This window comes from Haliotis cracherodii, unplaced genomic scaffold (assembly GCF_022045235.1).
Source record: "Haliotis cracherodii isolate W230 unplaced genomic scaffold, xgHalCrac1.p SCAF_10, whole genome shotgun sequence".
In the NCBI taxonomy this organism is placed as follows: Eukaryota; Metazoa; Mollusca; class Gastropoda; order Lepetellida; family Haliotidae; genus Haliotis; species Haliotis cracherodii.
In genome coordinates this window covers 49012510-49084598 of record NW_027266265.1, presented here as the reverse complement: position 1 = coordinate 49084598, position 72089 = coordinate 49012510, and the positions used below count along the sequence as shown (strand labels likewise).

Sequence of the window (72089 nt, the reverse complement as noted above, 5' to 3'; positions counted from 1 at the left end):
TAAGTGCCGCAGCCAATCATGGGCCATCTTGTAATAGAATGTTATAGAGGTAAATGAAAGACATGTCAATATTCTGTTAAGTATTAAGAATATACATAAAATTAATTATTCTCATTCAATTCTGATATAAATAAAATGTGTCTACGAATTCACTACAGGTTTGTCTATGAGTTCAATGTTCAGTTGGCAGTGTCTACAAATTCATGGCATACCCTTTTAATCAAGTTAGCTATTGCATAGGCCTGTTATTTATGACATGATTATATAAATAATAAAAGTCTTAATTATATAGACAAATGAAAGAGCTAGATATTTTGATACATTTTCTGGTATAATTTGATCTACTCTTTTCTTTTCTAATCTAGAATGAATGTAAAAGAACTGCTGCCAGTATGACCCAATTGAGCAAGCTTCAGCCTTGGGTCATTTTTAAATTACGAACAATGATCAGATGGATTAATCATGGGATTGTGTCCACAGTCTTTGTCTGAATGAACATTCAATTCAAAAATTAAGTACAATGTAGCCATGACATGTATATGTTGCCAGTAATTACAACATTCTAAAGCCCTGATGAGAGTGGTGTTTCTTAAATCCTATTGTATATTTTGTATTTTATATGTACTGGCAACCACCCTGTACTGTTTTTTTATATGATATGACTTAACCTGTGTCAGCTGCCATTGGCTATATAGCTTTGTTATGATGACAAAAGAGAAGGCCACACCTTTAACTTAGCTAGGGTAGGGTGAGGTGCCCCAGGCACAAACACCACCAATGTGCTGACCTGGCACATAGTGTTTCTTGGATTGATCAATTTTTTAAAAATATTAAAAAAACTTGTATGTAGTGCAAGTTATCAACATGATCAAGTTGATATTGTCACTTCCGACCGATCCCTTGTATAAAGGAATATATAAATAACTAAATGGCCACATTTTATCTTGCTTGTTTTACATATCTGCAGACCATAATTTACAAGATCTTGAAAAAAATATATAATTAAAATCAACAGTTTTGTGTTTCAAACATGTTCGGCTGGGGGCTCAGCCACAGAAATCTACCTCCTCCTCATGGCGGATATTGAATCATATGAATATTGATATTGAATGCTCCGATCACCTCCTAACTACGGTATCTGATGCTAATGCAATAGGATACGCTATAATAATGTTATAATAACTTCCAGAGTAATAGGAGCTAATGAACACTGCCGACGAGCTTCCTTGAGCAATTGACATAAATACTTTAATCTGGTTCCTTATTGAACATGTAGAGCTGCATATGTTTACATTTTCTGTAGGAAGATTGTAGCATTGAGAATCAGTTCAGAATAATTTCCCTCAAATGTTACTCCTCAATTGAAGCTTCATGTGTCCTGTGGGGCGATCGGGTAGCCTAGTGGTTGAAGCGTTCGCTCGTCACGCCGAAGACCCGGGTTCGATTCCCGACATGGGTACAATGTGTGAAGCCCATTTCTGGTGTCCCCCACCGTGATATTGCTGGAATATTGCTAAAAGCAGCCTAAAACCATACTCACTCACTCACTTTTCATGTGTCCTGTCTCTGAGACCTAGCACATTTAACATCTGAAAAGTATAGCTTTAGTTAGTTTGAAATGAAAATTATACTAATAGTTTTGATTGATACTTTTCATCTCTATCTGAATTTTAGACTTCCTAAGATGGCTCTTAGCTTACTAGCGCTGGTTGCCATGGCAACATTGTGCTGCGCTATGGTTCCAGAAGATGAAATAAAAATGATGCCCGGTTTGAGAAAGCAGCCATCGTTCCAACAGTTCTCAGGATACCTTAAAGCATCCGGCACAAAGAAACTTCACTACTGGTGAGAATGATTCAATTTTGTTTAAATTTGAAACTTTAATTCAACATTTTACCATTGTATTAATGTGGGTGTCGAAACGATCCAAATTTTAATGTGTGTAAAAAAGTATGTCCTATCTTCATGATCTTGTAATTTGAACAATATCTTGTGTGTGTGTGTTGTGTGCCTGTGTACTTCCATATATATAGTCAGTCTTGTACCAGCCATGTGTTTTCACCAGGGCACCTGCCATGAGGTGCCAGTCATGTGTTATCACCAGGGCACCAGCCATGAGGTGCCAGTCATGTGTTATCACAAGGGCACCAGCCATGAGGTGCCAGCCATGTGTTATCACCAGGGCAGCAGCCATGAGGTGCCAGTCATGTGTTATCACCAGGGCACCTGCCATGAGGTGCCAGTCATGTGTTATCACCAGGGCACCTGCCATGAGGTGCCAGCCATGTGTTATCACCAGGGCACCAGCCATGAGGTGCCAGTCATGTGTTATCACCAGGGCACCTGCCATGAGGTGCCAGCCACGTGTTATCACCAGGGCACCTGCCATGAGGTGCCAGCCATGTGTTATCACCAGGGCACCTGCCATGAGGTGCCAGCCATGTGTTATCACCAGGGCACCTGCCATGAGGTGCCAGCCATGTGTTATCACCAGGGCACCAGCCATGAGGTGCCAGCCATGTGTTATCACCAGGGCACCAGCCATGAGGTGCCAGCCATGTGTTATCACCAGGGCACCAGCCATGAGGTGCCAGCCATGTGTTATCACCAGGGCACCAGCCATGAGGTGCCAGCCATGTGTTATCACCAGGGCACCTGCCATGAGGTGCCAGCCATCTGTTACCACCAGGGCACCAGCCATGAGGTGCCAGCCATGTGTTATCACCAGGGCACCAGCCATGAGGTGCCAGCCATGGGTTATCACCAGGGCACCTGCCATGAGGTGCCAGCCATGTGTTATCACCAGGGCACCTGCCATGAGGTGCCAGCCATGTGTTATCACCTGATCCGTACGGTCCATGTGTGGAAGTATACCAGGGCTCATGACTTGACCTGTACGGTCCATGAGTACCCTGCAGTGTCCCAGCCATATGGGTATGTAATGGTGTCGTGTTGTTGCAGGTTTGTGGAGTCCATGAACAACCCTGCTACTGATCCAGTTGTGCTGTGGCTCAATGGCGGGCCGGGCTGCAGTTCAGACCTGGGACTTCTCACAGAAAATGGACCTTTCAGGGTAAGTGCTGATGCAGGGATGATGAAGAATTGTGATTACTTACAATCATGCATAAGATAAACTGCCTCGTCAATTTTCTGTGCTCACTATTGTATTATTATATTAGTATGAGTACGGAGATGTAGCTAGGATTTATCTGCACCAAGATGAATGTTGAGGTGGAGCTTAGAGGGATGTGATCCAAATTGTATCCAATTTTTTTCGAACAATGTAAAAGGTTATTATTTTCATAATTTCCACAGTATTTTAACATAATGCATTCAATGGAGGCCCTTTTTCCTTCTTGGATCTGTTAATCTGAACAGTACGTTTTTATTAACACCTCATTATGACCATGATGACAACATTATCTGGACAGTTTTTTGTTCAAATTTGGAAAATGTACCTGCATTCATTTAGTTACAAAATATATTCACTCAGAAGGACATACAAGTATTTTCGGAAACATTTGACTTTTGTAGGTGATGCCTGATGGAAAGACGGTGACCTACAGCAAGACCAGCTGGTCCTTGGTAAGACGTTGATAAATACCAGACCCAAGTACAAAGTGTAGCACTGTGTAATGTAATGCAGTGTCATAAGAACATCCTGTACTTTAATACTGTATCACTGTGTAGTGTGATAAGGTCATCAGTACTTCCTGTTTTGTAATCCTGACCATGTGGGTTGGTCTCAATTAACCTATGATTGTCGCAAAAGACGATACCCGTGAAGATCCTGGGTAGAATAGGCCTTAAGCAACCCATGCTTGCAGTAAAAGGCGACTATGCTTTACGTAAGAGGCGACTAACAGGATGAGGTGGTCAGACTCGATGACTTGGTTGATGCATGTCGTATCCTAATTGCGTTGATTGATACTCATGATGATTGGATTGTCTGGTCCAGATTCGTTTATTTACAGATTGTCATCATATAGCTGTAATATTGCTGAGTGAAGTGTTAAGTAAGGATAAGATATGTGGATGAACAACTTCTTTATTACAATTAGGAGCGACATTTCAGTGTAGGTTCTAACACCGTTATCAAGCAAGTGATAGAACCTACACCGAAATGTTGCTCCTAACTGTAATAAAGAAGTTGTTCATCCATATATCTTATCCTTACTTAGTACTCCAACTTCTAAATGCCTCTTAGAGAAGAGTGAAGTGTTAAACAAAAAAAACAAAAAAAAAACATGATTAATTGGATCAGTTTTTCAGATTGATTCATTAGTTATTGTCATAATACCCTGATGGCTTGGCATTATTGATCATGGTATCAATCACTGATTATTCTGGACTAGATGGGGTTATTCACAGCAGGCTGTCATCTGGCTGGAATATTGCTGAGTGAGGCACAAGCTGTAATACTGAGTCAGAGGTGTGTCCGACTGAATTGTTCAGTCAATGTGATCATTTAAAACGGTTTCGACAAGTCCAGGTCTTGTCACATTTGCATGGACGAGAATCTTCCATGGATCTGCGATTAAAATCTGATGGCTATAAACACCCCCTAATTATGGACCACACTCCATTGCAAAGAAGTTTCTGCTGAAAACGAAAATATCCTTTCTCATCCCTGCATTTGTATTAAGACACCAATATGTATTACCATGAACATGTGCTATTGGCGTTTGAAAGCAAATGTTCTGTCTGTCCTGGAATGAACCTGTCAGTGTCAATCCCTGATTTGCTAACATTGGCCCCTTGTCTAGATCCCGTCTTATTATACTGTATTACATTACTTGTAGCATTGCTAGTGCTTGTCATTTGGGCTACACAACCCAGTCTCATCACCTACATCAGTATGGAGGAGGTGTTTAAGTGTTTATCTGATATTGTTTTTGATGCCGAGTTTGGTGTTGCAGGCGGCCAACATGTTGTACCTTGAGGCACCTGCAGGTGTGGGGTTCTCCTACTCAGATGATAAGAATTACACCACAGATGATAACGAGGTGAGTATGTTCTTCAACCAATCCAAAATAGGGCGATGTACAACTGCTCTTCAACCCCACAAGGACAGGGCCACACCAACACACACCAGAATATCGTAGAAAAATCTCAAGGAATATCACCCTCAGCAATTGCAGAACATATTTGTAACAGGGTTTTACCTTGACTTACAAAGGTGAGGGTCCAGGGGACCCCCAAAATGAATTGTAAGGGTCCTTGCAGGCAATATTAGGGTCCTGTAAAGTAATGAAATGGTGTAGTGTCCTGTACGTTTTGATAATTACTTAGAGCCTGGAATGAATCAATGATCATGTGGACAGTGGTCATGATTGATGGATGAAATGACAGACACCCATAACTGCTCTTTATACGCTGTAGGTACAATGAATATTTGATATTGTCCATCCCATGCATATTTTTGTGTGTCCATTTTGTCTACAGTTGTGCATCATGTAAAAACCTTGATAAGTAGGATCCAGTATTTGTGTGGTACAAGGCTGTACATGCTTGACTGATTTCAGGTTGCCCAGGACAACTACCTGGCCCTCAAGGACTTCTTCTCCAAGTACCAGAACTACTCCAAGCATGACTTCTTCATCACGGGAGAGAGCTATGGGGGGATCTACGTGCCAACCCTCAGCTCGCTTGTTGTAGATGACAAGGACATCAATTTCAAGGTAAAATGCTTAGCAATTCTTTCAATTCGTTCTTGAAATTAGTATGCACTCATAAAATGAGACAAGTGTGAGCTTCCCCCTCTTTCAAGAATACATGATGGTACATATTTGTCTGGATATAAGGGAGTTCAGTACAATGAGTGGCAACAAGTACAAAAATCATTTAAAAATGGTTTGAATAAACAATGTAATATAGAACGAGACTAAGTGTTTCTCTTTGGGTGCCATGTCAGGTTTGGTCCCTCTTTTCACAAGTCTATCATTTAGTTGTGACGGTCACTAACAGCACAGACCCGTGAAGATCAGGCTTCTTCATGATCTTCAGCAACTGATGCTTGTCGTAAGAGGCGACTAACAGGATTTGGTGGTTAGGCTTGCTGACTTGGTTGCTGCAAGTCATCGAATCCCAATTGCGTAGATTGATGCTCATGTTGTCAATCATGGGATTGTCTGGTCTAGACTCGAATATGTACAGACCGCCATCATAAAGCTGGAACATTGCTGGGTACGGCGGTAAACAAGAAACTACAAACAACAAACTAACTGCACATGATGGCGTCATTGTTGAGATCAGTGAAAATGACCAGAACCCAAGACAGAAGAGATGGAAGTTTAGGCTAGGGTTGACACTCACATTGAGACTCAGCATACTTGGTGTTATGTTTCAGGGCATGGGCATTGGTAACGGACTCTCCAATGACAAATTTAATGACAACTCCCTCCTGTACTTTGCATACTACCATGGGTTGATTGGAGACAGGTATGGTATGCTATAGCATTATCTCTCATTGATTGGGCATATCATTGTCACATCATTCAAAACCTCTATTGTCATCACATGAACTTATGTTTTCAATCCCCGGTTGCATCATATCAATAGACGTTAAAATACAGTACCCTGTCTGGCACTTGGCATTAAGGGGCTAAAACAAGGACTGCTTGGCTCGGAGTCGGTATACTGTGTCTGAGTCGGGTATTCATCTTACGCGGCATGTTGTCTCAGTGGGCTAGCACTATAAATCAGCATTAGTCCCCACACAAACACACACGAACACACAGAGCATGTCGCTATATAAGTGCAATAATCTTGGACGTGACGTTAAACCCCATTTCTCCACACCTCATCTCAAGCTATTTCCTGATAAACATATTTGCAGTTGAAACTTGTTATTAATTTTGTCAAATTATCCCGTCACCCACTTACGATCTGTCCTATAGTAGAGGACACTGTACCCCTTGGATGAGATTATGTAACCTGTAACTGAGGATGAGGTTACTGTGATCTGATGCTATTACCATACCCCCTGGTTAAAATCCCATATGTCCTTGCTGAAATAGGCATATCCTTTGAATGAGACCCTGTATCCCAATGCTGAGATCACTGTTACCTCACGTCTCATTGTTGAGATCACATATCGTTTTGATTGAGGTCCCATGTCTCAATGTTGAGATCATGTATCCTTTGATGAAATCCCGTATCTCCTTATTGAAGTCACATATTGTTTGATTGAGGTCTTGTATCATGAGATTATGTATCCTTTGGTTGAGGTCCCATGTCTCATTGTTGAGATTATGTATCCTTTGATGAAATCCCATATCTCATTGTTGAGATCATGTATCCTTTGATGAAATCCCATATCTCATTGTTGAGATCATGTATCCTTTGATGAAATCACATATCTCATTGTTAAAATCATGTATCCTTTGATGAAATCCCATATCTCATTGTTGAGATCACATATCGTTTGATGAAATCCCACATCTCATTGTTGAGATCACATATCGTTTGATGAAATCCCATATCTCATTGTTGAGATCATGTATCCTTTGATGAAATCCCATATCTCATTGTTGAGATCACATATCGTTTGATGAAATCCCATATCTCATTGTTGAGATCACATATCGTTTGATGAAATCCCATATCTCATTGTTGAGATCATGTATCCTTTGATGAAATCCCATATCTCATTGTTGAGATCACATATCGTTTGATGAAATCCCATATCTCATTGTTGAGATCACATATCGTTTGATGAAATCCCATATCTCATTGTTGAGATCATGTATCCTTTGGTTGGGGCCCTGTGTCTTACTGATGACATGAACATGTGCTGAGGTGATGATGTAAATGTTGTTTTGTTTCAGTATGTTCAAGGACCTACAGAAGTTTTGTTGCAAGACCAACAGTACTGAGAGGTGTTTCTTCACGGATATGATGCAGGACCCTCAGTGTCAGAAAGTGGTAGGTCCGACTACATCACTACTAGTCTGACACTTTATCACTAGGCTACCCCACTGCCCCTGTGACGTCACAGCAGCCAGACCACCATTTCCTCATTAATCTGCTGTTCTTGTCAAGCATGCTAGGGGTAGCCTAGTGATAAAGTGTCATGCTCACTCACTCACTCGCTCTCTCTAAAAATCACTCTCTCTCTCGAAAAATCACTCACTCACTCACTCTCTCTCTCTCTAAAAATCACTCACTCACCCACCCACCCACTCCTCACTCACTCACTCATACTCTCACTCACTCACTCACTTAATCTCTCGCTCTCTCTCTAAAAATCACTCTCACACTCTCTCTCTCTAAAAATCACTCTCACTCACTCACTAACTCACTCACTCATACTCACTCACTCTCTCTCTCTAAACATCACTCACTCACTCACTCTCTCTCTCTAAAAATCACTCACTCACTCACCTAAATACATTCTGATACCCAGACTACATGGCCACGTCTTCCTCCACTAACTCTACTGTACTGTGCTGCAGGTGACTGCAGCGTCCAGTGTGGTGTATGCCGGGGGCCTCAACATCTACAACCTCTATGGAGAATGTGCCGGAGGCGTCATGTCAAGGAAGAGACCTAACTCAGACATCATAGAGTCATCTAACTTTGGTTATCCGTTTGGATTTTTGGACATCGTCAGGAAAGATAGAAAGGTAACCTTATTGAGATAAACTGATTGAAAGAACCAATATTACCTGACTCCAACTAAAACTAAAACTTATCGTTGTATGGATATATTTTTTAAACTTATCCTATCTGACACTATGCATTTCTTGTTATTCTTCGATCTTGGTGTGGAATTGTCCTAGAACAAAGTTTCCATCCATCAATGGCAATGACTATTGACCCAGTAATATTTTCACTGTGATCCCATTCACATGTAATTACCATTTTTTTTACCATTAGAATTAGGCTTGGAACGGTAGTTCATGGGACAGGCAAATACAGGATACCTTTTGAATCTTTTTTTGTTGAAAGAATTAAAACCAGGTAATTTTCATACGATTTTTTATTTGTTGAGTCTGTTGGACTGACAAAAATTAGGGGGGATTGGTAATTTTTGGAGTTTCAAAAGCCAGCGGGAATTTTGTTTTTAGCATAGTCACTTATTTTTGCAAGGTCATCTCATTATGAAATCAAATAACTATCATTATAATCATGATTATGCAGTGTTTTATAATGACACATGACCTGATAATGCAATACCAGAGATGTCAACCATTACAGTTTGGGCATAATTGTTACTATTTGAGTCTAAAGTTTCACTGTTATGCTTGCATGGCACGACAGGTTAACAGTAGTTATGTGAAAGAATCGAGTGGTCCTTAACATCTTTTGAGTAGTATACAGTGTTGTAAAATGAATCATGATGCATCAAATGTTGCTACAACGGTGTTGCTGATGCAGTAGACATTGCTGTTACAGCTGATGAAGAGTGCCGCTAATCTGAAATTGGACCCACCATGCATTGATGCCAGGAACGTGGCCATGTATCTCAACTCGGAGGAGGTGAGGACAGCCCTCCATATCCCCAGCGTGGTGCAGAAGTGGGAGACATGTAGCGGGGACGTCGGCAGCAAATACGTCAGAATCTACAGCGACGTTTCTGCTCAGTACAAGAAAGTTCTTGCTGCAGGGGTAAGTTGTAACTCATGACTGCCTTACAATGTTGGCTCACACAGTTTCTGTGCAAGTTACGATGGAACAATGCTGATGTCAAGTTCCTATTTTCACTGCCTCACCAATGGAGATCTAGGTGAGGCCTCCAGTGTTGGCACGTGGGCCTGTGCGCAGTGCACAGGTCACAAATCAGGTGAAGTTATGCAACATCGGTCACGGAGAGTTTTGGTATGGGATACCACATTTCGTCAGTTTCCTGTGAGTTTCTAGGGCTTCGGTCCTGCCCTACCCTGAAGCACATGTAACACATGTGGTGTCTCCTTAGGCTAGTGACTTCGTTCGAAATGTGCCTCTCCTCACCCAGTAGTGAGTGGGTACCCGGTAGGATGGGATGGCAATGTGGTTGTTTACCATCTAGCACCTAACAGGCAGCTTGGGTTGTATACTCCCCAGGGAGCTGGGAATTATTGTGTGCGTGGATCCAGTGGCCAGGGTAATAATAACGCTTGAGCATCCCCCTGTGTAACATTCCCTCACTCACTATTCAACTTTTACAAGGCGAAACTTGACAACTGGGTTTCTAGTGCCAGTCCCCATTTCAAGAAATATTCTTTCCATTTTTCACTGGGAGAACATGAAAATTCTGACTTTCTAAAATTGTTTCACTGGGTGCCATGGATCATTATATCACGACTGGATCTGTTTTTCAGAAGCGAGTGCTGGTGTACAATGGTGATATCGACATGGCTTGCAATTTCCTCGGTGACGAATGGTTCGTGGACGCTCTTGGCATTCCGGTGAGAATACTTGACTATGTTGTGGTTCTGATGGCCTGTCTGATCCTAAGACCTGTGAAGATCCGTGGTAGAGTAGGTCTTCAGCAACCCATGCTTGCCTAAGAGGCGACTAATGGGGTCAGGTGGTCAAGCTCCCTGACTTGGTTGATGCTTGCATCGTATCCCAATTGCATGGATCAATGCTCATGATGTCAATCACTGGATTGTCTGGTCCAGACTCGATTATGTACTGACTGTCACCAAATAGCTGGAATATTGCTGAGTGCGACATTAAACAACAAACTAACTAAAACAAAACAAACAAATACTCACTCGCCCAGTTCAAGGTATTGACTGTATACGTCTGGGTTTTCAGTATGAAAATATTGTTGTTGAACCTTATATGGCTACTCTTGTCCGCTGTGGAAATGAACATATTGATCTAGAAGCAGGTGAGTGAGTGTCACTATTTGCCAGACATGTACCATTGGTCTTCATTGTGTGATGCCTTCTATCCTGTTTCAGGCCACGTCCCCCAGGAAGGAGTGGTTCTACAAGGCGGAGGACGGCACGAAGCAGGTTGCAGGATTTGTGAAGGAGTACAGCAATCTCTCCCTGGTCACTGTCAGGGTAAGATGTCCGCATGATTGTTGCTATGGTTACTGGGGCATTGTGGAGAAATGTACTCAACACTGGGGATGAATCCTCTGAATATATCTTTTCTGTTTATACATTGTATTAACTAAAACTGGCTAGTGATTCACCTGACCAGCCTGTATAATCTGATTCACCTGTATAAACTGATTCACCTGACTTACCTGTATAATCTGATTTACCAGACTTACCTGTACAATCTGATTAATCTGACTTACCTGTATAATCTGAGTTACCTTTATAATCTGATTCATCCGACTTACCTGTATAATCGGATTCATCTGACTAACCTTTATAATCTGATTCATCTGACTTAACTTTATAATCTGAATCACATGACTTACCCGTATAATCTGATTCACCTGACTTACCTGTATAATCTGATTCACCTAACTTACCTATATAATCTGACTCATCTGACATACCTGTATCATCTGATTCATCTGACTTACCTATATAATCTGATTCACCTGAGTTACCTGTATAATCTGATTCACCTGTATAATCTGATTCACCTGACTTACCTGTATAATCCGACTCATCTGACTTACCTGTATAATCTAATTCACCTGAGTTACCTGTATAATCTGATTCACCTGTATAATCTGATTCACCTGACTTACCTGTATAATCCGACTCATCTGACTTACCTGTATAATCTGATTCACCTGAGTTACCTGTATAATCTGATTCACCTGTATAATCTGATTCACTTGACTTACCTGCATAATCTGATTCACCTGAGTTACCTGTATAATCTGATTCACCTATATAATCTGATTCACCTGAATTACCTGTATAATCTGATTCACCTGTATAACCTGATTCATCTGACTTACCTGTATAATCTGATTCGCCTGTATAATCTGATTCACCTGACTTACCTGTATAATCTGACTCATCTGACTTACCTGTATAATCTGATTCACCTGATTCACCTGTATAATCTGATTCACCTGACTTACCTGTATAATCTGATTCACCTGACTTACCTGTATAATCTGATTCACCTATATAATCTGATTCCCCTTATTACCTGTATAATCTGATTCACCTGTATTATTTGATTCACCTGACTGACCTGACTGGTCTGTATGACCTGACTGACATCCTGAAATGTTCAACTTGCCCAGTTCTGTTTATCACATCACACACTTGATAACACCACTCGGCCCCTCAGTCCCCTTATATAGCAGCCTCACAGCTCCTCCCTAGAAACATCCCCCTTTCACCATGAATATGCAAGGAGGAGAGAGTGGTTTGATCTCTGGCCTCGTCATACCAAAAGACATTAAGAGATGATATTTGTTTCTTTCAGTGGCATTTAGAAGTTGGAGTGATGAAGTAAGACGAGTTCTATGGATGAACAACTTCTTTATTGCAATTTGTGCACTAATTGCAATAAAGAAGTTGTTCATCCATAGAACTCGTCTTACTTCATGATATTTGTTGTTACCCTATATCACGCTCGGCATTTAGGGGATAAAACAATGGCTGCTTCAGAATATACTGTGAGTGGGTTATCCATGTTAAACTGTGGCGTGGTATCTCAGTGAGCTAGTACTATGAAACCAGCTTTAGTCCAGGGCCCACTTGCACAAAGCGATCTTAGCGCTAAGATGATCGTAAGCCAATGTTAAAGTATGGGAGCTACGATCATCTTAACGCTAAGATCGCTTTGTGCAAGTGGGCCCAGACCAATACAAGCATGCAGGTGCATGCATGTCACTATTTAAGTGAAGAAATCTTGAAAATACAGTTAAACCCCATTTCACCCCACCTGCAAAGAGGCATTGTTATAACACTCAATAATCACACTATGGCTAACATATTGCAGATGTGAGTGTAAGCCTAACCCACTTACGGTGTTGTTAGGAAAATATGCAAATTTAATATGAGTGGTTATCTTCCAAAAATTACATTCTTACAGAAATATTCTTTGCCAGACCAACATGTCGAGGTCTGAAGTATTGCTGTTGTGTTGCAGGGAGCTGGCCACATGGTGCCCACAGACAGACCAGTCCCTGGTCTGGAGATGTTCAAGAGCTTCATCATGGGGCAGCCTCTAGCATAACTCTCGACCTTCACCTTCACTAAATCGCTGCACCTCACTTACAGACAATTCTCCGATTATCCAGGGTATCTCCATTTAATATCAGATCTTTGATTCAAATTACCTCTCACTTCAGAAAAACTCTGATCAAAAAAACTTATGGGAGAATTTCTATGTCTGATAATAGACATGGCTGTTTGATTTCATTTCCGTAATGTAGAATGTGTTCAGAGTATTGATAATAGAATGGAAACAAAATACACTGGATAATCGGAGATGATAACTGGAGGATTACGGTTCCCGGTTAAATTTTCATTCTGCAATGTAACATCGTCAACTTTGGTCATGCCATAGTATGTGATGAAGACTTCACACGTGATTTACAGAAACGTTTTAACAGGAATGTCTCAATTATTTTAGAGAGAATTTGTACTTTTAGGATCTTTGTGGCAGGCAATAGCCTGTTAATCCAGCGTGTCAGTTTTAGCCAGCAGAATGTGATAATGTACATATGTGCACAGTGTGATGGATGAATGTCTGGTCGTGTGCTGAAGATGAATTGTATAATGTTAATTCAGTCCGTCAGACTGTTTTGAGAACTATTTCATTCCTAGATGTAGAAATTCCATGCTGTAGATTCAAGGAAACGAATCGTGTACATGTGATCTCCACAGGTTTAAGGGTGTTAGAGGATATGTTTCTCTTACTGTATGGTTTAATTCACAGTGCAGAAGTTCTCATGGTGCAATATGTACACTGATACAACTTAGTTTTAATGCCCATGTTCTCACATATACTTGTACAGTATATGCATTTACACAAGATCAGCATACGATTTTTGGATAGCAGTTTTCTTAAAAGGTGTCTTCTTTTGACATTCAAAAGTGTTTGGAGTGGAGATTTTACAAAATATTTCTTAACTTCATATATTATTAACTGTCTTGAATTTATGATTGTGATACTTTACAATTGCTTTTATTGATGATAAGGTTTTAATAGTTCCACACTGTTGAACAGTACAGTGTTTTTATTTCAACATAAACACTGCTTACAGAGGCAGTGGTGACTTATCTCGGAAACTATGTCGCACCCTCACATCAAACTCGACATAGCCTCACGTTCCCGAACATATCGATTTCGATATTGTCTCAGGTGGCAGGAATAAATAGCTGAAATGTTTTAAACCTTATAAGTTTGTAGCTACATATTCTATTTTGTATACATTTCATGTTTGTATATTTTAAGTTAAGATTATTTTATGAATAAACTTTTACTTCACAATTGCATTTTTCAGTTTCTATTCTCATTGAGAGAATTACACATTTCAAACTATTGTGTCTCTTTCAGGCTCTCAGTGAGAGAATTACACATCTCAAACTATTGTGTCTCTTGACTGAACCATGAGTGAGTTTGTAACATGATTCCAGTGTTGGTATATAGCAAGTAATGAGTGACTTTGTATTAGTGTTGGTATAAAGCATAGTGCAGGTATACATGGTGTCCAGCATAGTGCCGGTTTACACTGTGTCCAGCATAGTGCAGGTATACATGGTGTCCATCATAGTGCCGGTATATATGGTGTCCAGCATATTGCAGGTATACATGGTGTCTCACATAGTGCAGGTATACATGCTGTCCATCATAGTGCAGGTATACATGGTGTCCAGCATAGTGCAGGTATACATGGTGTCCATCATAGTGCAGGTATACATGGTGTCCAGCATAGTGCAGGTATGCATGGTGTCCATCATGGTGCCTGTATACATGGTGTCCATCATAGTGCAGATATACATGATGTCCAGCATAGTGTAGGTATACATGGTGTCCATCATAGTGTAGGTATACATGATGTCCAGCATAGTGCAGGTATACATGGTGTCCAACGTAGTGCAGGTATACATGGTGTCCAGCATAGTGCAGATATACATGGTGTCCAGCATAGTGCAGATATACATGGTGTCCATCATAGTGCAGGCATACATGGTGTCCAGCATAGTGCGGGTATACATGGTGTCCAGCATAGTGCAGGTATACATGGTGTCCAGCATAGTGCAGGTATACATGGTGTCCAGCATAGTGTAGGTATACATGGTGTCCAGCATAGTGCAGGTATACATGGTGTCCAGCATAGTGCAGGTATACATGGTGTCCAGCAAAGTGCAGGTATACATGGTGTCCAGCATAGTGCCGGTATACATGGTGTCCAGCATAGTGCAGGTATACATGGTGTCCAGCATAGTGCAGGTATACATGGTGTCCAGCATAGTGCAGGTATACATGATGTCCAGCATAGTGCAGGTATACATGGTGTCCAGCATAGTGCAGGTATACATGATGTCCAGCATAGTGCAGGTATACATGGTGTCCAGCATAGTGCAGGTATACATGGTGTCCAGCAAAGTGCAGGTATGCATGGTGTCCAGCACAGTGCCGGTATACATGGTGTCTAGCATAGTGCAGGTATACATGATGTCCAGCATAGTGCAGGTATACACGGTGTCCATCATAGTGCAGGTATACACGGTGTCCATCATAGTGTAGGTATACACGGTGTCCAGCATAGTGCAGGTATACATGGTATCCAGCATACTGCAGGTATACATGGTGTCCATCATAGTGCAAGTATACACGGTGTCCATCATAGTGCAGATATACATGGTGTCCAGCATAGTGCAGGTATACATGGTGTCCAGCATAGTGCAGGTATACATGGTGTCCAGCATAGTGCAGGTATACATGGTGTCCAGCATAGTGCAAGTATACACGGTGTCCATCATAGTGCAGATATACATGGTGTCCAGCATAGTGCAGGTATACATGGTGTCCAGCATAGTGCAGGTATACATGGTGTCCAGCATAGTGCAGGTATACATGGTGTCCAGCATAGTGCAGGTATACATGGTGTCCAGCATAGTGCAGGTATACATGGTGTCCAGCATAGTGCAGGTATACATGGTGTCTAGTAAGTGGGTCTGTGTTATCAGTTACGTATGCGTGTTCTGTTTGTGGACGTAAGGATGAATCGTGATAATCCAGGTTATCAGAAAATGTCGAGATAAAGACCAGCAGATGGCCATGTGATAGTCACATGATATGTTTAAGAAGTATCACTTGACCTAAAGTCAGACAGCAGGTAGGTATTAAGTTTAATCCAGTCTTGTCAGTAATCGAAACCCATTATCCACACCTAGAATCGCCTGACTTTTGTATGTTAATATATGCTGCATTTTTGCCATGTGAACGCTGGCCCATCCCTCCATCTGATGTTTAATTTATTATATTTATACCAATACTGACGTTTATGCGTGTGCAGATATTTATTTGACCTTGACTCAGGCCATGAAACGTTGATAGATATCTTCCAGTGACATTTACACAAAGTGAAACTTGTTACCTTGCCATCCTGGGCCCTATAGAAACTATAGCGAGATCATAAGACGAGTAGGTTTCCTTTTTGTACAATATCATACAAACATCCGGGCAAGAAAAAGAATACACCCATGTTTGATGGTGGCAAAAATGAAACAGAAGAAATAGTTTATTTGTGTTTTAAAATTTGTTGTAGTCCCACTGTAGAGTAGATACCACTTATATTATTTTGGAATCGAGCGTTTTAGAATCGATGTTGACGTATTTCATACGGGTAGCATAGTTACCGTAAATCTGCACTGTTTCGGCGACCGTTTTCAGCCTAGTAACGCTTTCATAACCGGCAGTTTATAAGGAAATGTATGGCCGTATGAAGGTTTAAGGTGTCTTTCCACTCTAAGATGTAACTTTAGAAACGGTGTAGGAATACAATACTAGAGTTAGTAACACTCCCCCTCCCCACTACGCCCCCCTCCCTGCCTCATGTGTTATATTGTGACCCGTGAAGATCTGGGGTAGAATACCCATGCTTGCCGTAAAAGGCGACTATATATGCTTGTCGTAAGAGGCGACCGGGTGCACAGGCTCGCTGACTTGGTTGATGCATGTCATCGTATCCCAATTGTAAGGATCGATGCTCATAATGTCAATCACTGGATTGTCTGGTCCAGACTCGATTATTTACAGACCGCCGTCTTATAGCTGGAATGTTGCTGCATTAAACCATAAACAATATTGTATTGTACTAAATGATTTGTAGACATTTCTTCCGATGCAAATCGACAAACAATGGAAAACCATATCCAAACATATTTGGAATGTTAGGGAATCGTTTCTTGGGCAATTGGTAAATGGAGTGTAATGACTGCATGACATTCACAGGCCTATGTCGTTCTGAGCATCACAATGCTGCGTAAAACCATATGCACTCACACAATAAACATCACGAAGGAAATGGCGTACATTTGGGGAGGGCATCTTGTGGAACAGAAATCCCATTCCTTTTTTTACTAGATATAACATGTCCACCGTCTCCAACAATAGCAAGACGTACACTTCATGTTATCTTGTTATAACTAATACGAAAACATTTCTGTTATATATGAGTGAGATATTAATCGACCACAGAAAGAGCAGTATCGTCACAATATTGATTGAAACACCCCTTAAATTCCAATTACTGAATAGTTCACCCTGAATGTTTGACTCTGTTGATGGTACTAAACTTCGCCTGTTCTTTTGATAGTATGATTGAAATCTAAAACTATGTGTGCTTATCCAATTTGTCTTTCCATCACGTTGAAGAAGGAAGACTTAAAGGTACACCGTCAACAATCAGTCGAGCGTCCGGACATGGTCATGGCATCCTGGCTACTGGTCCTCGCTGTCCTCGCTGTGGGTGCACGTGCAGCTGTACCAGAGGACGAGATCACACAGTTGCCCGGATTGAGTCAACCTCCCAGCTGGAAGCAGTACTCTGGATATCTGAAGGCCTCGGGCACCAGGAAGCTGCATTACTGGTGAGAACACCTGGTGGTAACAGATACTGCTGGCTAGAACACCTGGTGGTAACAGATACTGCTGGCTAGAACACCTGGTGGTAACAGATCCTGCTGGCTAGAACACTTGGTGGTAACAGATACTCCTGGCTAGAATGCCCTAAGGAAACAAATACCGCTGGCTAGAACACCTGGTGGTAACAAATACTGCTAGTTAGAACACCTGGTGATAACAAATACTGCTGGCGTGGCAACAAATAGTGTTGGCTAGAATAACTAGGCATACTGCTGGCTAGAACACCTGGTGGTAACAAATACTGCTGGCTAGAACACCTGGTGGTTTCAAATACTGCTGGCTAGAATACCCTATGGTAACAAATACCGCTGGCTAGAACACCTGGTGGAAACAAATACTGCTGGGTAGAACACCCGATGGTAACAGATACTGCTGCTAGAACACGTGGTGGTAACAAATACTGCTGGCTAGAACACCTGGTGGTAACAAATACTACTGGCTAGAATAGCTAGAAATACTGCTGGGTAGAAACAAAATACTGCTGTTGGGAATACACATAGTTACAAAACACTGTTGCTGAGATAAAATGTCACGATAACAAAATACTATAGGCAGGTATTATCATTGTAGTAACATCATAATACTAAACCACTTCTGACAATAGCCTCCCTCGCTTGCAACCATTACCTGTAAAAACCCTCATCAATGAAATTTTCCTTTAGGTTTGTTGAGTCCCAGAGTTCCACACCGAAGACAGACCCAGTGGTTCTGTGGCTGAATGGAGGCCCCGGATGTAGCTCCCTGCTAGGGCTCCTCACAGAGAACGGGCCGTTTAGGGTGAGTGACCTGCTTCAACTGATGGATCCACGGATACCCTCGTTATAGGCGACGTCATGGATAAGGTGGTCAGGCTCGGTGCCTTTCTTTATTGCGAGTCTTCGTACCCAGACGGCTTGGGGCGTTTGTCATAATATGAATAATTGGATTGTCTGATCGAGACTCGATTATTTACAGGACGCCTCATATAGCTGAAGTATTACCGTGTAAGGCGATAAACAACAAGCAAAACCAAACAAAAGCTTTTAGATAACCCTGCCCGACGTTGATAGTATGTAGAGGACCTCTTATAACGTGAGGAAAACTAACTAAACGGTGTCCTTTGGCAGTTAAATGCATTTAACAGACATCCACAAAGCTCAAAGACGCACTTTTACCATATTTAAACATACACACACGTGTTTCGGGTATGCAATGCACTAAAACAGAATATACGCCATTTTTCACTGTTGCACACAAATAGCAGGAGTCACTGAGTGCCGTCCTGCTAACATGTCAAACTACACTGTGCTCTTTGTTATAGCTGTTCAATGCATCCGCATAGGTATGTGGTAATTACCCCGCTGAATAGCAAATCCTTCTGCATGACCCGCTTCTCTGATGACTTTTTTATTTGTTTTTTTATTTGCTACCCGACAGGTAGCAACAGATGGGAAGACGGTGCAGTATAATCCGCACAGCTGGAACGCGGTGAGTGAACAGTGTGGAAAGCAAGGGTGTGGGGAAATCGGTTACAGGAGAAGGGATAACATGGGAGGATCCTGGACAGACTAAGGGACACAACTCTGCTAACTATTTCCGACATCCGTACCCCACCGATAGAGAAGGTTGGCGGGGCCACCATCGCTTTTATAACGGCTATTCAAAAACAATACCGGTTTGTGTTGGTATCGATCCACACCTTCAAGTTGTCTAAAATATAATCATAATCACAGTCATTCCCAGCAGACATTTTGACCTCCTCATCACCATTTTATCAATGGCCGGTTTCTATACAGTCATATCAACATATTTTTATTACCCATAAGGCTAATAGTAACCGAGTGCAAATATCACTTCACGCCCACCAGTGTATTATTTGTTTCTTTCTGACAGCATTCTTGCCGTCGTTTGAATCTTACTGTTAAACCTCATTCTTACCATTCCATTGGCTAATCTGTACCACGGGACGAAACAATACATTTCAATGTAGACCCCCAAATCATGTGACTGACACTGACCTTGAATATTGACTCGTCTCATGATCAGTATTTACCTGTCACGTGATGAATATTGACTCGTCAGCTAGAAATAAGATGGCGTATGGTACACAAACATTTTACGGTTCGCAGCTAAGATACTGTAATAAACAGAGGACGGTTTAAAGACTGCATAACTTTTTTAATGAATTTTGGTATGACAAAACAAATGACAACTCTTGACGATTACTCTGCGGCCTCTTTCCGGTCAGACCACCTCTTGGGACGGGTCTAATTATTTGTATATTGTGTCATAAGGGCGGAATGACGTCACACTAGTAATGGCGTCATAGCTGAAGATTGTTGACGTCATTCGACAATTCTATTTTTTTGTCTAAGACGGCAAGAGGAGCTCAAAGGGATTAAGCTCTCGCTCGGGAAATACAAGAATTCATACACTCGTTTTGTAAAATCAGTATGACACTCATGCTCGTTCAATAATCCCTTTGAACAAACGTGTAATTTTGTACATCGAAGTGTTCCTCTGTTACCAGATCGCCAACATGCTGTTTCTCGAGGCTCCCGCCGGTGTTGGGTTCTCCTACAGTGACGACAGAAACTACACCACAGATGACAATGAGGTGACCCTCTCGGGAATACCACAAGGACCTTTATCATGTTGCCTGCATCACTTGTTGGCCATTTAACATAATGCCAACATCACTTCTTGATGATTAACATCTCTCTGCATCACCTGTTGTCCCCTAAACTGTGTACTGTACTACCTGTGTTCCATAAACATATGTGCTGCATCACGTCTTTACTATGAACATGTAGGGGCGGTCGGTTAGCCTAGTGGTTAAAGCGTTCGCTCGTCACGCCGAAGACCCGGGTTCGATTCCCGACATGGGTACAATGTGTGAAGCCCATTTCTGTGATATTGCTGGAATATTGCTAAAAGCGGCGTAAAACCATACTGACTCACTCACTCACTCACTACTGAACATGTGGCCTGTGTCGCTTTTTAACCATTAACACGTGCACAGCATCACATGTTTATCATTAACGTATGGTCAGTATCGCGTTTTTAGCATTAACATGTAGACTGCATCACGTGTTTACCATTAACATATGGATTGCAGCACGTGTTTACCGTTAACATAATGATTGCATCACGTGTTTAGCATTAACATGTAGACTGCATCACTTGTTTACCATGAACATATAGACTTCATCACGTTTTAACCATTAACATATGGATTGCAGCACGTTTTTACCATTAACATACAGACTTCATCAGTTGTTGACCATTAATATACAGACTTCATCACGTTTTAACCATTAACATATGGATGGAAACACGTGTTTATCATTAACATATAGACTTCATCAGTTGTTGACCATTAACATACAGACTTCATCACGTTTTAACCATTAACATATGGATTGCAACACCCTTTTACCAGTAACAATGACAACTTATCAACTGTTTGACATTGGCCGTATGTCAAGCTGTTTTGACACAATAGTAACTTATGTCAACTGTTGACATGGGCGGTACCAAATACTGACTCCAAAATCTAGATGGTAATTGCTACACGTTTCATTTCATTGAACTGAGCACCAGGTGTTCACCAGTTGACACAGTTCCGCGTAGACAATGCGCTGTTTTTACCATTAGAAATGGTCAGGTTTTTGCCTTTTTCGTATTTTTTTGTAGACGTGTGCTGTTTCTATCCTTTTATGTTTAGACGCGTGCTGTCTTAACTTCTAAATATATACATGCGCGACATTTAAACTTCCAGATATAGATCGAAAAACGTTATGTCGGTATATCGACTGTAGAATATTTCACACTGCTTGGACTGTGCCGGTTTTAGTGTCTGTCTTTTATGTGTTTATAGGTAGCCTACAACAACTATCTTGCCTTAAAAGATTTCTTCATGAAGTACCCTGAGTACAAGACCAACGACTTCTACATCACTGGGGAGAGCTACGGGGGCATCTACGTGCCGACACTCAGCGCAATCGTCGTCGACGACCAAGACATCAACTTTAAGGTGAATTTGTAGAGCGAGGAAACGCTAAAACAGTCACATTTTAAGATACACGAAATACAACATTCACATTACTAAAATATATGGCCTACATCTGTCACAGTACTCCGTGGTCTAGTCGATAGAGCATCTGCCCGGAGAGCGGAAGATCTGTGGTTCGATTCCCTCATACCAAAAGACGTTAAAGATGGTACTTGTTGTTACCCTGCCTGGCGCTCGGCATTAAGGAGATAAAGTTCGTACTAGTACAAGCAGCTACACATACACGTGCATGTACGTCGCTATGTAAGGGAAGTAATCGTGCACTCGACGTTATATCCCATTTCTTCTCTCCTCACAGTACTGCGATACATACCGTTCAACCACAGTACTAAGAAAATGCAACGCTAAGACATACGAGTTAACGCCCGCGGGGATTCCGGGTTAGAATTTGTCACCAGCAACCTATACCGGTCGTAAGAGGCGACTGAATGGACCGGTGTCCAGGCTCAGTGACTTGGTTGATTGCGTGGCATCGCACCCCAACGGAATGGATCATTCTCACAATATGAATCACTTTTTAAGTACTGCAGTCATATACCTGGAATATTTTTGAGTGCGGCGATAAACAACAAGCAATTAAACAAACAGTTTAAAATACACCTGAAAACCTCGTTAATCCGGACATACTTTATCCGGAAATTCCATACTACTCATTACTGCTGGGTACCCTTATATTTTAAGTCATTACTCCATAACCATAATTTGGTAGTTCAGAGGACTTCAGTGGAAACGCCAACATTGTTTCACAGTGAGTCTCTTGTCACGCTGAAGGCAGTTTAAACTTCACTCACTCACTCACTCATTCACTCACTCACTCACTCACTCACTCACTCACTCGTTAATGATGCTTCGGATCATCCTTCCAGGGTTTTGCAGTTGGCAATGGTGTCACTGACGCCATCATGCTCGACAACTCTATCATCTACTTCGCCTACTACCACGGCCTCACCGGGGACAAGTACGTACACTATAAAATATGTCCACAGCTGCCAGATACACCAGACTTAAGAACCCTCTTCCTTATGGCGCCCTGTTTGTGATGTGATATAGCAGCCAAGCATGACACTCCATAGCTGATATTGATGTACCAACTTGATTGACGACGAATGCTCATTTTGTAACAATGATTTAATGTGAACTTTACACGACATAATGAGTGAGTGAGTGAGTGAGTGAGTTAGGTTTTACGCCGCTTTTAGCAATATTCCAGCAATATCACGGCGGGGGACATCAGAAATGGGCTTCACACATTGTACCCATGTCGGGAATCGAACCCGGGTCTTCAGCGTGACGAGCCAACGCTTTAACCACTAGGCTACCCGACCGCCCCCGACATAATGATGATACCAGGTGTTCACGAAAAGTTGGGCGTATCCCGACCCACCGGTGGCACTTTGGTGGCACCGGTGGCACTCAGGGAATTGCATCGGACATCATTTTAGTCACTGATGCGTCAAATTTGGAAATGTCCTCCGACTGTCCACCATAAAACTGTTTGAAAGTTATACAGAGGCCTTAAATGTGGCAACCTTGATCAAACAAGATAAGAACTAGAGGCGTATGACGCTCTTTGACATTTTTGTATAAAGAGCAAGTTCGATTGTACCTTAAACGTTGTGAAATGTAGACACCAAAGGCTGGAGCTGCTGGTCATACAGTCTTGTGGAAAGTTTTTTTGTCACCCTGAATCGTTATGCATAGATCTAAATATGAGAAAGACGTGTCGGTCTCACTTGTCTCCTTTATTTTAAGTTCAGGTAGGGGTACGGGTGGCCCAGTCGTCTAAGGCGCCGCGATTCGCTGTGCAGAGTTGCGTCCCTTGGGCACGCCAGAAACCTATGAATGTGGGTTCGAATCCCGGTTCGCCCCGATTATGTTTCGAGGTTTGTCAGCACCATACCCATGCTCGTGGGTTTCACCGAAGTGGTAAACGTCTAAGATCTGCATCACTCCGGACTTTCCTCCCACATCAAGCTGACACGCCGCGATATAACTGGAATACTGTTAAAAGCGACGTTAAACCCAACTCACTCAAGTTCAGGTGGGTAAAATCAATGGAAGGGAATTTGCAGTGTGTCTGATGTTGAATGATATCAGATCGTCTATACACCTGAAGCTTTACAATTGGTTGAAACTTCTTGCCCAAATTCCTTTGTTCTGACTTTGGCAACCCGAGCAGAAAATACGATTCGTATGCATGAAGAAACAGATCAGACAGAAGAGGAGCACAGTTGATGCCCATGAGGAAGCATGCTTCTTGCCTAAATGTCTTACCCCCAATGTTTACATAGATGTTATCAATGACGAAGTCCAGCATTTCACATATTGTTTTCTCAGTAAGCTTCAGATGGGATTTGCTCTCATTTTGACAAATTGTCCTGAACCTCTGAAGACAGATATGTAACTGTATCTATGTTCACCATGTTTTTTTTACACACGCCTCATAGTTCAAGAAAAGAAGTTTTTCTTTTAGTTGGTCAAGTGGGATAGTGGTGTACAAAGTTGAATAATCATATGTTTTGACTTACTTCATTTTTTAGATTGCAAATTTCAGACTAATCCTTTACTCCCTCACTAACTCGGGTCGTGTCTTCTTCAGCACGTGGAACAACCTGATGACCTACTGCTGTAAGGGCCAAGAGGGCCGGTGCAACTTCTACAGCAAAAGCTCCAACAACACCAACTGCAAGAAAGCGGTACGCGTCAGACATTCCTTTAAGTAATGCTATATCGCAAAACTACTAATGCTTTCAGATGCCACATAATATAGTTTCTGTCATATGTGTGTGTGTGTGTGTGTGTGTGTGTGTGTGTGTGTGTGTGTGTGTGTGTGTGTGTGTGTGTGTGTGTGTGTGTGTGTGTGTGTGTGTGTGTGTGTGTGTGTGTGTGTGTGTTGGGAGGGGTGGGGGTGGGGGTTCTCGGTTGCCAAATGTTGTATGTCAGCAACTATTCATAATAGAACAACGTCGTCGGACGGCGCTGAACCGCCTTCGCGATGCATGTCTCCGAGCCAGACACAGGTAACGTATTGACTACGACGACAGTGGTGTCACGCACGCAGAGTATGGTCCAGCCAGCGACGGAGAACTGTGTGGTTCAGCGATTACCCACAATTTGATGTTTAGTGTCAAGGGGAGGTAAGACTGTATGTTGAAGACACAGTACACGTAATGCTTCGCTCCTCAGCTGTTCGAGACTTTCACAGCACTGTACAGCAGCGGCCTCAACGTCTACAACCTGTACGGAGAGTGCGTGAACACGGCGACTGGACTGACATACGACGTCATCACAGGCACCTACACCTCCTCTAACTTCGGCTGGTTCCTGCCACACTCACCACAAGTTCAGGAAGAAATCAGAGTAGGCCTGAGAAAGAGAATATTGATTTTTTCTCCACCTCAGTAAACTTGTCGTAGGTGACAGAACAGAAGAACTCCGAATGAGTTTTGAGTATTTAAGGATGTCATGTCCAGAGTAAAGGGACGGAGCATGTTCCTCTTATATATTGCTCTTATATATTACTTATTGTCATCGTGAGAAAGAAAAACAGACAATATGCCAAGCCTACCTGGGCATTTTACCGAATGCGAACTATTATGCAGATGACGCGAGACTATGGAATGTGGCGTCGTGAACACGGGGTGTCGCTAATCGCACTGTCAACACTGAAACAATGTGACGTCACATCAGCTTATCAATCAGCATTGAGAATCGCTAAAATGTCGCGCAAATATCAGCAAGTTCCGATGTACATTTTCACTGTTAGGGTAATATCTGCCATCACAATGTTTTTATTGTCTCAAGGTGATGAAGAGTCTCCCATCCGAGAAGCTTCGGATGGCACCACCCTGTCTTAATGAAACAAACGTCCTTGTATACCTGAGTCAGTCGGAGGTGCGCCGAGCTCTACATATACCGGACTCTGTTCAACGTTGGGACTCTTGCAGGTACGTTTCAGAATGGCTGGCTCTAAAAAGAGACATTTATTCATAATTATGAGACCGCCTTCGTGGTCTAGTGGTAGAGCGTCCGACCGGTTCGATCCCCGGCCCCGTCATACCAAAAGACGTTAAAAGATGGTACTTGTTGTTACCCTGTCTGGAGCTCGGCATTAAGGGGCTAAAACAAGGACTGGTCGGCTCGGAGTCAGTATACTGTGTCTGAGTTGGGTATTCCTGTGAAACTGCGGAATGCTATCTCAGTGAGCTAGCACTATAAATGGTCATCAGTCCGGACTAGTACAAGCAGCCACACAAACACGCACACGTACATGCAGGTCGCTATATAAGTGCAATAATCTTGGACGCGACGGTAAACCCCATTTCACCTCACCTCATAATTATGATGATTTTAGGAGCGCTTCCGATCGAACCTATTTCACACTCTGATTGTGGCAATTTCACCTTCGTCTGGTAGTTCGCTAGGTTCTACAAAACTATTCCGTTCATTACATTGAATGAAATAATCAACAACTGTGCACTAATCAAATATTGAAATCTAAAGATCACACGTGTGTTTATATTTTATAATCACAATCTGACCCACTAACTTTGGAATGCAATCGAACTTAACCCTTGTTTACATACGACGATCCTGCTAATTCAATCCATCCATATCCTGCAATAGAAGTATTGCATTTCACTCACGTAATGTTGACTGATTTCCCAGAACATCTCCTTGAGTTAGTGATGAGCAATATGCGTGTTTCAGCGGACCGGTGTCTCAGGGCTACAAGACCACGTACAGGACAGTGAAGGAGCAGTACCTTAAGGTCCTCGACGCAAAGGTTTGCATACGTCATTGTCCTCAGGTTCCAAGAAGTATAAATTTAGGAACCGATTCTCCAGCTTATGGTGTCCTTGGGACCAGATTCTCCAGTTAATAGCTTTGTTGTATTGCGACCGATTCCCAGTCGATGGTGCCATTGTCAAGGGGCATTTCTCCAGTTAATACTGAGTATCTTTATTGTGACACATGATCCAGTTCCTTCGACTATATTATTACAGATTCTTTGAAAAGGACGTTTTGAGGGACTAGGTTCTCTTGTAAATATAAAGTATCTTGATGACCAACATTCCAGTTCGTTTTAACAGAATGATAGAATGATTCAGAAGGATGCTAACATATTGATTGAGAGAAGAGTTACATATATTTACTTCCTGGTATGTTATGATATAACGTTGATGCTGCAGAAACGAGTGTTGGTGTACAACGGTGATGTGGACATGGCCTGTAACTTCCTGGGAGACGAATGGTTTGTCGACTCCCTCGAACTGAAGGTAGGGCTCTTTCTTTTTTGTAATAAGATATTAGGGACACTGAGGTATGAAGTAGTATCCGTTTGCTGTGAGATTTGGCTGTATACAGCTCGGTGTGTGTGTTGTCTGTGTGTGTGTGTGTTGTCTGTGTGTGTGTGTGTGTGTGTGTGTGTGTGTGTGTGTGTGTTAGAGAGAGAGAGAGTGTGTGTTGTGTATGTGAGTGTGTGTATGTCGTGTGTGAGCGTGAGTGTGTGTGTGTGTTAGTTAGCATGTGTGTGTGTTAATGAGTGTGTGTGTGTGTTAGTGAGTGTGTGTGTTGTGTGCGTGAGAATGTGTGTTGTGTGCGTGAGAGTGTGTGTTGTGTATGTGTGTGTGTATGTAAGTGACTGTGTGTGTGTTGACTGTGTGTGTGTGTATGTGAGTGAATGTGTGTGTGTGTGCGCATGCGTGCGTGCGTGCGTGTGTGCGCGTACGTGCGTGAATGCACGTGTTTGTGTTGTTTGACACCACACTGTAAACCTGGAATCCACACGTCCCTGGCAGTTCATATCAGGCAACACATATCATCCTTGTCATCAATGCGTACATGTGCTGTTGCTAGAGCGTCCAGTTCCGCAAGCCTTGGTACTACACCGCCGCCGACATGACAAAACAAGTAGGGGGATTCGCCAGAGGGTTCGAGAATCTCGTGTACGTCACGGTCAGGGTACGTGCCGTCGTCTTATCATCTTCCTAAGATCTTCCCCAACCAACAACGTCATAGGTATTTGTCTCTTTAACCTTCCAACAGGTGTAATAGATGAGCGTCTCCAGGTGTCATAGATACACGTCTCTAGGAACCATACATCCACGTCTATAGGCATCACAGGTTCGCATCTCTAGCTGCCATAGATCGACGTCTAAGTATCATAATCCGCGTCTCTAGGTATAGCAGGTCCGCATCTCTTGGTGTCACACATCCGTGTCTGTAGGGGTCATAGCTCCACGTCTCCATGTGTCACATATCCACGTCTCCAGGTGTCACATATCTGTGTGTCATAGATCCTTCTCTATGGGTATCACAGATCCTCCACCCTGGGTGTCATAGATCAGCGTCTCCGGGTGTCATAGATCAGCGTCTTTGGGTGCCATAGATCAGCGTCTCTGGGTATCATAGATCAGCGTTTCTGGGTGTCATAGATCCTTCTCTGTTGGTATCAAAGATCCTCCTCTCTGGGTGTCATAGATCAGCGTCTCAAGGTGTCATAGATCAGCGTCTCTGGGTGTCATAGATCAGCGTCTCTGGGTATCACAGATCCTCCTCTCTGGGTATCACTGATCCTCCGCTCTGGGTGTCATAGATCAGCGTCTCAAGGTGTCATAGATCAGCGTCTCAAGGTGTCATAGATCAGCGTCTCAAGGTGTCATAGATCAGCGTTTCTGGGTATCATAGATCCGTGTCTCTAGGTATCATAGATCAGCGTCTCTGGGTATCATAGATCCGCGTCTCTAGGTATCATAGATCAGCGTCTCTGGGTATCATAGATCCTCCTCTCTGGGTGTCATAGATCAGCGTCTCAGGGTATCATAGATCAGCGTGTCTGGATATCACAGATCAGCGTCTCTGGGTATCATAGATCCTCCTCTCTGGGTGTCATAGATCAGCGTCTCAAGGTATCATAGATCAGCGTGTCTGGATATCACAGATCAGCGTCTCAAGGTATCATAGATCTTCCTCTATGGGTATCACAGATCCTCCTCTCTGGGTGTCATAGATCAGCGTCTCAGGGTGTCATAGATCAGCGTCTCTGGGTATCATTCTCTTCCTCTCTGGGTATCATAGATCCATAGAAGAACATAAATGAATTAAAAGATAAGCACTGACCAACAAACTGCAAGGGGAGGCGACAATCCTGCATTTAATATTTGACGTTTTGTTTGCAGGGATCCGGTCACATGGTTCCCTCAGATAAACCTGAGCCAGCACTTGTGATGTTCACCAACTTCATCAAAAATAACCCTTTCTAGATCAATACACGTTCAGGACTGAATGATCATCTAGAAACGTATTACCAAGTGACTGTCTGTACTATGGGTTCTCTGGTGTCCTCAGTGTATAGCTTCTAGGGAAAAGGCACAGTCTAAATAAGTCTTAATGTTTCTCAAAGAATCTTGGAAATGTTCAAAGAAAGTACAGAAAGGTCATGTTCCCCATGACCATGTACGGTAACGTCAAACGGAGCCATTGTTCCTCAAGTGACAGAGTAGTGATGTTTGGCAAGCCTTTTTAGTACTAAATAGCGATTTGTAGATTTCATTACTTTATGTTATATTTTGTATTTCATGTTTACATAGTTTTTAAGTAAAGATTATTTTAAGAATAAACGATATACTTCATATTTGTGTCAGTTCTGTGTTTTCTATTCTCAGTGAGAGAATTACTCCTCTCAGACTATCGTGTATCTATCAGGCTCACAGTGAGAGAACTACTCCTCTTAGACTATCGTGTATCTATCAGGCTCACAGTGAGAGAATTACTCCTCTCAGACTATCGTGTATCTATCAGGCTCACAGTGAGAGAACTACTCCTCTTAGACTAGTGCGTCTCTATCAGGCTCACAGTGAGAGAATTTCTCCTCTTAGACTAATGTGTCTCTATCCGGCCTACAGTGAGAGAATTACTCCTCTTAGACTACCGTGTATCTATCAGGCTCACAGTGAGAGAATTACTCCTATCAGACTAATGTGTCTCTATCAGGCTCACAGTGAGAGAACTGCTCCTCTCAGACTATCGTGTCTCTATCAGGCTCACAGTGAGAGAACTACTCCTCCTAGTGCGTCTCTATCAGGCTCACAGTGAGAGAATTACACCTCTCAGACTAGTGTGCTCTGTCAGGCTCACAGTGAGAAAATCTATCCTCTCAGACTAGTGTGTCTCTATCAGGCTCACAGTGAGAGAATAACACATCCCTCAGACTAGTGTGTCTCTATCAGGCTCACAGTGAGAGAATAACACATCTCAGACTATTGTGTTTCTATCAGTTCATCAGTGAGAGAGACTTGTAGAGTCTATTAACAATGTTAACCCATGAACCAAGCATTTGAAGTTTTAAATACCAGTGTCTAAATGCTTCATTCAACCTTGACTGGACCTCGACATACTGGTCGTACGATGTTCCCACAAGGTGACATAACAATGCTGCTTAGCTGTATGCACAGGGATAAGGGCCATTAGTACGTGTCTTGTGTGGACATACATTAACGTGTAAATAGACTGTGTACTAGGATTTCGATTAGAGTCATCAAATGTCAATACAAACATTTGAGTGAGTGAGTGAGTGAGTGAGTGAGTAAGTGGGTTTCTGTTTAATGCCGCTTTTTGAACAGTTATATCACGACCCGTCAGTTTCACATTGGATGAAAGCCTGAATTGATGCAGGTCTCAGATGCAACCCACCAACACATGTGTGGTGCTAACAAACCGGGATTTGAACCACAATAATAAGTCCCTGGTTAAATTAAGGGACGCGAAACACGGCACCCTAGACGACAGGGCCACCCTGTTCAAACGTTATCAAGGCCGACATTTACATCGCAACCAAATACTCAGGATACCCTCCAACCACGCAACTTCGAGAAACAGTGCAAATGCAGCACCATGGGTAGCCCGTATCTCTCATTGCTTCAACCCTGGTATTGGATGAATATGTATAACGCACAGCTGGACTTACTTGAGGGGCAGGACTTGCGCAATTGCAACACGTCGCAGACAAGACTACACAAGTCATGCTTATGTGATGCTGAGGCAAAGACTGCCATAAAACTCGGACACACGTTTTTACAGAGATCACTTAAGTCTGACAGGTAAGACCTGATCATGTCGACTAGGTATACCTTACTGATTGTTTACGCGGCCAACATATAGGTGGAGTGAGTGAGTGAGTATGGTTTTACTCTAGCAATATCAGGGCAGGTGGACCCTTTGTACTCGTTCAGGGAATCGAAACCAGGCCTTCGGAGTGATGAGCTAACGCTTTTAAGCACTCGACTAGCCCGCCGCTCCAACATAACGAAACAAGGTCATTTTACCAGCCCGTTCCGGAGTTGACATAATCTGACACCGGTTATACAACTAAACTTCACCTGTTTTTTTTTTGATAATATGATTGAAATCTAAAACTATGTGTGTTTATCCAATTTGTCTTTCCATCACTTTGAAGAAGGAAGACTTAAAGGTTCTACCGTCAAACATCAGTCGAGCGTCCGGACGTGAACATGGTATCCTGGCTACTGGTCCTCGCTGTCCTCGCCGTGGTTGCACGAGCAGCTGTACCAGAGGACGAGATCACAGAGTTGCCCGGATTGAGTCAACCTCCCAGCTGGAAGCAGTACTCTGGATATCTGAAGGCCTCGGGCACCAGGAAGCTGCATTACTGGTGAGAACACCTGGTGGTAACAGATACTGCTGGCTAGAACACCTGGTGGTAACAAGTTAATGCTGGGTAGAACACCTGGTGACAAAAAGTACAACTGGTTAGAACACCCGGTGGTAACAGATACTGCTGGCTAGAACACCTGGTGGTAACAGATACTGCTGGCTGGAACACCTGTCGGTAACAAATACTGCTGGCTAGAACACCTGGTGGTAACAAGTTAATGCTGGGTAGAACACCTGGTGACAAAAAGTACAACTGGTTAGAACACCCGGTAGTAACAGATACTGCTGGCTAGAACACCTGGTGGTAACAGATACTGCTGGCTAGAACACCTGTCGGTAACAGATACTGCTGGCTAGAACACCTGATGGTAACATATACTGCTGGCTAGAACACCTAGTGGTAACTGATACTGCTGGCTAGAACACCTCATGGTAACAAATAGTGCTGGCTAGAACACCTCATGGTAACAAATACTGCTGGCTAGAACACATCATGGTAACAAATACTGCTGGATAGAACACCTTGTGGTAACACATACTGCTAGCTAGGACAACTCATGGTAACAAATACTGCTGACTAGAACACCTGGTGGTAACATATACTGCTGGCTTGAACACCTCATGGTAACAAATACTGCTGGCTAGAACACATCATGGTAACAAATACTGCTGGCTAGAATAACTGGAAATCATGCTGGTGTAAATACGTCGTAGTAAAGCGATACTGATGTTAAGGCTATCCCGTAATAATGATGGTGAGAATACTCTGTAATAATGAATACTGGTTTGAGAAGACCTTGTGTAACGAATACTGGTTTGAGAAGACCTTGTGTAACGAATACTGCTTTGAGAAGACCTTGTGTAACAAATACTGCTTTGAGAATACTTTACAACGAATAGTGCTGTGAGAATACCTTGTATAACGAATACTGCTGTGATATTATCTTGTAACGAATACTGCTTTGAGAATACCTTGCAACGAATATTGCTGTGAGATTACCATGTATAACGAATAATGCCGTGAGAATACCTTTATAACGAATACTGCTTAGAGAATATCTTGTATAACGAATACTGCTGTGAGAATATTTTGTGTAACGAATACTGCTTTGAATAAGACCCTATGGTAACGAATATTGTTGTGTGATTACCCTGCATGTGATAACGAATACTGCTGTGAGAATATCCTATGGTAACGAATATTTTTCTATGTGAATATCGTGTGGTAAAGAATATTGCTATGCGAATATCCTATAGTAACGAATATTGCTGTGACAATACCCTATGGTAACGAATATTGCTATGTGAATATCGTGTGGTAACGAATATTGATGTGAGTATATCCTGTGGTAACCAATACTGCTAGGTGAATACCCCGTTGTAACACATACTGATGTGCGAATACCCCATTGTAACGAATACTACTGGTGAAAATACCTCGTAGTATCAATATGTAGTATTTAAATACTGCTGGGAGATTACCCGCTAGTATTGCTACTATAAATACTGCTGCTGGAAATACGCGGAGGTAACAAATTACTACTGATGCGTAATAATGCTGAACCACGTATAACCTCTGATAACTGCAATGACTGACCTGTCAGACATACGTTCATACTACTAGTTTATATACCCTCCCTCGCTTGCTGCCATTTACTGTAAAAGCCTTCATCAGTGAAATGTTCCTTAAGGTTTGTTGAGTCTCAGAGTTCCACACCGAAGACAGACCCAGTGGTTCTGTGGCTGAATGGAGGCCCCGGATGTAGCTCCCTGCTAGGGCTCCTCACAGAGAACGGGCCGTTCAGGGTGAGTGACCTGCTTCAACTGATGGATCCACGGATACCCCCTTAATAGGCGACGTCACGGATAAGGTGGTCAGGCTCGGGGACTTTCTTTATTGTGAGTCTTCGTACCCAGACGGCTTGGGGCGTTGCTCATAATATGAGTTTTTGGATTGTCTGGTCGAGACTCGATTATTTACAGACACCGTTATATAGCTAGAATATGCCGAGTGCGGCGTTTAGCAAACATTAAAACCGATAGATAGCCATGACCGACGTTAATAGCATTTAAACGACCTCTTGTGATGTCAGAAAAGTGATCAAGTGATGTATTCTAGCATTCAAATCCATTAAACAGACTCAAAGGCTATTATATTTATCTCGTGAATAAACACTCCTACTGCATGATCCCCATTTTTGCTGATTTTGTTATTTGTTTCCTCTTTGCTACCTCACAGATTGCTACTGACGGGGAGAGGGTGGAGTACAATCCACTGGAACGCGGTAAGCTGTGTGTGTGTGTGTGTGTGCGCGCGCGTAAGTGTGCGTGCATCCTGGAACGACTAAGAACTCTGTTCAATATTTTCGGCATCCGTGCCCCATTGATGGAGAAGGATTGCCGGGCATCAACAGCTATTCAAAATCAATAATCGCTTCTACCACAGTCATGCCCAGCAGTCATTTTGACCTCCTAAGCACCATTGTACATCAAGGTGTTCCTCTGTTCCTCGAGGCCCCAGCCGGTGTTGGGTTCTCCTTCAGTGACGACAGAAACTACATCACAGATGACGATGAGGTGACCGTATTGACATGTGGACAACATCACGTGTTTACTATTAACATATGGACAACATCCCTTGTTTACTATTAACATATGGACAACATCACGTGTTTACTATTAACATATGGACAACATCACATGTTTACTTTTGGCATATGACATGCGTCAGGTGTTTACTATTAACATATGGACATCATCACATGTTTACTATTAGCATATGGCATGCGTCATGTGTTTACTATTAACATGTAGACAACATCACATGTTTACTATTAGCATATGGCATGCATCATGTGTTTACTATTAACATGTGGACAACATCACATGTTTACTATTAGCATATAGGATGTTTACTGTCACTGTCAGGACATGATGCCACGTACTGTCGTTTGACATTGGCCGCATGTCATGTTGCTTAGTAACAATTTACAACTTCTGTCAACTGTTTGGCATTGGTCGTATGTCATGCTGCTCAGTAATAATGAAAACTTCTGTCAGCTGTTTGACACTGGCCGTGTGTCATGTTGCTTAGTAAAAATGTCAACTTCTGTCATCTTGATATGCTCAAGGTTTTGCCCTTTTAAATATAGATTTTTAGTGTTTCTGTTGGTTTTAGTCTTCGTGGTTTTATGTGTTTAAGGTAGCTCACAACAACTACCTCGCGTTGAAAGATTTCTTCTTGAAGTACCCTGAGTACAAGACCAACGACTTCTATATCACTGGGGAGAGCTACGGAGGCATCTACGTGCCGACACTCAGCGCAATCGTCGTCGACGACCAATACATCAACTTTAAGGTCAGTTAGTTGTGCGAGGATACGTTAAGCTACACGAGTTAAATAGTCACATGGCTAAGATTCATGAGTTAAACAATCACAGTGCTAGAATAATTGCCCACGTCAGTCGCATTGCCACCACCGCCTCCGTGGTCTAGTGTGTATAGCGTGGTGGGCGGAAGGTCTGTGGTTCGATCCCTTTATACCAAAACACGTTAAAGATGGTATTTGTTGTTACCCCGCCTGACGCTCGGCATTAGGTGGGCATACTGGTCGACTCAGAATCGGTATAATTATTCTGAGTGGTGTTTTCGTGTAAAGGAGCATTCACACGGTACAACTAGTTGTATACAATTAGCACACGTGTCACGTAGGGAACTTGTGGTAAAATACAGTAAAACCTCGTTACTCCGGACCGCCTCACTCACTCACTCACTCCTATGATAACGATAACTGCTGTCTACCACTACCACATCTCTGTCAGAATGCTCCTGTTCTAATGTCGTTAATGCTGCTTCCAGGGGTTTGCAGTTGGCAATGGAGTTACTGACGCCGCTATGAGCGACAGCTCTCTCATCTACTTCGCCTACTACCACGGCCTCATCGGGGACATGTACGTAGACGCTCCTGTATAAAACCTATAGACTATGAAGTGTGTCAACAGCTGCCAGATACACCAGGCTTAGTGACACACAAGCAAGGCATGACTCTCCAGAGCTAACATGGACGTACCAGCTTGTTTGATATGTCTAAATGTTCATTGTGTAACCATTATTTAATGTGGAATTCAAACGAAAAACAGCTTCATGCAGGCTCGGACGCGCATACAGTTTGTCCCTCACTCTCTGAAGGTTCAGATTCCAATGAGCGCACGCAGTTCTTTACACATGGCCCATACATTTCCTTGTACCACGTGACCACCTCCGTGGTCTTGTGGTAGAGCGTCCGCACGGAGAGCGGAAGGTCCAGGGTTCGATCCCGGGCCGCGTCACACAAAAAGACGTTAAAAGATTGTACTTGTTGTTACCCTGTCTGGCGCTCGGCATTAAGAGGCTAAAACAAGGACTGGTCGGCTCGGAGTCAGTATACTGTGTCTGAGTGGGGTATTCATGTTAAACTGCAGCATGGTATCTCAGTGAGCTAGCACTATAAATCGGCATCAGTCCGGTCTAGTACAAGCAGCCACACACACACATACACGTGCATGCACGTCGCTATATAAGTGCAATAATCTTGGACGCGACGTTAAACCCAATTTCACCTCACCTCCTTTTACCACGTGACCGCCTACGTGGTCTAGTGGTAGAGCGTCCGCCCGGAGAGCGGAAGGTCCGGGGTTCGATCCCCAGCCGCGTCATACCAAAAGACATTAAATGATGGTACTTGTTGTTACCCTGTCTGACGCTCGGCATTAAGGGGCTAAAACAAGGACTGGTCGGCTCGGAGTCAGTATACTGTGTCTGAGTGGGATATTCATGTTAAACTTTGGCATGGTATCTCAGTGAGCTAGACATGAACGTCGCTATATAAGTGCAATAATCTTGGACACGACGTTAAACCCAATTTCACCTCACCTCACCTCCTTTTACCATGTAATCGCCTCTCACCTCTTCTGCTCGCACAGGTTTAGTGCTGTTGATTTTGGAAACTTGAATCCCTCACTAACAAGGTCATTTCTTCTTCTCCAGCAACTGGGACATCCTGATGACCCACTGCTGTCAGGGCCTGGAGGGCCGGTGCAACTTCTACGACAAAATCTCCAATGACACCAACTGCAAGAGAGCTGTACGTTTCACACATTTATTTGATTTATCATCCAAAACTGACATCTACGGGAGTTTTCTCTCCTGTGAGATCAAGCAACATCGCTACAATGAGAATCCAAATGTTTTGCAGACCATTGTGACGTCATCATAACCATGGCGTCATAATCAAGTGGCATCACTAATCTCTCTGCCGCTGAAGCTGGTTGGCTTCAGCCTCGGAATTTAAACTTTTATCGACTTGTGTTGATACATTTGATATCAAAAGACACTCGGGTGACATTCACTGTTAGCCTATATACACTGCAGCTATATATCAACACTATTTTATCCCGCCAGATGCCACATAATATGGTGCTTATTATACATTAGTTTGTCTGTCAGATAACTCACAATATATCAAATTATCTGTTTGATACAGGATTGTCAAACATTATGTATTACAGCATTAATCATTTTGATTGTCATACTATATACATGTATCAGACAAATATGTTTCAAGGGTGTGGATTGGTTCGATATTTAATATACTCCTTAGAAACAAGAAACGCACATATGGTATAGGAAATCCATTATTACATACATTGTTGATAATGTAGGGGTTCTAGAATGCCAACTGTTGTCCATTTGCAAACGTTGAACGGGAAAAAACGTCGTCGGACGATTTGAAGCAAGAATATTGCAGTCCCCCGAAGCCAGGGTAGCCATTCTGTCAGAGATGACCAGTTCTAGACTAGGATTTCGCTACTAACAGCCTGTTACGTCACTAGTCCGCGTGGCTAACGACAGGTCAACCTCATGTTACAAAGGCTGCGCAGGATCGTTTCACATGGCGACGTCATATTGTTGCGTTAGATAGCTGCGTGCGACAGGGCCACTCTGAACCACACGAGCAGTGCACAGGCCGAGTGAGCCAACATTCCCAAACGTGTGATCCATACTCTCACTTCGTAACGAGCAGGACATTCTTTGAACAGTACGGTGGCCCATAAGGGACATGGAGTATGTTTTTCAATATTTTGATATTTCACTTACTGTTATCGTAACCTTTTGCAAATGAACACGATTTGTCATACAAATATGTGATAAATCATGTATAAAGAAGATATTAAATCGCTGAAAAGTGAAGCAAAAATGTCAAAAACTCAAATGAAAATGTCAAAAACAAAAGCGAAAATGTCAAAAACTCAAATGAAAATACAGAAAACTATTTCCACCGCGATGGAAATATTATCACCGCGGTGGAAATAGTTTTCTGTATATTCATTTAGTTTTTGACGTTTTCACACTTTTTTTTGACATTTTCGTTTTTGTTTTTGACATTTCAATTTTAGTTTTTGACATTTTCGCTTCACATTTCAGTGATTCAATAGCTACATGAAAATACATTTTCCATGTATTCGGTTGTTTTTATACATGATTTATCACATATTTGAATGACACATTTGTGTCAATTTGCAAAAGGTTACGATAACAGTAAGTGAAATATCAATATATTGAAAAACATACTCCATGTCCCTGATGGGCCACCGTAGAGCAGAAATGGAGTTTTGTGGTTTTTTAGGGGTATATCAAAATATTACCTAGATGATACAAGGACATAGTATACTGATACATGTACGTAGGTACAGATACCACAATGACATTGCAACACGATGGATGATTAGTGTCAAGGGCTGTTTGTTAAAGACACAGTACACATAATTCTTATTTCCTCAGTTGTTCGAGACGTATCAAGCAGTTCTCGGCAGTGGCCTCAACGTCTACAACCTGTACGGAGAGTGTGTGAACACGGCGACCCGACTGACGTACGACGTCAACACAGGCACCTACATCTCCTCCAACTTTGGATGGTTCCTGCCACACTCACCACAAGTGCAGGAAGAAATCAGAATAGGCCTGAGAAAATATGCCAAAAACGAAATATTGATTTTCAAAATTACATGTACATTGACGTCGTCGATGTAAAACTAAGTACATTCAAACAAAAGCTAATAATTAGAGCAAAATAGAATATTGATTTTCAAAACTACATTGAAGCGTGACCATATAAAACGAAGTTGGTTCAAATGCTGGTAACAATTCAATATCTTTCAATCAACGAAACAATTAAAACACAAAAAGAAAATATAAGACAAAACGGTAAAAAAATCGCTTTAAAGATAACTTCCCTTTGTTAACTACCAGGATATGCTGTACGTGGGTTCGAATCAAAGATTCGACCAGATAAGAAAATGATTTCCGATTTGTCAGCATGCTTAAACAAAATTAGACACTGGGTAAGTGAAAACCAAATTCTAATATGAGTCAAAAAGGCAGTCACGGCTGCCTATGTATCGAAAAGTAAAGGCATGAATTTGACATTTCGTTCTTAGTACGAACTTTTGTCTCACGTCTGAAAACTTTGGGAGGAAGTGAGTTCTTAGACGTAGAGAGGTGACTGTGTAAGAGAATACCCAATGAGCTTCGAGGATTATATGTCCCCATTGAAGGGACGGTGTAAGCAGATTGTTATATAATTATATATTACTCACTATCATTAGAAGAAATAAGAACGGATTATATGCCTACCTAGAAGCTACACTAAATGCGAACTATTGTACAGACGAGGCAATGCTATTACAATTATTAACGTTTCTCAAATGATGAAGAGTCTCCCAGCCGGGATGCTCCGCATGACACCACCCTGTCTTAATGACACAAACGTCCTTGTATACCTGAATCAGCCGGAAGTGCGCCGTGCTCTCCATATACCGGACTGGGACTCTTGCAGGTAGGTTTTAGGCTCTGACATATTTGAAGATGATGAGGGTGATAATGAAGATGATTTTATGAGCGCTTCCGGTTGAACCTATTTCGCTTACTTAGGGTGACGATATCACTATCGCTTGAGAGTTCATAATGTTTTTGGGGGCGTGAGTGAGTGAGTATGGTTTTATGCCGCTTTTAGCAATATTCCAGCAATATCATGGCGGGGGACACCAGAAATGGGCTTCACACCATTGTACCCATGTCGGGAATCGAACCCGGGTCTTCGGCGTGACGAGCGAACGCTTTAACCACTAGGCTACCCGACCGCCCCGGCTCAAGATGGAAGGCACCTATTCGGTTCTACTGGATTTAAGGTGAATTGTCGGTTTTTCGTGTACCGTTTTGCAAGTCCACCGCCCGGCGTTACCATAGATTTTCATCTACCTCTAACTTTACACCAACTTCCGGTGATCTCAAAGTTTCGGAAGATAACTGTGTAATTAATATACCAGAGGCTATTTTGTTCATTACATCATATTACATAATCAAATATTGTAAATATCAACTCAGTATTGGCTGATTTAGACCTTGTTTAAATATGACAATCCAACTAATTCAGCCTATCGATGGATTGCATTTCACTTATGTAATGATTTCTTTTCCTGTAATTTCTGAACTATCAAACAATCTCCTTGAATTAATGATGAGCAATTCGCTTATTTTAGCGGACCGGTGTCTTAGGGCTACACAACCATCTACAGGACAGTGAGGGAACAATACCTAAAGGTCCTCAGCGCAAAGATTTGAATACGTCATAACAAGTTCTCAGGTTGATAGAAATGTTGAGGGTTAACTCCTTGAGATGAAATTCGGACCAGTATTGGTAAGAATTTATCCAGTTCCTTTTAACTATCGAATGTAAGGATACTGAGAGGAGTGACATATATGAATTTCTTGGTATGTGATAATACAATGTTGATGTTGCAGAGGCGGGTGTTGGTGTACAGCGGTGATGTGGACATGGCCTGTAACTTCCTCGGAGACCAATGGTTTGTCGACTCCCTCAAACAGATGGTAGGATGTGTGTGATTCGCCTGCACAAACACGGGTGTTATCTGAAGACAATACGTGGCCATTACTGTTTAAATACACAATAAGGGCCCACAATGATAACTGGTCAAAATGTTAAAATTTTAGGATTGTGAAGTTTTCAATTTGGTTCAGTATATAAAAATTCTCATCATTATCTACATCCGCTGTTGACAGACCGTTCAGCCCCGGAAGCCTTGGTACTACATTGCTGCGGACAAGACTAAACAAGTGGCTGGGTTCGCTAAAGGGTTCGAGAATCTTGTGTATATCACCGTCAGGGTACGTGTCGCTGTCTTGTCAATTCCATTGCATCTTTCCCCATCTACATATCTCATAGATCTTTGTCCCTTAACCTGCGTCACTGGGTACCATAACACCGCGTCTCCAGGTGTCATAAATACGTGTCTCTATGTATTATAGATCCGCATCTCTAGGTATCATAGATCCTGTCTCTAGGTGTCATAGATCCGCCTCACTAGGTCTCCATTTAATATTCTCCTCGACGTCAAAGATGTGAAAAAAACCCATAAATCAATTAAAGAAGTCGTGATCAATAAACTGCAAAGGGAGGTGACAAACACAAAGCTGCATTTAATCTTTGACGTTTTGTTTGCAGATAAGCCTCGACCAGCATTTGTCATGTTCACCAACTTCATCAAAAACATTCCTTATTAGACCAATAAACCTGAAGCATTGCGTGTGTATTTAGAAACTTATAAGCTATTTGACATGTCTGGTAATCGATTTGAGATGTTTCTTAAATTCAATACTGTGACGTCATGTGGAGCCACTGTTCCTAGAGGCAGTGACACAGTACTGTGATGTCACATGGAGCCACTGTTCCTAGAGGCAGTGACACAGTACTGTGATGTCACATGGAGCCACTGTTCCTAGAGGCAGTGACACAGTACTGTGATGTCACATGGAGCCACTGTTCCTAGAGGCAGTGACACAGTACTGTGATGTCACATGGAACCACTGTTCCTAGAGGCAGTGACACAGTACTGTGATGCCACATGGAGCCACTGTTCCTAGAGGCAGTGACACTGTACTGTGGTGTCACATGGAGCCACTGTTCCTAGAGGCAGTGACACAGCATGTGATGTCACATGAGGTCACTGTTCCTAGAGGCAGTGACACAGTACTGTGATGTCACATGGAGCCACTGTTCCTAGAGGCAGTGACACAGTACTGTGATGTCACATGGAGCCACTGTTCCTAGAGGCAGTGACACTGTACTGTGATGTCACATGGAGCCACTGTTCCTAGAGGCAGTGACACAGTACTGTGATGTCACATGGAGCCACTGTTCCTAGAGGCAGTGACACTGTACTGTGATGTCACATGGAGCCACTGTTCCTAGAGGCAGTGACACAGTACTGTGATGTCACATGGAGCCACTGTTCCTAGAGGCAGTGACACAGTACTGTGATGTAACATGGAGCCACTGTTCCTAGAGGCAGTGACACTGTACTGTGATGTCACATGGAGCCACTGTTCCTAGAGGCAGTGACACAGTATTGTGATGTCACATGGAGCCAATGTTCCTAGAGGCAGTGACACAGTACTGTGATTTCACGTGGAGCCACTGTTCCTAGAGGCAGTGATCTGTGTTAAAACAGGTCTTCAGCAACCCACACTTGCTGCGAGAGGCCACGTTTGACCTCCTTAGCCTTGCATCACAATATACAGCATACCACGCTTGCATAACTTATCAGCGCAGATTAATCTTCAGCAACCCAAGCTTGTCGTAAGAGGCACTAACTGGATGGGTGGTCAGGCTGGCTGATTGGATTGGTATCGTATCCCAATTGCGTAGATCGGTGCTCATGATGTCAATCACTGGATCGTCTTGTCCAGACTCGATTATTTACAGACCACCGTCATAAAGTTGAAATATCGCTGAGTGCGGCGTTAAACAAAACAAAAACAAAACAAACCCAAACAAGCACTGTTCTTATAAGCAGTAACACAATACTGTGATTCCATAATGGGTAACTGTCACAATAGGCACTGACATAGTACCTTGACTTCATATGCAGTGATATATATACTCTGCTAATAAAGAAACGCAAAAGTGATTTTAAATGTATCTTTCACACATCATATAAATAATATACAGATGGTAATCGAATCAACAGATGGTAATCGATTGTTCATAATTTGCACATATCATTATCCAATAGGATATTTTGAAACCTGTATGCGAGTCCTTTCTCATATGATATATATACATGCCGGGGATTGTCGCTGAGCTATATAGGAATCTTGTATGGCCACCATTGGAGTCCACACAAGACTGGCATCGTCGTCCCACGGAAGCAATCAGCAATCACTCTGTCTGCAGTGATTGTGCCAACTGTCGGAGGTTCTGTGGTTGGTGCTGACGTGCTCACAGTCGTTGATCCAGTGCATCCGATAAATGTTATATTGAGTTTTAATCTGGAGACCTGGAGAGTAGGAAATGTGGCTGAATGATAGAACCTGTATGTTGTGATTCCTGAAAAAGGCTGTTGTCAGTCTTGCCTTGTGAGGTCAGGCATTGTCTTGTTGGAAAATGACGTTCGCTTCTTGCGTAATGGAAAGGACGTGTGGCCGAAGATTATCATCCGTGTAACGTTGCTTCGTTAAATTCCCCAGAACGTGCAAAACCTGGCTACACCTGAAGATGATGCTCCTGTTTGTAGTGGGCAAATGGTGGTGTTGCGTTAGGGTTCCGTCAGTCGTGGCATGTTTTTACAGTGTACTTGTGTAAGATTGTGATGACATGCAAATGAAAACACAGCATTTTTATGACTCAACGAGTGATGTTGCACGTGCATGTCATGTTGGTGTGTTTCGGTGGTATTCATTTTGTATGGATGTCGGTAACACTTCTTTTACTGCTCTTGCGTTTCTTTTTTTGCAGAGTATATTTGTGAAGTTGTGTTGAGCCACTCTCTCTTCACACAGTCAAGCCACTGCCATAGGGACATAAAACATAATATTTCTTCTGGACAGTAATACAGTCAAACAACCTTGTGTTGAACTTTGATATGTCAACTTACGGTTGTCTCGAAGAAAAAGCTTGGTCTCTGCATATTCCTTCTTTATTCATTATGTTTCGGTTGTGTCAAAGCATTAACGTATACGTAGGTCCCTTTAACTTCGACACAACGTTGTTTGTTTGTAAGTGGTTGGTCTTGAAACATATGTCTTGTAGCAATGGCTGAAAATATGTTTTATCTCAAACATTTGGCCCCGGTCCGTAAGGTGCAACTGTACCTATATTCAGTAGCTAAGTACTACGTCGCAAGGTGGAACTATTGTACTCTATAGAACGTGATACAGCCCTCTTTCGTTACATCTTTACTTCATACTTTTCAAGAATAAAAATCAGCTAAATACAAACTTGTATTGTATTATATAATATTATAGATACGCTCTTCAAAAAATGAAACGCACAGGTGAGTGAGTGAGTGAGTGAGGTACTGCTTTACGTCACATCGGCAATATTTCAGCCATATCGTGACGAGAAATTAGACATGAAATATACAAATATTTAAACTTTATAAAAATCTGTCATCAAAGGACAGTATGAGAACTAGAATATCACAGATAAGATTTAAAACTAGTTGCAGAACAGTTAAAAGCATTAAGTAGTAAGGAACAACACAATATAAAAATGGGCTAGAGATCGTCAGTAACTAAAGGGAGAAACGCACAGGTAGAATTTTAGTAAATTTATTGTACCAAATAAAGTCCATATATTTAATTAAATAGCATATATACAAATATGAAAGTTTAGAGCTCGATAGTCACATGTTGTACAAAGGCATTGAAAACTGTTTATTGTCATGTTGCATAAGGCCACAACGTTGCGCTGAGCTCAGTATCTCGTGTGACCGCCTCGGGCAGCAATCACGTCTCTGCATCTCCTCGGCACTGAGTGGATAAGATATCTCGACGACCAGGGCAAGGCGTTGATGTTGGCATTATGAAGGTAGTCTACCATGGCACGGGCTGTGTTCGGTTGAGCGTTTTTTTCCATTTTGAAACAGCTCCCTCTGGTGGTCAATGATTGGAAGAAGGTGACGTTGAAGAAATTGATTCATGTAACGATTTGCTGTCGTTGAACCACAACCGTGTCAGATGTCTTGGTGTAGGATATGACCTTATGACCGCTGATTTTAAAGCGGCGTAAAACCATACTCACTCACTTACTCATTTTTGTAAGAGTATTTCATTCATGTTAGTCGTAATCATCCTGTCACCACATTCTAAATGTCGTCTAAAAACAAGTGCGCGTAGACACTAAATACTCAGCATGTTTTAAGGCAGCTCTACTGCGAGGGGTGAAGAGTTCTGAACCTTACATAGAAAGACATGACCTTAAAACACAAAGATGGAGGAGGTAGACAAGCTCTTTACCCACAATGCATTATATTCAGAATATCCAGAATGTTTAGGGAATGATCTTTTCCCTTTTTGTTTGCATTTCCAGGAACAGATTATTTAGTGTATAAGGTTTGACAGGCAGTGACACAATGTTGTGACGTCATGTTGAGCCGCTGACCCTATGACCAGTGCCACAATATTGTGACGTCAGGAGAAGCCGCTGACCATCTAGGCGGTGACACAATGTAGTGGCGTCATGTTGAGCTGTTGTCTCTCTAGGCAGTAACACGGTACAGTGACGTCATAAAGACAACTGTCCGTACAGGTCATGTAAAGTGAGGAAGTGAGTTAAAATTTTACATCGCATCGGCAATATTGCAGCCATATCGCGATGAGAACAAGGTAGTTACTATTGTTAAAAACCTGTCGACGAAGGACAGTAAAACAGTAAAGTAAATATCACAGTTTAGATATAAAACAAACCAATCAATATTAAAACAAAGACCTTTACAGTAAATTAGTTCATATTAATTAAAACCAGGTTATAGACCACCTAACTGGGAATCATGGGAACTTAAAGTGCTTTTGCAGGATTTATGCCATCACTTGTGGTTGTTTGTTATGCTGACCAATATTAAAAAAATCGAAGCACAATAAATACATTAAAACACTAGTTGATATTATACACTTCAACATAGATGGACTCTCATGCCATTTTCAAGGGGACAATAATTTACACTACTTTAAACCCCTGAGTGGCACAGCTTTCAATAATCTTAGTTGTTAATAGTGAGTGAGTGAGTTAAATTTTAAGTCACATCAGCAATATTTCAGCCATATCGTGACTATCAAAGGTTAAACATTATAAATACTTTTAAAAAAACTTGCCAACAAAGGGCATTAAAATAGAAATATTTAAAACTAGTATGAATATTACAATACATGACAATACATTATAAAAACAGGCTATTGATCTCCAACAACTGAAGGTAGATCACCATGCTAGGGTCCATGGGGACTTACAGTACTTTTGCTACCTTCATGAACCCCAGCCGGATATACACCATCTCTTCGGGTGTTGGCGACGATTATTAACACATTTAGCCATATTAAAACAACATATATTCTACGATTAAAGACTGTGATAAGAACAAATCTACTTCGAATGACGTGGTCTTATATTCCCTCTCCAGGGGACAATAATTTTACATTACTTCAACCCCCTTCGAGGATACAGCCACTGACAATATCAGTTATTACATTTATTCTTCCAATTTTAAAAAAAGTATATTATATACACAACATATTAATCAAAATTTATGGTACAATTCAATTTCTTTTTAAAAAAAACAAATGAAACATTGAAATAAGTCCCTTGTGATGGCAAAATCAATACAGTCAAGCAGGACATGCTTGACTGTGATTGTTTCATCACAGGGGATACAGAACGGAGGATCTTCACCTGGTAACAAATACTCATGTGTATATGTAGAATGACCAATACGACATCGTCGCATAATGACCTCTTCAAATCTGGACTGACAACCCAAGTAGGTGTAACCGATATTTGGTTTTATTGCATGTAATTTATTGATACCTACTTGGGTGTCCCACTTCTTTTGCATGAGATCTCGGATGTAAGATCTAATCACGGGTTTACAATCAGTGTATGGGAACAGAAGTGGTGTCACAGATTTGTTGAGTGCTGCTTTTGCAGCAGCAGCGGCCTTGTGTTACCAATAATTCCAACGTGGCTAGGTAGCCAACAAAAGACGATGTCGTACTGGCCAGTCGAAAGATCGTTATGTAATTCTATAATTTCACGTAAAAGTGGATGTTTAGATAAAATATTTGTAATTGCCCGAAGACAGGAAAGGGAATCAAAAAATATTATGAACTGATTATGTTTAGTCTGCGTATTAATATATTTAAGAGCTATTAAGATTGCCCGTGATTCTGCTTGAAAAATTGAACTGTCATTCGGTAATCTTGATGATATTGTTCTGGATCCAATGACGGTGGCGCTAGCAACTGCGTCACCCTCCTTGGATCCATCAGTAAATATGGACTTGGAAGTGTTGTAAGTGCTTCTTAATTGATTATATTCTTGCTGATACATTAGTTGGTTAGTGTCTGATTTCTTTAGTTTAGTTGAGGAAAGGTCTACTTGTGGTTTTACCAGTTGCCACGGAGGAGATGACAGTGTTTGAGTGGGAGAGATGTTATTGAGGTCAATTTTTGCAGCAGATATTTCAGGTTTTATTCTTATTCCAAGGGGTGGTTCGAGGGATTGTTTCTTTTGATACTGATCCTCATACAGAGGATGAAAAACGCAGTCATGTGCTGGATTAGATTGATTGGAAAATAGTTTTGTGACGTATTGTAATGATAGTTTTATACGACGTTGTTTTAGAGATGGCTCATCAGCCTCCACGTACAGACTATTAATGGGTGAAGTTCTGAATGCACTAAGGCAAAGCCGCAGGGCTTGATGATGTATTGTATCTAATAATTTTAAATTACTTTTACAGGCCCCACCATAGATGATGGAGCCATAATCCAGTTTGGAGCGGATAAGGGTTCTGTAGAGTTGGAGTAGGGTTTTCGGATCCCCTCCCCACTTGGAATTTGAAACAACTTTCAACAAGTCAAGGGCCTTCAGACATTTACTTTTCAAATACTTGATGTGCGGTAAGAAGGTCAAATGGTGATCGAAAATGATGCCCCAAAATTTGGCCTCCTTCACAACTTTAATAGGATTACCAGCTAAAGCTAGTTCTGGGTCATTATGAGGTTTGTATTTTCTGCAAAAGTGGATACAGTTCGTTTTAGATTTTGAAAATTTAAAACCATTTTCTAATGACCATTTTTGGATTTTATTTAGACACGATTGTAGTTGCCATTCAAATCGCCCATAATGATACAGGGCCTGGGGAGCTGGTCATAGAGTACCTGAAGATCAGTTTGTTGAAGAGAAGAAGATGGAGGCACATAAAGCGAGCGCAACGTGAAAACAATGTTGAGGCTTAAACGGACTGCAACAGCTTGAAGTGGTGTATTAAGTGGAACAGGGCTATGTATAATATGTTATATGCATCATATTGTCTCAAATTAATATGATCATTATTTTTCAAATAAGTTTCTTGTAAACAAAATGCTGATGGCTTAAAATCTTGTATAAGTAACTGTAAATCATTAAAATTATTCTTTAGTCCCCTGCAAATCCACTGAATAATATAATCGGAACCATTCATGGAGGTTCAACTGGAGATCTGCAGCGAGAGGGAGGTCCATTCCCACGAACCGGGAGTGAGGGACTGACCTCCATCACTAGAGGCTCAAATGGATTATGAACCTCTTACAGTTGTGGCATCTAGAGAAGGTAACTCCAAGTGCTGGAGAGCCCTTACCTTTTTTAACTTCTTTTTTTCTTTTTTAGTCAGGTGCGCTTCGCCCTGATTGTCTTTTACACTGCCTGGTTCTGAAGGAGTCACTATTTGCTGAGAAGGCAAAATCTGAGGTGGTGATGATGGAAGATGATCTGTCTAGGAAGCAGAAGTAGATTTCATAGAGCGAGATGTCTGAGCTTCGTCGATGATAAACTGGTCATCCTTAACCCAAGAGATTAAAGTCTGACAGGAAGCAGAGGCTGTAATGATTGTGACAACTAGAGTTGAGGAAGAGACTGCTGCTGAATAGGTTTTATTTGAGGGGGATTTGAATGGAATTTGTACTAATTGTTAGGCATCAGAGCAAGAAATATTTTGTAGACCCAGCAGATTGACAGATTGTTGTCTCTGTGCACATTCCACAAGGATGGAACCAGAATGAAGACGTGTAACATTGGTTACCTCTCCACCGACACTTTGAAAGCCTTTCGAGATGGCGAAAGGATTTAGTTTTAAGGGATTGCCATCAGTAGATGAGATGACAATGAATCGTGGCCAAGAATCAGCAATCTCAGGTGATGTTTCTTCTTCATCATACGATATAGAATCGATGTGACGACGTTTATTTGTTTTGAAAGAACCAGTTGATTTATTGGGAGCCATGGTGTTATTTTATCATTCGGCACCCCTGCTCCCCACCCGCCATCGAGTGTCAACAAGGAAGATGTCGCAGTGGAAGCCAACCTGCAACACCAGGGATACAGAGGTGTTATACTCCAGAAAATATAGACTTGAAAAGCTATGAGATCAAAAAGAATAAGTGTCAGGCTGGTTCGGCCCATAACACTGTTCCCAAGAAACACAGAATTCAGAGGTCTCTATCTCCAGATTGGCCCATGAGCCACCGCCTTCTGGCATAAGACTCAAGGCATAATTCTGTATACAACTGTTTTGATCACATATTTATATTAATAATATAGATTTTAAAGTCATGTATTCCATGCTAGGGCATGACGTAACCAGCCGATTGATAGAATCGGGCCAACTCTACCACCTGTCGAAGCAAAAGGAACACTTGAATTCTGTATACAACTGTTTTGATCACATATTTATATTAATAATATAGATTTTAAAGTCATGTATTCCATGCTAGGGCATGACGTAACCAGCCGATTGATAGAATCGGGCCAACTCTACCACCTGTCGAAGCAAAAGGAACACTTGTTCCTGGCTCCAGTGCCCTCAACCACCAGAATCCCGTCCTCCACCGACACAGGGGCGCAACCCACGGCAAACGGGTTGCCCAATTTAGTCGCCTCATACGACCAGCAATGGGGTGCTGTGGACATATTCTACCCCGGGTCCACATGGGGGAAGAGCGATTAGCGTTACCCAGCACTCGCCACGGGCAGGTTGCTCTTCACGAGTGCCTAATTGTTAATAACATCACACTAATTTAAGACAATTCAAAATTTATCAAATAATTCTATTTCTTTTAAGAAATCGAGAATTAAACGACCATTGACTTTGATAATAAGATCCTTTAAAGACGTTGAATGATAATAGGTATCCCTTGTGAGAGAAAAGTCTTGAGAGAAAAACTCTCTCATCACAAGGGAGACAAAACGGATGATCCTCACCTTTCAACAAATATTCATGGGTGTAGCCACTTCGGACAATGCAACATCGTCGCAGAACAACTTCGTCATGTCTGGACTGGCAACCTAGGTAGGTGTTACCTAGTTTGGGTTTAAATTCATGAAGTTTATTTGTACCTTCTTTGGTGTCCCATCTTTTCTGCATCAAACTACGAATATATTCCTTGCTAAAATATTGAAATCATTGTAGGGAATGGAAAGATGAAACACTGAATTATCCAAAGCTGCTTTAGCTGCAGCATCAGCTCGTGAGTTGCCAGCAATACTAACATGACTAGGCAACCAACAAAGGGCGATGTCGTATTATTGGCAAGTAGCAAGATTATTGTAAAGTTCTGAAATAGAGTTTATCAGCTGCCACATACAGACTATCATCAGGAGAGGTCCTGAAAGCTCCAAGACAAAGTATCAAGCCCTCATGATGAATTGAATCTGGTTTCGGTAAGTTACTTTTACAGGCTCCACCATAAATGATGGAACAGTAGGCCAATTTTGTGCAATTCAAAGATCTGTACAAATGGAGGAGGGTTGACTGATCCCCGCCCAACTGAGAGTTTGATTTGACTTTCAGCAAGTCTATTGCTTTCAGGCACTTTGCCTTGAGATATTTTATATGTGGTCGGAAATAAGCCCCAAGAACTTAGGACTCCCGAACAACTTTGATAGGTGTGTCAGTTAGAAATACTTCTGGGTCTTTCTGCAGTCTATATTTTCTGCAGAAGTGTATACAATTAGTTTTAGTTTTAGAAAATTTAAAGCCGTTAACAAGTGACTAATTGTGGATTTTATTGAGACACAATGGCAGTTGTCTCTCAATAGTGTGCATGATTTTTCCGCGACAAGAAATGTCAAAATCCTCCACAAATAACGATCCATCAACTGAATCATTCAAAACTCAGACAGAGACTGTTAATCTTGATACTAAATAACGTGACAGACAAAATACTGCCTTGTGGGACACCCTGATCCTGATTACAATGGTTAGACAGGGTTGAACCCGACCGGACTTGAAATTGCCTGTCTGTTAAAAACTGTGATATAAAATGAGGCAAACATGTGAATACTTAAGAATGCCACGCTTCCAAGTTGTATCATAGGCTTTCTCAAGATCGAAAAAGACTGACACTACATGTTGTTTGCTTACAATAACATCTTTAACATAGGATTAAAAACGTACTAAATAGTCGATAGTACTTCGATTTTTGTGGAAACCACTTTAAATATTTTTAATTAGATTATTGGTTTTCAAATACCAAACTAATCAATTATTTACCATACGTTCCGTGGTTTTACAGACACAGCTGAGTCAATGTATAGGGCGGTAAATAGGTGGGTCTGTATTATCCTCACCAGGTTTTGGTATAGGGACTACAATGGCATGATGCTACGAAGGAGGAAAATTCCCTGAGGTCAACATTTGGTCAAAAATATCAAAAAGGGTTTCGAGACATGGTTGAGGCAAATGCTTAAGAAGCTGACAGTGAATATCACCAGCACCCGCCGCTGTATCATGAGCTTGCCAAAGGGCAGTATGTAGCTCATGTAATGAAAATACTTCATTGTCGTCTTCCCCATTATCAGAATTAAAATTAACCTTTTTCTTCTCCTGTTGTTTCTGATATTTCATAAAATAGGGGACATAATTAGACGATGACAAATGTTTTGCCAAAGTTTCACCAAGTTTATTGGCAATGTCTGAAATATCAGTTAATAACTGATCACCACCCTTTTTTGTTCCTTGCGGGAACTTATTTTGGAGACATAGTTCCTCCTAGATTGACGCTTACTTTGTTTAAAAGCACGCCATGCTTTGGTAATTTTTACATGATCTAAATTATTAACTGTAGGATGTCGACGGAAATATTTTTCTGCTTTCTTCCTACATTTCCGTACCTGTTTGCAGGCGTTAGAAAACCATGGTTTACGAATACGTGTATTTGCAGAGGACTTAGAAATTGTCTGATCAGCTTTTTCATTGAGCTGACTGGAATACTTGAATTGTTCTGATGTTATGTTTGTAGTACATGATGCTTCATACAATGACCAATTTGCCTCAGTAAAATTCCATCGAGATGAAGATGGATCACCAGTCATGTTGATGGCTTTAAGAATGGTGGGAAACTGATCCCTTTCACAGAGGTCATCATGAGCCGACCATTCAAAGTCGTTAAATAGGTTTGAATCTGTGAGAGATAAATCAAGTGTTGAATACGTTCCAGTGGCAGGATGTAAATGGGTGGCTGAAGTACTATTGTAAATACATACATACAATTCCTCAAGTACCTTCCCTTTCTTATTTGTGTTTACACTTCCCATAGAGCGTTGTGCCCATTCAGGTCACCCATGATTATACATGGTTTAGGGAGGTGATCATATAGATTTTGAAGATCAAATTGACGAAGTGTAGTGGACGGAGGAATGTACAATGAGCACAGAGTAACTACTATATGGAAAGTTAAACGAACAGCAACAACTTGAAGATTTGTATCAAGAGGAACAGGGCTATAAATGACACCCTGACTCACAGAAGATCCTCCAGATGCCTTATCCCTTGGCGGGAAAAAAGGAATGATGACAGTTGTATTGCCTTAAATCGAATATACTGGTATTTTTAAGATATGTGTCTTGGAGACGAAGTGTAGCCGGTTTAAAATCTTGTACCAACAATTGAATCTCATTAAAAAAATTCCTGAGGCCTCTGTTATTCCACTGAATCAAATTTAGGAGCTACTCATGGAGGCTCAACTGGGGATCTAGAGATCTTCTCTGTTTGAGAGGCTGATGTACTGGTCTGTGTATTGTGCATCTCATCAAGTGTGACCTGTGGATCTGTCACCCATGATATAACTGTTTGATGTGAAATAGAATTTGCTGTAACCTTGGGAGCAGTTGAAACAGGGGGTTATAGCACTGTACTGTTAAGTAGAGCTATTTCCCTCGATCGAAAGATAAAAGTGATCGTTTGTGTACAATATTCATGCTTGAGTGTTAATAACAACGCTAAGCACATAAAAACAGATGCTTCTTGAGCATGTCTAAATCGTTACTTCGCTTAAGTTGTATCATACTGACATAAATTGAAATTCATGATCTGTAAGTAGAAATCAATGATGCGTCAACAGGGGCACAGAGTACAAGCTTTCAAGGTGCTCCCACTGCTCGCTGTCTAGATCTCACACATATTATGATACTAGATCAGGATGTAATGTTGTACCTCGCATAGATCACCAGGGGATGTATGTGAAGTCATAGTGTAGGAAACACCGCATGTGTAGAAGACGTCAACCTGTGGCAATGATGGCAGCTCAGTTTGTATTGATATGTCTAGCCATCACCGCTGTCACAGGTAAGTTGCTTGTTATACTGCCGTGTTATACTGCAAAAGTTGGTAAGCTTTCATAAAGAAATTCCGAAAATACATAATTTACTATCTTTCGTCAACTTTTTACTATTTATTGATCTGGAGAGCAGTCTTCACTCCTATTTGTTTTTTATATTTCTTTGTGATTGTCGCCATCAAATGTGTAAGTCTAAATCCGAAACCGTAATGGATTTCACGCTCGATGATTTTAATTTTAAAATATTTTCTGAAAACGAACGCAACGGAGAGCGATATAACGTATTGATATGCCATAATAATATCAACATAATATTGTTATTGGTCTAACATTACAAAAAGAACAATTGAAAGTATAAAAGATGTTGTTGAAAACTAACAACAAAAGTCACCACTGTACATTTCAACTGGTTTTCGTGAATCAATGGGATAAAAAAATTCGTCTGAATGATTCTTTTTCTCATTTTAAGACAAGAATTTGTTTTACATAACAAAACAGGCAAGATCTACACGGATCACGTTTTGTCCTAAAAAGATATACAATTGTGAAAAATATGGACACCTCAGAAATGAGGGCTTTTAAAGTTATAATTCTACCTAACTTGTTACATGGTTTGACGTAGGTCTACCTAAATAAAGTCCTTATGAAAGTCTTTTTTTAAATTGTTTTTATGACACTGACATTTCTGGCACTTAGACAAAGAGTATTCAAGGAAAGACAGATATGTTTTTGAATGAAAATATGACTTACCTTAATAAAAAAAAAATCACGATGACAGGGGAACTTTTATACACACCAGCTGAGGAAGTTGTGATACTGTGATTGCATACAAAGGAAAAACAGGTTGGAAGCAGTACCTGTATGTATAAAATAGACCACATAAGGTGAACAAAAGTAATGGATTGGCTGACTGGAAAAAATACACCTGGCAAGGGTAAACACGTACACAGGCACGTTTCTTTTCATTCCAACCAGAAGACTGAGATAGCATTTTCTTAGAAACATATGGCTAACTTACCAGCTTATGTGCCACCATTGTTCTTGTGATTAAACAAACAATAATGTCATGTACTGTTACTGTAATTAATGTATCATATTCCTATTAAATTATATTTCAGAATTGTTTTATTTGGAAACAAACCGCTTAATGCACGAGATTAATGTCAATATGAGTTTAGTATGTATGTGTTAAGGATCAGATTTATTCATTATTCATGGTATACTAAAATTAAAAAATGATGACATCAGAGAGCTACTTATTCACCCACTTGATTTTCAGAGTGAATGATAATAATTGTTGAAAAAATATGTTTAAACTAAAGATAATAATTGAAGTTTGATCAGTTACACTGTACTGATGTAAATACCAATATTTACTGTCCACACACACAATCATTGTGGAAAAAATAACTACTAAATAAAACTTAAAATTTTAAAACCTGTAAACAGATGTAAATAATTAAACAATTACAAATCTATAATCAATACGCAATCATGGTGGTCTTCATATTTTTGGAATAAATTTAAAAATTCTTCGTGAAACTGTTCTAAAATCATGCTAGAATCTATGAATGTATTCCCGAAAGGAAAACTATCCCAAATGTAATGTGGAACTAACACCGAAAATATGTACGTATCATTTTATTGCTTATATATAACCATATCTTATTCAGCAACGCGGGGATGTTATTTTGAAACACGTTTTGTGAAGCCCATTTTCGCGCACCTGTTGCAGACATAGACATATCCATAGACGTATTACGTGGGATACACTTGTTGTAGTGAAACTTATTAGCATGTACATCGCTGAAATATGAATCATGTCACATTCATATTCACCGTAACATTGAATGATGATTCTTAAATATCAACAGAAGTTCAAATAAAAGATACCAAGAAACTTGCATGTGGCATGTTGATTTATCGTCTATCGTTTCCGGGTCACGGGAGCATGCACGGTCAAACGGATCAACTAATACGCGAATTATATCGTCAAAGTCACATTTTTATTTCATGTTAGTGGTGATTACTGATACTGTGTATCGACTTATGTTTTTGCTGTATGTGATAGGCGAACTATTTCAAAATTTACCTTTATTGTTTTGTTACGAAAGATTATCAGCAGACTACCCCCTGTCTGTGACATCACATCCGGTGACCTTTGCACTTATTGATATTGTGCTGTTAGAATTCACGATCTTTATTTTCGATTTTCTCTCGTCATATTAATCGGAATATGAGGAATAAAACATTCTTCGATTGAGAAGATCGTCAACTTTCGCCAAGGCATCTTTATAAAGGCAATGTAAACTTTGTTGATATTGAAATAGGAAAGAGTTATTCAGAGGTCCGGCGAAGCGCGCCATGTTTGATTTTAGAACGTCTGCTAACATCATGACACGGGTTGTTTATTTTTGTATATCGTAAATATTCAACCAAAACGCTTGAAATTAGGATAAGTGAATATTCATAAGTCATTAATTGTTTCCTGCAAATTTAATAACATGACACGTCAGTTTAACCCGAATGTTCGTATTTCTGCAACCTTTATGATGACCTCGAAAATTAAGATATTTTTCTGTTTAACCTTTAGATAATAAATTTACTGAAATGGTTCATAATTTACCATCGCGCTGTTATTTGCCGATAAAAAAAACCCGAATGTTAAATCATTAAAATTAAGATGTCGGAGATATGATTATTGAAATCAATTTGCACAAGTGTTACGATATTAAAAGGTTCCTAGCATGAAATGCAAACCACCTTCAATAACGCAATTCAGGTAAGTTCAAGAAAATTTACAAATTTTGTGTTCGCTTTGGTCTTAACCTTGGTGTGATTGAAAACATCGGGATATTTTTATATAGTACTGTGTAGCTTTCTATGAGGAATAAATGTGCAAAATATTTCTTCAATTGGCCCTTGTTTAATGAGGCACCGACTGTTTGAAATCACCAACCCTCTTTATAGAGCCTTATGCTAATATTAATCCAGTGTGAAAATAATTCAGCAGGCTAAAGGTTAATACCAAAGTTTATGACAGGTACTATTTCATGTCGTTATTTATTGCTAATGTGTTTTCAGTGGTGTCCTGTTCAACTTTCAATGTGGCCCTCTATAAACCAGCCAGTCAGAGTTCTCTGTTCAACAATGCGTCGACAGCAGATAAGGCCGTAGACGGTAACTATGACCCCGTCTTCGGCAACTCATGCGCATCTACTCGGCACTATGATCGGGAGCCATGGTGGAGGGTAGACCTTGGCCGAATGTATCATGTGACCTCTGTTGGAATCACAAACAGAAATTATGTTGGTAATTTAACTTTGTATCATTTGGCACGAAGCTATAATCCCGTTTTAACAAGCGAAGTCAAGTATTTCCATTGACAAAGTAACTGCGATCATATAAACTTATTGCGAACTTAAAATTATTAATAATTATAACAATGATCGAGGTTAGTTTTATGGTAGACATGTGGAGGACATTTCCAAATTTGAGGCATCAGTGGCCAAAATGGTGTCCCTTCCAAGTCCATATTCTGACTTGTACCATAGGTTATCGTGTTACCGTTTCGAGTTGAACAATTGACTTGCCTTTGCAAGTGTTCGTGACGAATGCCACCGATGGGGCAGGATAAGCTCACCTATTCGCGAACACCTGGTATTATCACTATTTGATAGCGAATCATGCTTTTGATATAGCCGGACTTTGTAGGCATTCTTAATCTTATGAATATTGAAAGGGTTTGACGCTTTTATTTATACGGTTAAATTAACTACACTGTGTTCTCTCCGCTAGTGTGTGAGTGATTTTTGAGTAGTGCTCAATCCTCACTTAACAAAAGTGTCACCAAAATATTCATGATGACTTTTTTTGTTTCGTATATAACCACCAAGCCATACCATACCATAATTGACATCCAGAATACTACTTAACATTTTATGGCTGGCGTTATTATAAATTTCAAACATGATAACTTACACGGGATATTACACAGGTTAGTCATGCAAGGCATTCACACGGTTTATTCAATATAGTTGGGTATAACGGTATCATACAGGGTATGGCTGCCTCCGTGGTCTTGTGGTAGAGCGTCTGTCCGGAAAGCAGAAGGTCCGGTTTTTTATTCCCGGCCGCGTCATACCAAAAGACGTTATAAGATGGTACTTGTTGTTACCCTGCCTGGTACTGGGAATTGAGGGGCGAAAAGAAGGACTGGTCTGCTCGGAGTTAGCATACTGTGTCTAAGTGGGAATTCATGTTTAACTGAGGCATGGTATAAAATCGGCATTAGTCCGGATGAGTTCAAGCAGCCACACATACAGACATTCACAGACACACACGCGCGCTAAGTGCAATAATCTTGAACACGACATAAAACCCTATTTCACAACTCACCTCATGAGGCTTCTCTTACAAACCGTGACAGGTACTAAAATGTAATTCAACAAACACAATTCCATGTGTCGAGTGAAATATCATATTTCTTTTCACGAGTGGCGTCACACTCAACTGTATGTGGAGAACTTCCTTTACATATTGTATTCATGTATCATTTATCATGCATCTTTGTTACAGGAAACCGTCTACTTTACATTAAAGATAGGTATGTGTGTATATCCTGTCTATTTTATCAAGTATCTGTGTTACAGGTGACCGTCTACATGACCTCACTGTTACAGTGATGGAGGAGACGAGTGCCACACCCACTGTTTGCGGAGAGTACCCTGGAGCTGTTCCCGATGGCGCCAATATTACCGTGACTTGTTATAATCTCACATGGGGACGTTACGTAACAGTGAGCAAGCCATCGACGCATGAGTTTGACATTCTCACCTTGTGTGAAGTGGAAGTCATGGTAGTTGACAGATCACGTATGTTATCCTCTTCAAAAGTAAGTGAGTGAGTGAGGATTCAAGGAAAAGGCTATTTGATCCTATCGCATAATGTGACATCTATTTTGTCTTGACCGACAAGTAGGGCCGGTCGGGTAGCTTAGTTGTTAAAGCGCTCGCTCCTCACGCCGAAGACCCGGGTTCGATTCTCTGGAATATTGCTAAAAGAGGCGTAAAACCATACTCATTCACTCACTCACTCACTCACTCACTCACTCACCCACTCATTCACTTGACAAGTAGTGTCTTTTTGTACAGTAGATTGATCAACCCGTAAATCAATCTAGTCTATGAAATCACTCTTAAAATAAGGTTACATGATCCAATTGTCTTTGCTTTTGAGTATTTGAAGTTATCATATATATATATATATATATATATATATATATATATATATATATATATATATAATGGAGCCAATTAAATCAAGGTGATCATCTCATTTACAGGAATGACCTTGCAACGTCTAGTTGGAAAGCAGAGCAGCCAGGGAGGCAGCATTGTGTCCATGGAAACCACACTACCTGACTGTGCACATGTCTGCAAGCATTCGGATGGATGTATGGGTGTGACCTACAGACCACAGTCATCCCAGTGTCAACTACTCACGTCCGCCGTTCACACTGATGCCCCCGTCAACCACAGTTGGAGTCTGTACGTCATTATGCTGTGATCTGTAACTGTAGACTCTCACTGATGTCACCAGCAACCACAGATGACGACTGTGTGTCACTTTACCCGATCTGTAACTGTAGACTCTCATTGATGTCACCAGCAGCCACAGATGACGACTGTGTGTCACTTTACCCCGATGACAATATATGCGATACCTCACACAAATCATCATACGATATCAGAATATATACTATAGCTCACACAAATCCTCATACGAAATCACAATATAAACTACACCTCACACAAATCATCATACGATATCACAAAATATACTACACCTCACACAAATCATCATACGATATCACAATATTTCCTATGCCTCACACAAATCATCATACGATATCACAATATTTCCTATGCCTCACACAAATCATCATACGATATCACAATATTTCCTATGCCTCACACAAATCATCATACGATATCACAATATTTCCTATGCCTCACACAAATCATCATACGATATCACAATATTTCCTATGCCTCACACAAATCATCATACGATATCACTATATTTCCTATGCCTCACACAAATCATCATACGATATCACAATATTTCCTATGCCTCACACAAATCATCATACGATATCACAATATTTCCTATGCCTCACACAAATCATCATACGATATCACAATATTTCCTATGCCTCACACAAATCATCATACGATATCACAATATTTCCTATGCCTCACACAAATCATCATACGATATCACAATGTTTCCTATGCCTCACACAAATCATCATACGATATCACAATGTTTCCTATGCCTCACACAAATCATCATACGATGATGCGGATGCTGAAGCTGAATACCTACCTACAGACCATATACGGTAAAGTCAATATCCCTGGTCGGAATTCTGGCAGTGTACGCAGCGATATAACTGGAATACTGTTAAAAGCGACGTTAAACCCAACTCACTCACTCACTCACTCACTCACTCACTCACTCACGCTAGCAGTGTAAAACGGAATGTCTGGTAAGCAGCTAACAGCACAAATGTTATCATTTTAGAAAAAGAAGTCAATTTGGAATCTTTCCAGAGCGTTTCATCAATAATAACGCTGGAATATGTGTAAAGGACTATATGTAAAGCGGCATAAAACCCAAACTCACCTCGTCAAAAGAGTCTCTACCTTCTACAAATAAAGTTGTGGGATGTAGTTTGTATCCAGCAGAGCGAATCTTTAAACCATGCAATATTGAATAGCTGCTTGTCATGAAGTCTAGTTGTAATTGATTTTAATGATCATGTTTCTAATTAGGCATCAAGTATTATGTGTAAGTACGACCAACTTGGCGAAATAATAGCAAGCCTATCATTAAGTATTCCCCTCCATTGCGTCGACAGCCGGCTCAGACAACGGCAACCCAGACCAAAACGGTGGCAGCACTCCAACGACAAAACTGACCCGAAATGAACTTGCAACAGAGCAATCCAACATTGACAATGTGTCATCATCGTATCTATGATATTACAATATTTCAATGTTTGCTTAAATATTACATCGTTGTATTAGTAATTGAATATCTTTAAGCTCACTGTTTATGACAGTTATTCTACATGTCATCAATACCACAGTCAATATTAGTTATGATACCTAAAATGGATAGAACTATCATTAAAACGCCCGCATGTTATCAAAAATGAGCGGGCCACTTTAAGCTGATAATGCCCTCATATTGCCTGACGACGGGCCATTATCACGCCCGTTGTTAGGTGACGTCATAGTACAATAGTGACGCCATCTGTTTTTTTCGATGACGTTTCCATTTTTGTACAGATTAGTCAGTAAAATTCCTGTTGATAGCACTAAATGTTTCAAAACCGATATTGTTTATTTTTATTTGATAACAAATACTATCCATGCATTTTAGCTATAATAACGGTAACGCTATTTTTCAGAGCATTATCATTTGCAGAGGCCCTCGGTCTTTTCAGTTAATGGAAAACCTCAGGCTTCTGCAAATGATAATGGCCTGAAAAAAGAGTTACCCTTATAATATCACACGTCATCAATACCACACTTTATGACAGTATACACTACATCTATTGTCACCACAGTTTATGCCTGATTATACCACACACATCATACAACTCTTTATGAGAGTTTATGCCACATATCATTAATACCATGGGTACAACAATGTTGTGACGTCATGAGGAACCTCTGACATCTAGGCAGTGCCACAATAATGTGACGTCATAAGGAGCCTCTGACCATCTAGGCAGTGCTACAATGTTGTGACGTCATGAAGAGTCTCTGGCCATCTAGGCAGTGCCATACTAATGTAACGCCATGAGGAGCCTCTGACCATCTAGGCAGTACAACAATATTGTGACGTCATGAGGAGCCTCTGACAATCTGGGCGATGACACAATGTTGTGACGTCACGAGGAGCTACTGACATCAAGGCAATGCCACAATGTTGTGATGTTATGCAGAGCCTCTGACATCTAGGCATAGCCACAATGTTGTGATGTCATGAGGAGCCTCTGACATCTAGGCATAGCCACAATGTTGTGCCGTCACTCTAGGCATTGACACGGTACAGTGTCGCGATAAGATAACTGTGCCTACAGGTTATGTAAAGTACTGTAGTGTAAAGAAGAGCCGTTTCCCTCAATTAAAAGATAAAAGTAATTGGTTGTGTACAATATTCATGCTTAAACGCCCGAGTGATAATGACAACGCAAAACACATAAAAACAGATGCGTTGTGTGGCTCAGGTTCTATCATATTGACATCAATTTATATTTATGATCTGTTAGTAGAGTTCAATGATGCGTCAACAGGGGCTCACTGTCTTGATCTCACACAGATTATGAAACTAGATCAGGATGTAATGTTGTACGTCACATACATTGTAGATCACCAGGGGATGTATGTGAAGTCATAGTGTAGGAGACACCGCATGTGTAGAAGACGTCAACCTGTGGCAATGATGGCAACTCAGTTTGTATTGATATGTCTAGCCATCACCGCTGTCACAGGTAAGTTGTTTGTTATACAGGGAAATGGTCCTGATTAAACCATTTGCGAAGAAACAATCATTGGTATGGAGTAACATATGTTACTATATGAAGCCCACAGTCATTTGGCAATTATAACACTTAATATCTTGTTTATGATAGTTAATGCTACATGTCATTAATGCCACAGTTCATGACAGTTGCTACTTCATGTCATTAAGTAGCGCAGTTAACAACAGTTGTTATCTGGCAGTAGATGCTGTCAAATTATTTGTGGTACTGATGGTCAGTGGCAGCAAATGAAGCGCCTGACAATGTGACTAGATGTATTTAGTGGCAACATCGGCTGCTAGTTACCTCCCTTAGTTGTTTGTAAATATACACCGGGACAGACTACATCGTTCGATATGTTTCGTGAGGTGACAGTTTCTAGAAGGGTGGTTGTGCCTATAAGAGCGAGATGATATAGTGACAATTTCAGGCATTTTAAGACTTCCATGTTACCTGCTTGCAAGTGCGAACGTGACATCTATCGGTAAACACCGACTTACTGCCAACTTCCAACCTTGTTTCTGGATTCAGTTCTGCACGAGCCTATTTCTGGGTTAACCGTCGCGTTTCAGTTTTGGAATCAACACGTAACAGAAACTGGGGGCTTGTCTGGCATCTGAATTTAATTTGCTGAGCAGTCTACGTTTGTAAACACAAATTTCAGTTCTAACATTGCCAGTGTTCATAATAGCCTCGTTGCTTTACACACAATTACTGTGAAATCAGTATCTGTAATACCGTGACATGTGTTGAATATCCAAGTGAACAGAAAATCAGGGTTTTAAAGAAATCAGAATTGTTAGCTATAGATGATAGTTATCGCATTGAGGCAAAGCTTTTAATGATATAATTTGAAATTTAAAAAAATAGTAGATCAATCGCATTAAATCAAATCTTAGTTCTCGCTTCCGCTAAACAAAGATCTGAGGACATCCAATTACGGGTCACGTCAGACCGACCTTGCGCGAACTTTGACCGACCAATAGAATGACCAATCAGAAGGCAGCTTTCTCGTGCTTTACAGCACTAATTTCAAATTGGCGACTACGCTTCGAAACAAATTCTCGATTACAAATTTGAAACCTGAACTAAAAACATGCTGGAATGGCTAATATATAGACTAGATTGTAAGGAATCAGTCGTTAAACCCGTAACCCGTTCGGAATACCACATGTTGAAGTTTTCGAGATTGCATGATTAGAAATCACATTTTGACTGTCACTATTCATAATCTGGTAAGGGACGCACTCATTGGTCGGACGAAAGGTCGTTCTGACGTGACCCCTAATGGGATGTCTTCAGATCTTTGTTTAGCGGTAGCGAGAACTAAGGTCTGATTTTAATGAGATTGCAAGTAGATTTTTTTATTGAGGAGGTTTTTTATGTTCATCGTCTCAATTTGGAAATAAATTCGAAATAAGGTTATAAATGCCAAAGTTTATGACAGGTACTATTTCATGTCGTTATCTATTGCTAATGTGTTTTCAGTGGTGTCCTGTTCAACTTTCAATGTGGCCCTCTATAAACCAGCCAGTCAGAGTTCTCTGTACAACAATGCGTCGACAGCAGATAAGGCCGTAGACGGTAACTATGACCCCGTCTTCGGCAACTCATGCGCATCTACTCGGCACTTTGATCGGGAACCATGGTGGAGGGTAGACCTTGGCCGAATGTATCATGTGACCTCTGTTGGAATCACAAACAGAAATCATGTTGGTAATTTAACTTTGTTTCATTTTGTCACGAAGCTATAATCCCGTTTTAACAAGCAAAGTCAAATATTTCCAATGACAAAAGTAACTGCGATCACATAAACTTATTGCGAACTTAAAATTATTAAAATTTATAACAATGATCGAGGTTAGTTTTATGGTAGACATGTGGAGGACATTTCAAATTTGAGGCATCAGTGGCCAAAATGGTTTCAATTGCAAGTCCATATTCTGACTTGTACCATAGGTTATCGTGTTACCGTTTCGAGTTGAACAATTGACTTGCCTTTGCAAGTGTTCGTGACGAATGCCACCGATGGGGCAGGATAAGCTCACCTATTCGCGAACACCTGGTATTATCACTATTTGATAGCGAATCATGCTTTTGATATAGCCGGACTTTTTAGGCATTCTTAATCTTATGAATATTGAAAGGGTTTGACGCTTTTATTTATACGGTTAAATTAACTACACTGTGTTTTCTCCACTAGTGTGTGAGTGATTATTGATTAATTCTGCTTTTAGCATTATTCAAGGGGACACCAGAAATGGTCTCCCCTTGTTGTACCCATATGGGGATTCAAACACAGTACTTTTGACTTGACGAGCGAACTCTTTCAACACAAACCTATTGCACCGCACCATCACTGTTGGCATGATAGACCAAGCAGCTTGATACTGTTCAATGCGTATTGAGGTAAAAATAAAGTGTGTGACCATCAATAAACTTTCCCGTTGTGTACACATCTACACATCTGTTGCGTACACAACTGGGAAAAACCATAACCATACATTCCACCATATCTTGTGCAAAGAACACAAGAAAATTATTCGTAAGTCTGTGTTGTCTAACTTCGACACTTCGATACACTTAAAACTTAAAAGCGAGTTTGTAGTATACATGATAACGGAGAATATGATCATAGTTACTTTTGCCTTTGAGTACATATACTGAAGAAATAAGTTTGGATCATGAATATTTTATAAAATTGTGTGCTCAATCCTCACTTAACAAAAAAGTCACCAAAATATTCATGATGACTTTTTTTGTTTCGTATATAACCACCAAGCCATACCATACCATAATTGACATCCAGAATACTACTTAACATTTTATGGCTGGCGTTATTATAAGTTTCAAATATGATAACTTACACGGGATATTACACAGGTTAGTCATGCAAGGCATTCACACTGTTTATTCAATGTAGTTGGGTATAACGGTATTATGCAGGGTATGGCTGCCTCCGTGGTCTTGTGGTAGAGCGTCTGTCCGGAGTGCAGAAGGTCCGGTTTTTTTATTCCCGGCCGCGTCATACCAAAAGACGTTATAAGATGGTACTTGTTGTTACCCTGCCTGGTACTGGGAATTGAGGGGCTAAAAGAAGGACTGGTCTGCTCGGAGTTAGCATACTGTGTTAGTGGGAATTCATGTTTAACTGAGGCATGGTATAAAATCGGCATTAGTCCGGATGAGTTCAAGCAGCCACACATACAGACATACACACACACACACACGCGCGCTAAGTGCAATAATCTTGAACACGACATAAAACCCTATTTCACAACTCACCTCATGAGGCTTCTCTTACAAACCGTGTCAGGTACTAAAATGTAATTCAACAAACACAATACCATGTGTCGAGCGAAATATCATATTTCTTTTCACGAGTGGCGTCACACACAACTGTATGTGGAGAACTTCCTTTACATATTGTATTCATGTATCATGTATCATGCATCTTTGTTACAGGAAACCGTCTACTTTATATTAAAGATAGGTATGTGTGTATATCCTGTCTATTTTATCAAGTATCTGTGTTACAGGTGACCGTCTACATGACCTCACTGTTACAGTGATGGAGGAGACGAGTGCCACACCCACTGTTTGCGGAGAGTATCCTGGAGCTGTTCCCGATGGCGCCAATATTACCGTGACTTGTTATTATCTCACATGGGGACGTTACGTAACAGTGAGCAAGCCATCGACGCATGAGTTTGACATTCTCACCTTGTGTGAAGTGGAAGTCATGGTAGTTGACAGATCACGTATGTTATCCTCTTCAAAAGTAAGTGAGTGAGTGAAGATTCATGGAAAAGGCTATTTGATCCTATTACGCATAATGTGACATCAATTTTGTCTTGACCGACAAGTAGGGCCGGTCGGGTAGCTTAGTTGTTAAAGCGCTCGCTCCTCACGCCGAAGACCCGGGTTCGATTCTCTGGAATTTTGCTAAAAGAGGCGTAAAACCATACTCATTCACTCACTCACTCACCCACTCATTCACTTGACAAGTAGTGTCTTTTTGTACAGTAGATTGATCAACCCGTAAATCAATCTAGTCTATGAAATCACTCTTAAAATAAGGTTACATGATCCAATTGTCTTTGCTTTTGAGTATTTGAAGTTATCATATATATATATATATATATATATATTTATATAATGGAGCCAATTAAATCAAGGTGATCATCTCATTTACAGGAATGACCTTGCAACGTCTAGTTGGAAAGCAGAGCAGCCAGGGAGGCAGCATTGTGTCCATGGAAACCACACTACCTGACTGTGCACATGTCTGCAAGCATTCGGATGGATGTATGGGTTTGAACTACAGACCACAGTCATCCCAGTGTCAACTACTCACGTCCACCGTTCACACTGATGCCCCCGTCAACCACAGTTGGAGTCTGTACGTCATTATGCTGTGATCTGTAACTGTAGACTCTCACTGATGTCACCAGCAACCACAGATGACGACTGTGTGTCACTTTACTCCGATCTGTAACTGTAGACTCTCATTGATGTCACCAGCAGTCACAGATGAAGATTGTGTGTGTCTTTACCCCGATCTGTAACTGTAGACTCTCACTGATGTCACCAGCAACCACAGATGACGACTGTGTGTCACTTTACTCCGATCTGTAACTGTAGACTCTCACTGATGTCACCAGCAACCACCAATGAAAACTGTGTGTCACTTTACCCCGATCTGTAACTGTAGACTCGCATTGATGTCACCAGCAACCACAGATGACGACTGTGTGTCACTTGACCCCGATCTGTAACTGTAGACTCTCACTAAATCACCAGCAACCACAGATGACGACTGTGTGTCACTTTACCCGATCTGTAACTGTAGACTCTCATTGATGTCACCAGCAACCACAGATGAAGACTGTGTGTCACTGTACCCAGACCTGTAACTGTAGACTCTCACTGATGTCACCAGCAACCACAGATGACGACTGTGTGTCACTTTACCCCGATCTGTAACCGTAGACTCTCACTGATGTCACCAGCAACCACAGATGAAGACTGTGTGTCACTGTACCCTACCCGTAACTGTAGACTCTCATTAATGACACCAGCAACCACAGATGAAGACTGCACGTTTCTTGATCAGCTGAAGATTAGTGTTATTGTCATAATCCTAATATCATTATAACCATATTGTTATAACTCACATGTCAATAATAAGTTTTGTTTTTTATATGAGTCTCTACATATAACTTACTCAGTGGTAATCACACCAATAAAAAATACGTTATATTTCGTTTTACGTAAACATTATTTAAGCACCATTGATGTAAAGATTGTGTGTGCATACATGCATATATTATACAAATTAGCGAGTTTCTTTCTGATATATTGACTGTTGATATGAAGACGGATAGACTGATCTGATCATACCAAGATCTTTTAAAAGGTTCTTGGTGTTACTCTGCCTGTCGCTCGGCATTCAGGGGCTATAACAAGGCCTGATCGGTTCGGAGTCATTATTCTGTGTCTGAGTGTGGCACTCATGTTACACCTGAGGCATGGTGTCTCAGAGGGCTAGCGCTATAAAATCGACATTCGTCCGGACGAGTACAAGCACACACGCACAGACACACACTCGCACGCACGCACACACAGACACACACGCACACAAACACGTTGCTATATAAGTACAATAATCTTTCACCTTACTTTTCTCTATAGATTCAAAAGTAATCGCAAGCTGTTCTTAATTAGGAGACAAACCTAATGTTTTCAAATATCCAAACACAGTATGTTTATCTCCTGGCGGCAAGTTTCGGAGCTCTCTTGGAACCAGAAATTACAAAGGGGTACAATGGTCCGAAAAGTATTCACTAGTGTACTGTAACAAATAATACTGAAGTTCAATATTAAAATATTAAATAACGGTTCAAAACATATAGAATTTTAAAATGATTTTGTCAAATAACCCTCAAAATGTTATAATTTCATTGCAACCTGTTGTAATTTTGCACTGCTTGAACTCAACCAAGTCATTTCTAGGAAATTAGCGCGACCAGCATGACATCTCCCATTGCCACAGCGCACTTAGCACTGAGTAAAGCCTTCTGTCCCTAATTGGCAGTTGATGACAATAATGTTTTGGTTGGGTTGTACATTCCAGCCATAGAACTGTGTCCGCAAACTTAGACATATGCTTATCAAACAATAGCTTCACATTGCGTCACTAGAAAACCCATTGTTTGAATAAAATATTGATGCATGCTAATTGGGTACTTAAGAGGTAATACCAGACAAGTTACAGCTTGGCTAATTCCATAGATTGTAAATTGTCTCGCATTGTTTAGGAACTAAAGTTTGCCCTGTATTTTTAACAATGTTAACTAAATATTTCAGTCATACTTTACTCAACCCATTTATCAAATAGTGCTATTCAGCTCCATTTTTCTCTCAGGTGATAAAGAACATGAGCTACCGCTATGGAAAGTGCTATATCCCACAGCTGCCGTGGGAAATCCATATGTACACTCGTCAACACATTACTCCGACAGTTTGTTGTGGAAATGTGGAGAATTCCAAAAAGTAGGGCGGTCGGGTAGCCTAGTGGTTAAAGCGTTCGCTCGTCACGCCGAAGACCCGGGTTCGATTCCCGACATGGGTACAATGTGTGAAGCCCATTCCTGGCGTCCCCCGCCGTGATATTGCTGGAATATTGCTAAAAGTGGCGTAAAACCATACTCACTCACTCCAAAAAGTAATTGTACATGTAACTTTCATGACATTTTTTTCTGTCACACACTTTAATTGTCTCACCGTAGAAAACGTAAGTATTCACAAAGTACAACACCATCACTGGATTCAAGGCAAACATATGTCACGTATAATACAGTTTATCATGGTTTATAATCACAGTAAATGAATAGCTTTCATTTTCAAAGCATTCTGTCCTGGTACCATATAATTAAGTTTTCCACTTTTTTACGACTGGGGCAACAGACTGAATATCAGGCGATATTTGCGTCCTTTCAGAATGATATACAGTTGTTATTGCTGAGTGTTTTTTCCCCACACACGTCGGTTCAGGGGATTGGTAGTTGCATGCGGAGATTGGTAGTTGCATGCACGTGCTCTCCGCCCTGGTCACCATGCAGTCCCATGCGAAAAAACTCCATGTGTCAATCCAGTCAGTTGCAAGAGCGTCAAGCAATATGCAGTTTTTTGTATGTTACAGAGCATGAAGGAAATCTGCGTCGGAAATATAGCATATAGCCTTTTATTTCCTCACATTTGTTTTAGGAATATGTTCTTTTGACATAGGTTTTCATGAGCTACTTACTCATGCACTGCAGGGAAACGCCTGTTTAGTTCCACACAGGCGTCCTGTTTACAACATGCACATGTTATTACATTTTATAGGAGGAGGTATGTCACGCCCTCGCAAGCCTGTGGTGGACATCTTGGAAGTTGTATTGGCAACTGGTAACTCGTTGTTTCGGGTTGGTAATTTTGAGTTTTTCTTGGAATTTATCCAAAACTCCTTAAGTAAAGTCAGTACCTGGTGTTCAAAATAAAGTGTTTAAGATATTACAAATCACAATCTGTGGCATGGTGATCACGTGATGAAAACTCCCTCACGAATTCGATCTAACTCTCGGACACCATGAATTGGAAATGGTGTCTGTGTCTAAAGTTCTTAGTGTTCCTCTTTATCAAAGATTAACATCGTCACGCCAAATAACACATTTGCATAACACGTGTAACAAGATCATCAATCTAATAAAGCGTATTTCAAAAACTAAGTAGGGTGATGATAAATCAACTATTTTATTGCTCTGCAAGCCCCTAATCGTATTTAGACTTGCCAGTTGTTTACAGGTGTTTACGTCTGCGTCTTAATGTCCTCTTTGTCAGACTAACCGTATTCAGCTTTGAGAATATGCATAGGGATTAAGCAACAACTCCAATATCAGCTCTTCAAGTTGAGTTTTCAGATATGCCCTATAAACAACAGTAACCTTGTGAAATACTTCCTGAAAATGACAACCAAGAGCAATAACCAAGCAGTCACATATACACAAAGAAAAATTGTAAGCATAACCTAATATATTTAATTATTGTTTGGTCCCAATATTTGTAACAGTCATGAAATATATAATAACGGGAAGAATTGTTTTCTCTAGATGATGTAATTAGTCATGCGTGACGAAAGCTCACGCGCCATGCATGGTATGCCCGTGTAGCATTCTACCCTCGAGTCTCTCTAAAAGCAGTATATCTAAACGTTAAAATTGTTTACTTAAGCTCGGTTTTAAACATTTATTCCATGACATTGTGACCATGGCACGAAGGCAATTATCAAACGCCACAAGATGGCAAATTATCGGCATGTATAACGCAGGAATGTCTTGTAATGCCATTAGTCGGAATATGGGGTATCATCACACTGTCGTAAGCCGTTTAGTCGAGAAACATGTTCAGACCGGTGATGTACAAGACCGTCCCAGATCCGGTTGACCTCCCGTGGCGACACATCGCGAAGACAGGGACATTCTTCGTCTCATTCGAGAACCCTTTTTAACAAGTACTCGTCTGAAACAGCTGTGGTTGACCAATCTTCGTTTCAGCACCAGAACCGCCAGGAACCGGCTGAAAGCAGCAGGACTGAGGGCTAGACGAGCCATAAAGCGTCCCTTGTTGAGAGATCACCAATAAGCTGCTCGTTTAGCATGGTGTATTGCGCGACAGAACTGGAATCTGAGAACTTGGAGACGGATCCGTTGGTCAGACTGATGGAAGAACGAGAGTGTGGGGGCACCAGAACACGGCCTACACCCCCAGGAACATAAAACCGACTGTTGCATAAGGCGGGGGCTCGGTAATGGTTTGGGGGTGCATGTCTCATGATTGCCAGTTGGATTTGGTCATCATAAGGGTGGTGGTCACTTAGCAGGGGTTCAGTACATCTGTGACGTTTTGAGGCCAGTCGTCGTTCCTCATTTGAACAACCACCCTCTTGCTACTCGACCTCAGTACATGGAGGACAATGCCAGGCCTCATCATTCGCATGCAGTCGTGGATTACATGAGGGCCAATGCAATAACGACTCTACCCTGGCCAGCAAAGAGCCCAGATTTGAACCCACTTGAACATGTTTGGGATATTCTGGGGCGGCGCATACAGGCACGAGATCCTCCTGTACAAGATTTATACCAATTGGAAGCAGCATTGCATCAGGAGTGGTTGTTGTTGACCCATCAACAGATCCAACGTCTGACTGGAGGCATGAGACGTAGGGTGGAATGCTTCATCCGGGCACGTGGCGGTTATACCCGCTACTGATCTGTTTCACGTGTCATGTCAAGTAGAGACTTTAAGGAACATTTTTACATGAACCATCAAGCATAACTCGTTAACTTAATCCTGCAGTTCCATACTTTTTTGAGGCTGTGTTTAAGGTAAAAAACAGTACCCGTGTTACCATGATCTTTGTGTCAGTAAATGTCAATCACAACTCACCAATATCTTCTTTATTTATTGTCAAATGTTTGTACTGTCCGATGACATTGGTATCGCCCAGCTCCTGTGGTCAGTCATTCCATGCCATGAGCTTTGCCATTGGTCATGGTTCAGAAATAGGCTTGTGCTTAACTTTTTTCTTTGTGTTTTGATTAGTATGACTGTGCGGCATATTTCATATGTGACTGGTCTCACGACACAATCCCGTTTAGGTTGAACATACAGAGACTGGCATGGTCTTTACAATTGCAGCCAAGTTGATCCTTCTGTTCCACCTGCCACACCCATTTAATTATATTCCATCTAGTGAGTGAGTGAGTTGGGTTTAACGCCGCTTTTAACAGTGTTCCAGTTATATCGCGGCTATATATACTCCATCTAATTTTATATATATATATATATATGTCGAAACACACGTTTTCATGATCCCCTACTCTTCTAAATAAATAGGGGGTCATGAATTATAAATGTTAATACCAAGTATTACAAGATGTGTTGACGACAAACATCTTATGCAAGAACATTTTGTGTCTGTTAAACTTATCA

At 41.1% G+C, this 72089-nt stretch overlaps 4 protein-coding genes and 1 pseudogene across 5 annotated transcripts in view; all 5 read left to right on the top strand.

Annotated features, from left to right (window-relative positions):
* Window positions 1-13678, top strand: part of LOC139454478 (lysosomal protective protein-like) — a 16904-nt gene extending 3226 nt beyond the window's left edge. For both annotated transcript variants that reach the window (XM_071236208.1, XM_071236209.1), the window contains exons 2-13: window positions 1675-1845; window positions 2962-3073; window positions 3535-3585; window positions 4920-5006; window positions 5526-5681; window positions 6350-6441; window positions 7830-7926; window positions 8457-8627; window positions 9400-9612; window positions 10305-10391; window positions 10896-11000; window positions 13012-13678. In XM_071236208.1, coding sequence (XP_071092309.1) covers window positions 1685-1845; window positions 2962-3073; window positions 3535-3585; window positions 4920-5006; window positions 5526-5681; window positions 6350-6441; window positions 7830-7926; window positions 8457-8627; window positions 9400-9612; window positions 10305-10391; window positions 10896-11000; window positions 13012-13098 — 1419 coding nt within the window. In that variant the 5' untranslated portion in view covers window positions 1675-1684 and the 3' untranslated portion in view covers window positions 13099-13678. The remainder of the gene's footprint in view (window positions 1-1674; window positions 1846-2961; window positions 3074-3534; window positions 3586-4919; window positions 5007-5525; window positions 5682-6349; window positions 6442-7829; window positions 7927-8456; window positions 8628-9399; window positions 9613-10304; window positions 10392-10895; window positions 11001-13011) is intronic.
* Window positions 13679-17778: 4100 nt separating this feature from the next.
* Window positions 17779-29711, top strand: LOC139454480 (lysosomal protective protein-like). Its single transcript, XM_071236210.1, has 13 exons — window positions 17779-17966; window positions 18684-18798; window positions 19438-19488; window positions 20531-20617; window positions 21881-22036; window positions 22942-23033; window positions 24675-24771; window positions 25262-25435; window positions 25880-26022; window positions 26786-26861; window positions 27268-27354; window positions 27935-28039; window positions 29257-29711. The coding sequence occupies exons 1-13, from the start codon at window positions 17800-17802 to the stop codon at window positions 29338-29340; spliced, it is 1434 nt and encodes a 477-aa protein (XP_071092311.1). The 5' UTR covers window positions 17779-17799; the 3' UTR covers window positions 29341-29711.
* Window positions 29712-30484: 773 nt separating this feature from the next.
* On the top strand, window positions 30485-41368 carry LOC139453871 (lysosomal protective protein-like; annotated as a pseudogene).
* Window positions 41369-53327: 11959 nt separating this feature from the next.
* On the top strand, window positions 53328-59476 carry LOC139451812 (fucolectin-1-like). Its single transcript, XM_071233117.1, has 4 exons — window positions 53328-53463; window positions 56540-56767; window positions 58108-58329; window positions 58800-59476. Exons 1-4 carry the CDS (start codon window positions 53385-53387, stop codon window positions 59021-59023), a joined length of 753 nt encoding a protein of 250 aa, XP_071089218.1. The 5' UTR covers window positions 53328-53384; the 3' UTR covers window positions 59024-59476.
* Window positions 59477-61945: 2469 nt separating this feature from the next.
* On the top strand, window positions 61946-67093 carry LOC139451802 (fucolectin-1-like). The gene is made up of 4 exons (XM_071233107.1): window positions 61946-62024; window positions 63543-63770; window positions 65594-65815; window positions 66252-67093. Exons 1-4 carry the CDS (start codon window positions 61946-61948, stop codon window positions 66473-66475), a joined length of 753 nt encoding a protein of 250 aa, XP_071089208.1. The 3' UTR covers window positions 66476-67093.
* Window positions 67094-72089: the final 4996 nt, after the last annotated feature.

What these genes read in the sequence shown, in the direction of transcription:
- LOC139451812 (XM_071233117.1), top strand. Translation starts at nt 53,385, where the DNA reads ATGTGTAGAAGACGTCAACCTGTGGCAATGATGGCAGCTCAGTTTGTA. An exon ending in AGCCATCACCGCTGTCACAG is followed by an intron (nt 53,464 to 56,539) that starts GTAAGTTGCTTG and finishes ATGTGTTTTCAG; the next exon opens with TGGTGTCCTGTTCAACTTTC. An exon ending in CACAAACAGAAATTATGTTG is followed by an intron (nt 56,768 to 58,107) that starts GTAATTTAACTT and finishes TCTGTGTTACAG; the next exon opens with GTGACCGTCTACATGACCTC.
- LOC139451802 (XM_071233107.1), top strand. Translation starts at nt 61,946, where the DNA reads ATGTGTAGAAGACGTCAACCTGTGGCAATGATGGCAACTCAGTTTGTA. An exon ending in CACAAACAGAAATCATGTTG is followed by an intron (nt 63,771 to 65,593) that starts GTAATTTAACTT and finishes TCTGTGTTACAG; the next exon opens with GTGACCGTCTACATGACCTC. An exon ending in CATGGTAGTTGACAGATCAC is followed by an intron (nt 65,816 to 66,251) that starts GTATGTTATCCT and finishes TCTCATTTACAG; the next exon opens with GAATGACCTTGCAACGTCTA.
- LOC139454480 (XM_071236210.1), top strand. Translation starts at nt 17,800, where the DNA reads ATGGTCATGGCATCCTGGCTACTGGTCCTCGCTGTCCTCGCTGTGGGT. An exon ending in ACACCAACTGCAAGAAAGCG is followed by an intron (nt 24,772 to 25,261) that starts GTACGCGTCAGA and finishes TTCGCTCCTCAG; the next exon opens with CTGTTCGAGACTTTCACAGC. An exon ending in TCGTGTACGTCACGGTCAGG is followed by an intron (nt 28,040 to 29,256) that starts GTACGTGCCGTC and finishes TTTTGTTTGCAG; the next exon opens with GGATCCGGTCACATGGTTCC.